The 51,799-nt window shown below is 38.3% G+C and overlaps 4 protein-coding genes across 6 annotated transcripts; 3 read left to right on the top strand and 1 right to left on the bottom strand.

Annotated features, from left to right (window-relative positions):
• The first annotated feature begins 8,679 nt into the window (after positions 1 to 8,679).
• LOC6542112 (cytosolic non-specific dipeptidase) lies at positions 8,680 to 11,001 on the top strand. The gene is made up of 6 exons (XM_001970779.3): positions 8,680 to 8,863; positions 9,195 to 9,963; positions 10,026 to 10,093; positions 10,154 to 10,418; positions 10,476 to 10,727; positions 10,783 to 11,001. The coding sequence occupies exons 1-6, from the start codon at positions 8,826 to 8,828 to the stop codon at positions 10,825 to 10,827; spliced, it is 1,437 nt and encodes a 478-aa protein (XP_001970815.1). The 5' UTR covers positions 8,680 to 8,825; the 3' UTR covers positions 10,828 to 11,001.
• A 544-nt stretch (positions 11,002 to 11,545) lies between these two features.
• LOC6541545 (cytosolic non-specific dipeptidase) lies at positions 11,546 to 13,885 on the top strand. Its single transcript, XM_001970778.3, has 6 exons — positions 11,546 to 11,736; positions 12,098 to 12,866; positions 12,929 to 12,996; positions 13,057 to 13,321; positions 13,379 to 13,630; positions 13,686 to 13,885. The coding sequence occupies exons 1-6, from the start codon at positions 11,699 to 11,701 to the stop codon at positions 13,728 to 13,730; spliced, it is 1,437 nt and encodes a 478-aa protein (XP_001970814.1). The 5' UTR covers positions 11,546 to 11,698; the 3' UTR covers positions 13,731 to 13,885.
• Positions 13,886 to 18,519: 4,634 nt separating this feature from the next.
• On the top strand, positions 18,520 to 22,218 carry LOC6542053 (disks large-associated protein 4). 3 transcript variants are annotated; one of them, XM_015159207.2, is made up of 5 exons: positions 18,520 to 18,593; positions 19,284 to 19,364; positions 19,437 to 20,599; positions 21,076 to 21,172; positions 21,230 to 22,218. In XM_015159207.2, the coding sequence occupies exons 2-5, from the start codon at positions 19,295 to 19,297 to the stop codon at positions 21,712 to 21,714; spliced, it is 1,815 nt and encodes a 604-aa protein (XP_015014693.1). In that variant the 5' UTR covers positions 18,520 to 18,593; positions 19,284 to 19,294; the 3' UTR covers positions 21,715 to 22,218. The 3 variants fall into 3 exon arrangements, with proteins under 3 accessions (XP_015014693.1, XP_015014691.1, XP_026834763.1); XM_015159205.2 differs by having other exon boundaries at positions 18,536 to 18,753; XM_026978962.1 differs by lacking the exon at positions 18,520 to 18,593 and adding an exon at positions 18,796 to 19,027.
• Positions 22,219 to 26,134: 3,916 nt separating this feature from the next.
• LOC6542071 (protein apterous) lies at positions 26,135 to 46,498 on the bottom strand. Its single transcript, XM_001970776.3, has 8 exons — positions 45,394 to 46,498; positions 38,137 to 38,348; positions 37,864 to 38,080; positions 37,104 to 37,243; positions 28,579 to 28,752; positions 28,267 to 28,523; positions 27,842 to 28,038; positions 26,135 to 27,775 (listed from the first exon to the last, which is right to left on the bottom strand). The coding sequence occupies exons 1-8, from the start codon at positions 45,430 to 45,432 to the stop codon at positions 27,602 to 27,604; spliced, it is 1,410 nt and encodes a 469-aa protein (XP_001970812.1). The 5' UTR covers positions 45,433 to 46,498; the 3' UTR covers positions 26,135 to 27,601.
• Positions 46,499 to 51,799: the final 5,301 nt, after the last annotated feature.

Here is a 51,799-nt window from a genome sequence, read left to right as displayed (position 1 = left end):
GTTTTGCTTTTTTCTATTTTATTTTTTGTGTTACCAATTTTTAAGGAGCATTGTAAGATTACCCACAAAAATATATAAAAATCGTTTTTAAAATATGCATTGATAGGCACTTCATTTGTCAAAATCCAATAAAACGTTCCCGATATGAGGCGTAATTTTAGAGTCCCGAAATAATTTTTTTGTGGTAAGCAGCTTAAGAAAGAAACTTTAGTTCCACCATTTTTTGACAAATACTGTTTAGCGAAAATCGCATGTTTAGAAAAAAATATTGCTATAATGACTTAATTTCCCACTACTATAATTCGGAAACAACTGAGAGTTGAGACATGCGACTTTTTTTAAGTCCTTTAAATTTCTTAACTCTTTACATTCCCCAACTCTTTATGTATACCAAGTAGTTTCAAAACGTGACTTTTCGAAATATACAAATATATTTCTCGAAAAGCTTTTAATATCAAACGTGCTAAATATTAAATGAGGATCGCACTCTAAACATGCAAAAGTTTTCATATCAACTTTCGTGGCGACTCTACATTTAACTAAATAAATGTGCTATAATTTAATCAAGTTCACATAACTTAATATCGATATCTTACATTTCGCAAAGTGATTTTTTAAAACCGTTGGGGAGTCTTAAGAGCTAGGAAATTTAAAGTAGTATACCTTTTTGAATTTAATAGGCAATCCTTGGGGTCGTATTCAACCAAAAAAGTAAGAAAAATAAAAGTTCTTTGGCCCACACTTTTATATAGTATTTATAGATAATGGGTTTATGAACGACATTTAACATAAAAACATAAACATAACATAAACGACATTTACAAAAAGACGTAAAATTAAAGTTCCTGATTTCGATGTGTTTATCAACGCAAAAATATTTAGGACTCTAAAAAACCGGCTTATATCAAGATTGTTTACTTTGCAAATTTCTCAATAATCTTAGGAATTGCTTTGAATGGGCAATTGACACGTAAATTTAATAATACCTATTAAATAATTTTGGCTCTTAATTTTCAAATGATTACCTTTTCACTTTCAACCTTTTTTCTCCTGAGTTATCTTAATATTGTAGGTTCTTTGTGTATATTCTACATATGTACATATTTTAGTATCACATTGTCCTGGTGCGTTGCGTCACTACTTCGTAATAGGAGAAAAATTAAATAAGTAAAAAACTTTTAAAAATATCATAAATAAATAAAAGAGACAATTTTTAGTATTGTGCTAATAGCACCGTTGTTTACCGTTTTGTTAAAATTTTCGGGAATGCGTCAAGTATGATAAAATCGTTTCCCACAGTACTTCCCCTTCAGTAATGATACCCCCCCCCCATTTAGATTCAAATGTTTTTTTCTCATCATTTAGGATATATTTTGTAATTGTTCAATTTGCTAGTAGTGTAAAAGGGTACACTAGATTCGTTGAAAAGTATGTAACAGGTAGAAGGAAGCGTACATGTATAGCGTATATGATGTATGTATATATTATTAATCAGGATCAATAGCCGAGTCGATCTGGCCATGCCCGTCTGTCCATCCCTATGAACGTCTAAATCTCAGGAACTATAAAAGCTAGAAAGTTGAGACTATCCAGATTCAAGAGACTAGACACAGTCTATGTAGACTGCCAGAAACTGTCTCACCTCCATGCAAATGTAATTTGACTTAATTGTGGTGTACCAAGACACTTCTGTTACATACATACAAGCAAATGGACGTTTCAACAAGATAACCACCCCAAACATACAAGCAAACTGGTCAAAAGATGGATGGCATCAAAACGGTCATGACAATATGTTGCAAATGCAAATCCAACATCTTGATCACAGCTTTTGGAGGTTGTCCAAACCTGTCAAGCGCTGCGCTGCTAGGTCTTGGTGGATTCTATGACTCGCAGATGCCAGGTCGTAAAAAAAATAATGGGTACACGACGAAGTTCTAACCCAAGCAAACAAATTTAAATAGGTTTTGGAGTTCAACAATGTTTTTTTCAAGTAATTCCACTGTTTTCATTACTCACTGCTATTTTTATGGACATCTGTAAACAGCCCTTTTTTGTTTAAATTAATAATGTAAAAAAAATTAACAACATTTTGGATAATAGATTTGCTTTTGTTTAAAATAATCACAAAGTTTAAACAAAATTAAATTTGTGAACATTCATTTACTTTTTGATATATAAAATTAAGTTTAAAGTTGCAGCTCATGAGCACTGCTATTTTTATGAACACAGCTGTACGTATGTATTAATGTAACTACAGTAGAATCCGGTTATAGCGACTTTCAAGGGACCGACGATTTTACGTCGTTATACCCGGAAGACGCACTAACGGAAAGGTGGGAAAAACAAATTTTTTTGTTTATTTTATGGTTGCCATATTCGTAATATGTTTTAACGAAAAACAAATTAATTGTTTAATCAAACAAAAAATTTAATAAATTTTATTTATTAACATGGGTTTTTCATAGGCTTACCGGCTTCCAAGCGCCGAATAATTGCATTTTTTCTTCGACGGAGGAGCACTTTCGTTTTAAAGAGATTTTGTGGGCGTAATGCACAAGTGTCGAGCTTAAACTGAATGTGCATTTAGTGCATTAACTCACATTTGGCGAGTTCACGCATTAAGTATTAAGTATTAGAAAAGAGCAGAAAAAACTAGAAATATAACGGGACATCTTATGCAATATAGGCATGAGGTCTGCACACGCACGCTGTAAACATTTTTTGTATTTTTTTTTTTTTGTAATTATTTTAAATAATTACTGTAAATTATTGTAAATATTTTTCTGTATTTTTGTTTTGGCACGTCGCAATATCCGGTTGAATTATAGAAAATCACGTCGGTATAAGCGGTTTGTCGCTAAAAGTGGAGACGTACTAGCCGGAGGTCCTTTCATATAACTTTGTTTGGGGACCAACCAAGCCACCGAGCTTCCGTCGTAATAACCGAACTGACGCTTTAAGCGGAGTCGTTATAACCGGATTCTACTGTACAAGGTATTAAATGCAAAATCAATACCATCCTAGTTTGGGTGGGTACGTGATACGTCGATGTTGATATTCCAAGCTTTGGCTTTTAGTGCCCTTCATCCTAGGATAAACCTGATATAAAAAATATATTTCGTAACAACCTGTCATTTGAAATTGGTCAGTTGCTTATCTAAGAAATTTTGAATTTAATGTTTACAAGATGACCTTACAACAGCTGATCGCCGTTTGTCATTGAGAGTTGCCAGAGAATTTGCTATCAGCGGCTAGAGTTGCCAACTATCTTTTATGTTCTGCCCCAAGATATATGTTTAATTTAATAAATTATCAATAATACATTTTTCAATATATCAGTTAATTAATTATAAATAAAAAAAAAACCTATTTAAACTTAAAAATGTTGCTAAGTAAAACAGACTTCCCTCTATCTTTGAAAGAGGTGACAACAGTCAGCAGTCAAGTTGAAAAGTTGATAAAAAACCTTTTTTTTAATTGAATTGTTTTTGAAAAACTCTCTACTCGTCTAACAACATGGCGGATGCCATGAATATATTTATACTACAATTAAATTATTCTAAATTTTTTGTCCTATCTACCTTCATCTTCATCTTTTGACAAACCTAAAAAGTGTACGTTTTCGGTTATTAAATAATTTAAATGAAACCATTTATCACTCTGTACTTTCTAAATACTTAAGTGCTGGTTTAAATTTTGCATTATTGTATGATCTTTATGATCTATTATTTACGTTACTTGTAGGAACTTATACTAGATTCGTTTAAAAGTATGTTACTTGTAGAAGGAAGCGCTTACGATCTATACAGTATATACATATGTACATATATTCTTAATCAGGTTCGAAAGACCAATCACGTCCGGGTTCCCGTGGTCGACGTCCCGAAAACTATATACTTTCCAGGTTGATATTGGGCGTATAATTTCTAGTTTGTTTCAGAACGTTGGTACAATATGATTTTATGGGTCTGCTTGCTAAGAGATACGTGCGGCTAGCTCTGAATATTATATGTGTCCGTCCCACCAAATTTATGTTCTACGTGATCACCCTGTTACCAGTAACAACACTTTGCAGTACTCGTTTCGATGATCTTTATTTATCTCATGTTACACTTTGATTTGTCCGTTGCGGGATCCTCTTCCGCTTGGGTGATGCTTGCTTCCCAAGTTACGAATGCTGCCACGCGTGATTGCTAGAGAGGAAATGGGCTGTTTTTAGGAAAGCGGCACCGTTCCCAACCAAGGGTGAATAGATGCAGGGCTCTCAAGGCAACCACCGTGCTAACCGCAACCTCCTGTATCTTTCTTTGTCCAAGCCGGTCTCGCCCCACGACTGTTCAGTTTCCACTGACGCTTTGTGCAATCGCCCGGCTTACGCCGCAGTCCCTGTAGCAAGACGACAAAAAGCACGGACGCTCCACCCTGGCATTTCCTCCAAATGGTTCGTGCAGTTGGGTGCAGGGCACTCGGGCTAGGAATTGCTGTAGGCAACCGTCGGGCGAAAAAAAAAAAAAGGTTAGCCAGTCACGTATGCTTTGACCGGTCGCGCGGGTAGTACGCCTGCTCGGTTCTCACGAACGATTCGGGCAACCGTCCAATTCACAATCTTCGAAACAGTTCGTTAGCCTGTTGAAGCACTATCGGACTCGCCTGGCCAACGCTAGGATCTGGTATCGATTAGTGTTGTAAAAAGTTGTTGCCTTGACGTACTTTGTCTTAATGGACCCCAATTACCTGCTTCGTCCCGACGTAGCGATCTTGGTCCTTGTTGACTTTCACGGCTGTATCACCCTTATTTACTTCACCTTGTTCACTAGTGTGTTAGTTCTCCTTCACTATCCATTCTTCCATTCCTCGGCCTGCTCTTATAGGTCTCTTTTAACAGTTATTCCTTAATGTCTTCAGTCTCCAGATCTAAAATCCACTGTTTTACCATTTGTCCGGACCAAAGTCCAGCTTAGTACCGTTGCTTCCTTGGAATCGCTGTATCTAGGTCGATTTAATATTCATTCTCCCCTAAAAGGAAGGAGTAGTTTGTTATTTCTCTCCACATAGATGGTAGCAAATGCACGCAATTATTGAGGTATATCTAAATTTTCCGTCATTCCTAAAGCTCCTTTGTAGCTCCGTTGTAGGTCAATAATATCACCGTGTCAACGCTGTTTTATAAAACGCAGGTCAACAACAACCAACCTTCTGAATCTTACTTCGTTGGTGATACATTGTTTCAAAAATAACATCCAAAAGAATGTCATCTACACCTTTTCCTATACATAGTCTAATAATAAAGTTATAATTTAAAACAGGGGAGAACGCTATTGTAGAGTTTCCTGACTGTCGCTCAGCTTGTGCCAGAGCTGGCGTGCGTTGGCGTGCGTTACATATTCTTCGATTTGCTGCTCATATGCATTGAATACGACGATTTATCAGGAATTTATCAATGCCTGTAATTTCAGATGTCAAACTCGGAAGCACAAAAAATTAAACAATATAATATACATATATATCTACATATGTATATATGTAGAACCAAGGTATAGGCATTGTAGTCATTTTAATTACTTTCTGTCGTATTTTCTCGTGCTATTTATTACATGCAAATGATTTGGCCTTTGATGTTAAAGCATAAAGAGGTTATGGCAATTGTCATAACTAAGGCACAAACTAGCGAAAGTACGAAGCTAGCCCGATAAACTGTCTCAACTGTGTCACAGACTGCGGGGGCGGCCAGTCAAGAAGAGATTTAAGAAAAGAGCATTGGGTCATGTTTGAAGAAAATCCAGCATTAATAAAAGTTTGCAAAACTACTTGTAATCTATGAAAAGCTTCTTCCTTGGTAGTGGCACCTATATGTTCATCGCCGATATAAACAATGACTTATTTATTCTTAAGATCGCATAAAGCGCAATTAATAGCTCTTTGAAAAACAGAAGGGCCATTTTTGAGTAGAAATGACACTGCCATATTGTCCCTCTGGAGTCAGGAATGCTGTTTTCTCGATTGAATTTACATGAATTGGAATCTGGTGAAATCCATTTGCAAACCTAACTTTCTGATCAGAAATAAGTGGCAACGGGTATTTATCAGAAACTGTGTTCAAATTTTGTTTTCTTATCGTTTTTCTTTTTTACCAGTAATATTGCATACACAAACGGGGAGAAACTTGGCCTTATACTGTGGGCACTCATCAATTGTTGAATCAAAGATCTAACTTTTTAGTTCTCCTCCACACTCAATCTACAAGGGATAATACCTGGACTGTCTTATTTTGATCAATTAAACGAATCTCTATTATAATTATAATTATAATAATTGATCTTTGTCTGTAAAACGTAAATCAGAAACTGTATCTTTTTCCACATCCAGTAACTTTCACCTGGCCACGAGGGAAGAAGTAACCATTCTGCTCCCTTACAACGATAAGCACTCCTTCTTTTGGGCGTCCATTCAAAAAATTCATAACTGTTGCGGCCAACGTTCCTCAGTTCCTGTATAATTTTGCAAAAACAATTCCCTAGACAGCGTCCAAGTGATTTCCGGAAAGTATGTTTGGGATAACCAATGAGACGCGCTTCCTTCCAACGCCTTGCCATGTAACTGATTTTCCGAGAGAATATAGTCCACTGTTAAGCACCATGATGCTCCATCTAAACCAGTGCGATCGGGGTTAAATTTTGGAAGCACTACAGCTACTGTGTCATTTGGCACTCTTTACGATCGCTGCACAGCCTGTACGAGTTCCGCAGGATCCTTTTTTGGTTTCCACAAAAAAACGCTTCCTGGCACGGACATATTGTATATGTATGTATGTATGTATATGTAGATGAAGTGGTGATAATCAAAATTCAATTTCCTTTTGCTCCACTTCTCTTGCAAGACGCGATTCTTAAATGTTCATTTCATTGCATGTAAATTATTATTGCTCAAAGTGTTAAATGTCAAATTTCGTTTGGCATTAATAATTACCTATTATTACTTCTTTAAAGTATGGCTCTTCTTTTTAAACTGAAATCTAACTTCAGAACCAGGCTTCTATCACCGTCGAAGATCTCGAAATCTTCTATGTGTATTCACTATGTCCAGTTTCCAATTAATCTTTATTTTTAAAAATGATTTCCCTTTAATCAAGACTCTAAAATCAAGCTGTAAATACTTAAGGACGTGTTTTCTGATAGACTCTGCATTTCGACTTCTGCTCACGACTTGTCTACTGTTAAGTTATTTTCATATCTCAATGTTTAAATTTTAAAGATTATTTCGTAACTTGATCAACTTTATTACAACTGCATTACAATTAGTCAACTCTAGAATAATTATTGGTATTTCGTTAGTATGGTGTATATTAAAACATTTTCAATATTTTCTTCTTTTGTCTTTGGGCTTTCTATCTCAAGTTCTCTTATCTCGACAGAGTAGCCCTTTTTATAATCCTTAGCCCTATTAAATTAATTCGTTTGAACATCGTTCCACGTTTTGTTCCCCGCTCGTGCCAAATATATGTCGTACTCAAGGATATGCAAACGTGAAACACAATATAACTGAACGAACGCTTTAGTCGATTTCCTCGACTATTAGATACCGATTTCTCACGTATTTCCGTGTACAAAACCACGGATGGACAGACCTGCAAGCCTAGATCGACTCGGCTGGTTATCAATAAACGCCTCCTTCTACCTGTTACATACTCTTCAACGTTTATAAAGTGACTTAAATATAAGCGTTCATGGAGAAGTTTTTAACGACCTAGTCCAGTCTGCGAACTGACAGACTCATCACTCTCTTTGGTTTCATTCCACTAGTCCAAAAAGTTTTGCATACGTGGTATAAGCAACGTTTATATAATATGTAAAATCGTATCGTCGGCGAAAGAACGTATATGAACTCCATCAATGACTGTAAAAAATTACAACATAGTATGTTATTCCTCTTAACTGATCCTCTTAATCAATCGTCCTCAAATTTTTCGGGAATATTAGAGGGAGTGTTTGTTCTGAAGATGCCTACATCAGCATAGGCCCATAGTGGACGGTAAAAAGTACCTATTTTCAACTACTAGCCCCCTATTTTAAACGTATTTAAAAAAAATGTTTAAAACTTACACAAGCGTACATAGCTCCAAGTTTCGCTCTCGGAAGAGTTACACGGAATATAAATTCCCAGACCTGTTCCAAGTCTTATTTCCAATTATTTAAACGATATCGCATATCCGTCTGTCATTACTCTGTTAACTTAAAAAAAAAAGCTTGAAAAAACAATTCCATTGAAGTTTTTCCACCTCTAGTTTTCAACAAAATTGCACCTGACCGTTTGAGAAAAACAAATTACCATTTATTCAAACATTTAATTTTTAAAAAGGACGAGGTAATACATACATATGCCAGTAACGGAAATTTGATCGGTATAGTTTCACCACATTATTATTATTAGTTTGATTGTTTCTACATAAGACTTACACAATCATTTTGTTTTTAGATAACTATCCTTTGAACCAAACTGTGTTGTGCACATACATATGTTAATTTAAATATTTAAAGGATTTTAGTAGCATATAATATGTAAAATGTATGGCGATGGAATCCATATATTATGGATCATATGCATGGATGCATTTTTGTGGAAATACGCTAAAAATGTTTGCACATATTTAAGTATATATTCGAGTCATATATCGCCTACTATATTTTTCCCTACTGCGGTCACACTATTGCCACTACTTTAGTTTTACAAATATAAGTGCGCGCCGACTACATGCTAGGCTTAAATAGCTAGAGACAGGAGACCATTACAGTTGTTTCAGAATTCTATAGACAATAAAAAGCGCGATGTCCGAGATATCAAGTGAACTTCTAAAATTATTTGCGTAAGTATCATATGATGAAATTGAATAAAGATGCAAGGATAAACACGTACACACACGTGCAAGCAAATGTGTGTATAGAAAACAAAGGCGATAATAAAAACAAAAAAAATTATCCACATAATTTAACTAAGGTGTACAAAAGCATGTATATCTCAATACGTGATTATTGTTAGCATTTTAACATGGGACATGTCTAGAATTTGATGCAAATGTTTTCCTTTGTCGCCTTACTTATCCCATTAGCCGCAAAATGCTATTGTTCGTGCTAGATAACCCACTTCTATCAGTGTGCACTCATATCTAATGGTCATAAACCGCAATCTCTTTTAAGCTTTGTAGACGGCAAAAAAGAAGATTACATCGGGGCCCTAAAAACTGTTGTGGGTATTCAGTCCGTTTCAGCTTGGCCCGAGAAGAGAAGCGAGATTGATCGCATGGTGAAATGGACCGCGGATCGGCTGAGGTCTCTGGGCGCTGAGACAGAGCTGGCAGATGTGGGTCAGGAGACTTTGCCGAACGGCCAGATAATACCTTTACCAAATGTTCTGCTTGGAACTTTGGGCAAAGACCCCTCTAAGAAGACCGTGTTGGTCTACGGTCACTTGGACGTGCAGCCTGCCTTGAAGGAAGATGGATGGGACACCAATCCTTTTGAGCTTACACAGGTGGATGGCAAGCTGTTTGGACGTGGGGCTTCCGATGACAAGGGACCTGTGCTGTGCTGGATCCACGCTATTGAAGCGTATCAGAAGCTCAGCATTCCACTACCAGTGAACGTTAAATTCGTATTTGAAGGAATGGAGGAAAGCGGCAGCCAAGGCCTCGACGACTTGTTATTGGAACGTAAAGATAATTTTTTAGCGGATGTTGATTTTGTTTGCATTTCCGATAACTACTGGCTTGGAAAAAAACGTCCTTGCCTTACATATGGTCTTCGCGGTCTGGCATACTTTCAAGTGGAGGTGGAATGCTCCAGCAAAGACTTGCATAGCGGAGTTTTTGGGGGCACCGTTCACGAAGCAATGCCAGATCTGTGTCATTTGCTGAGCATACTTGTCGATAAGGATACGAAAATCCTAGTCCCTGGTGTGGATCGCGACGTGAGTAGTATGAATCCCAAATACTTGATGCTTTACATTAATTTTTTTTCGCACCCTTACAGGTCGCACCACAGATCAAGAACGAGCAATCTATATATGAGAACATAGACTTTGAAGTTTCTGATTACAAGTTAGTTAATCTTATCCGCTAACTGACGTCGTAAATATCTGAATCACTGTAATCTTTTAGGAAAGACATTGGTGTTGAACAGCTGCCACATAATGGCGACAAAACAAGGCTACTTCAAGCCAGGTGGCGGTACCCCAGTCTTTCTGTTCACGGAATTGAAGGTGCATTTTATGAGCCAGGCGCAAAAACTGTCATTCCGAAGAAGGTTATTGGCAAGTTCTCCATTCGTCTTGTCCCCAACCAAGATCCAAAGCACATTGAGGAGTGTGTCGTGAAATACCTTAATGATAAATGGGCAGAGCGGGGCTCGCCTAACAAAATGAAGGTTTGTATTTTGTAATGTTCAGCTTAGCTATGTTCTACATAATACTTGTGTTTTAAGGTTACTATGCTCTCAGCTGGCAAGCCCTGGACTGAGGACCCTAACCATCCTCATTATGAGGCTGCAAAAAGAGCCATAAAGCATGTATTCAGTGTAGAACCAGATATGACCCGCGAAGGGGGATCTATTCCAGTAACGTTAACATTGCAGGAAGCCACTGGTAAAAACGTTATCCTTGTTCCAGTAGGTGCATGTGATGACGGTGCCCACTCTCAAAATGAGAAAATTGATATTTACAACTACATTGAAGGCGTAAGATAGCACCATATAACATCACTGCTCACATCTAAACTCTTACAATTTTTAGACTAAACTTCTTGGCGCCTATCTGCACGAAGTGGGAAAATTATAAAAACGCGGGGCTGTACAATGATAAGATAAAACATCACAATGGTGCACATATAAATTTATCTTTATATCCATTTTATTTTGAGAAACTCCTGTACAATATTTAGTAAACATTTGTTATATTCAAATCTTTTAAACATTAATTTTGAATAAAAGGGTTTATTGTATTCTTTAAAAATCGTTAACGAATAACGGTGAACAACGGTCCACGTAGTTACGAAATTAAAATATGCTGTGAGTGACCGACCATAACGAGTTATATAACAATTGAAAGATTAAAAAAAATATATTGGCTTAGGAGACAAACCGATAAAAGTGTATACTTACAAATACAAATTATTAGGACTGATCGGACGGTGGGGGATACCTTCACTCACAAAAAATATATAAATATTACTGTTAAAATTACGCAATGATTTGTTAAAACTTTTGAATAACTTTTCTAGGTGAAATTTATTTTTTCCAAAAAACGACCAGCCCATTAAAATTAGTTTCATTGTTTCTACATAAGTCTTGCACAATCATTTTGTTTTTAGATAAATACCCTTTGGCCCAAACTGTGTTGTGCACATATGTTAATTTAAATATTTAAAGGACTTTAGTGGCATATAATATGTAAAATGTATGGCGATGGAATCCATATATTATGGATGCATTTTTGTGGAAATACGCTAAAAATGTATGCACATATTTAAGTATATATTCGAGTCATACATAAATCTGCCTAGTATATTTTTCCCTTTCCGCGGTCACACTACTCTCACTACTTTAGGTTTACAAATTTATGTGCGCGCCGACTGCATGCTAGGTTTAAATAGCTAGAGACAGGAGACCGGTACAGCTGTTTCAGAATTCTATAGACAATAAAAAGCGCGATGTCCGAGATATCAAGTGAACTTCTAAAATTATTTGCGTAAGTATCATATGATGAAATTGAATAAAGATGCAAGGATGAACACATGTACACACGCGTGCAAGCAAATGTGTGTATAGAAAACAAAGGCGATAATGATGAAAACCACTACACATACTACACATATCTCAATACGTGTTTATTAATTAGCATTTTATCATGGGACGACATGTCTAGAATTTGCTGCAAATGTTTTCCCTTGTCCCCTTTGTGTTCGAATATCACGAAATGAAAAGCAAACCCGACATAACCACTAAATGCTTATCCCATTAGCCGCAAAATGCTATAGTTCGTGCTAGATAACCCACTTCTATCAGTGTGCACTCATATCTAATGGTCATAAACCGCAATCTCTTTTAAGCTTTGTAGACGGCAAAAAAGAAGATTACATCGGGGCCCTAAAAACTGTTGTGGGTATTCAGTCCGTTTCAGCTTGGCCCGAGAAGAGAAGCGAGATTGATCGCATGGTGAAATGGACCGCGGATCGGCTGAGGTCTCTGGGCGCTGAGACAGAGCTGGCAGATGTGGGTCAGGAGACTTTGCCGAACGGCCAGATAATACCTTTACCAAATGTTCTGCTTGGAACTTTGGGCAAAGACCCCTCTAAGAAGACCGTGTTGGTCTACGGTCACTTGGACGTGCAGCCTGCCTTGAAGGAAGATGGATGGGACACCAATCCTTTTGAGCTTACACAGGTGGATGGCAAGCTGTTTGGACGTGGGGCTTCCGATGACAAGGGACCTGTGCTGTGCTGGATCCACGCTATTGAAGCGTATCAGAAGCTCAGCATTCCACTACCAGTGAACGTTAAATTCGTATTTGAAGGAATGGAGGAAAGCGGCAGCCAAGGCCTCGACGACTTGTTATTGGAACGTAAAGATAATTTTTTAGCGGATGTTGATTTTGTTTGCATTTCCGATAACTACTGGCTTGGAAAAAAACGTCCTTGCCTTACATATGGTCTTCGCGGTCTGGCATACTTTCAAGTGGAGGTGGAATGCTCCAGCAAAGACTTGCATAGCGGAGTTTTTGGGGGCACCGTTCACGAAGCAATGCCAGATCTGTGTCATTTGCTGAGCATACTTGTCGATAAGGATACGAAAATCCTAGTCCCTGGTGTGGATCGCGACGTGAGTAGTATGAATCCCAAATACTTGATGCTTTACATTAATTTTTTTTCGCACCCTTACAGGTCGCACCACAGATCAAGAACGAGCAATCTATATATGAGAACATAGACTTTGAAGTTTCTGATTACAAGTTAGTTAATCTTATCCGCTAACTGACGTCGTAAATATCTAAATCACTGTAATCTTTTAGGAAAGACATTGGTGTTGAACAGCTGCCACATAATGGCGACAAAACAAGGCTACTTCAAGCCAGGTGGCGGTACCCCAGTCTTTCTGTTCACGGAATTGAAGGTGCATTTTATGAGCCAGGCGCAAAAACTGTCATTCCGAAGAAGGTTATTGGCAAGTTCTCCATTCGTCTTGTCCCCAACCAAGATCCAAAGCACATTGAGGAGTGTGTCGTGAAATACCTTAATGATAAATGGGCAGAGCGGGGCTCGCCTAACAAAATGAAGGTTTGTATTTTGTAATGTTCAGCTTAGCTATGTTCTACATAATACTTGTGTTTTAAGGTTACTATGCTCTCAGCTGGCAAGCCCTGGACTGAGGACCCTAACCATCCTCATTATGAGGCTGCAAAAAGAGCCATAAAGCATGTATTCAGTGTAGAACCAGATATGACCCGCGAAGGGGGATCTATTCCAGTAACGTTAACATTGCAGGAAGCCACTGGTAAAAACGTTATCCTTGTTCCAGTAGGTGCATGTGATGACGGTGCCCACTCTCAAAATGAGAAAATTGATATTTACAACTACATTGAAGGCGTAAGATAGCACCATATAACATCACTGCTCACATCTAAACTCTTACAATTTTTAGACTAAACTTCTTGGCGCCTATCTGCACGAAGTGGGAAAATTATAAAAACGCGTGGCTGTACAATGATAAGATAAAACATCACAATGGTGCATATATAAATTTATCTTTATATCCATTTTATTTTGAGAAACTCCTGTACAATATTTAGTAAACATTTGTTATATTCAAATCTTTTAAACATTAATTTTGAATAAAAAGGTTTATTGTATTCTTTAAAAATCGTTAACGAATAACGGTGAACAATAGTCCACATAGTTACGAAATTAAAATATGCTGAGATTGACCGACCATAACAATTGAAAGATTAAAAAAAAATTATTGGCTTAGGAGGCAAACCGATAAAAGTGTATACTTACAAATACAAATAATTAGGACTGATCGGGCGGGGGATACCTTCACTCACAATAAATATATAAATATTCTTGTTAAAATTACGCAATGATTTTTTTTAACTTTTGGATAACGTTTCTAGATGAAATTTATTTTTTGCAAAAAACGATATTTTTAAAACTTAAATCTGATAAGGCAGATATGCGTATATGCCTATGCCTAATGCCCATATAAGGCATTTTAGTTTTACCACTTTTGGAAAAACCGCCTACTTACTACACCCATAACTTCTGAACACCTACCTGGGCTTAAAGAATTGTTCTTCATGTCCTTAAAAAATTATACTTTCTACAGTTTGGGCAGTTTGTAGACGTGGAACATGCTTGTGTTGCCCATGACATCTTAACTCTCTAGCCATTATAGTCCTCCAGATCACAGCAATCATACGGATAGACTCGGATCGAGTCGGCTAGTGATCAAGAATATCTATACTTCATAGTCCGGTGGCTTCGGGAACAAATAAATATATTTATAAATCGTGGCGAATGAGTACATTTTTGTTCCTCGTATATGTATATATATATATATATATATATATATCTTATGAACTACAAAAAGGTAGACTGCTGAGATTAGTCATGCAGATTCCAGAGACACAGACGCAGTTTGTTTCCAAATGTTGCCACGCCCACTCGAACGACCACAAACCGCAAAAAACTGACCCGTCCACACTTCTGAAGAAATGTTTAACTTTTTTAATTTTTTTTCGCAATTTTTTCGCCTATATTCCAGAAAATTATAAAATTTCTCGTTCGAACTTCCATTAGCTGAGTAACCAGTATCTGATAGTCGGGGAACTCGACTATAGAATTCTATCTTTTTTTATTTGCGTTAAGCAACCAATTGAATGATTTAAAACGAAGGAACTAACATATGCAACGAACATCACAGCGAAACATAACAGAAAGGATGAAATTACAATTTAATTGACAAAGGGTTTAGACAATATTTTTAAAGCACTCGCGTTCTTTGCCTTCCTCTTGTCCAAAGGTCTCCTGAATGACGTTTCTTCAGTCTTCGATAGGTTAGTCAATCAAGCCGCTAGGTGGTTGGTGTGGGCTTGAAGACGATCGTTGTAGCGACTTGAATGGCGATGGATTTTAAGTCTTATTCCGGCCAAGTTTGGCCGGTTGTGCCCTAGGTTAATAATATATAAATAGCTCCCGCGATTGCCTGGCAGGAGCACATTGAGCCATTTTAAACTGTTTTAACAAGGTATATACCATCTTAACAATTGCCCGATCTCAAATGTTATGATTAAAATGAAAGTTAATAAACATTATTCCCTGAAAAGTATGTAGCAAATAGAATGTATTATTTGTCTTGCCCCTAATGCCAACAGAATTTTAACGAGTATCAGATAGTGTAGAAAATCGACTATAGCGTTCTTTCTTGTTTTTTTTTTTTTTCTTTTATATAAATCTCTTATATTGATTAATTTAAATAAGTTAACTATTTAACTCAGCGGTGAGTATTATCCTTGTTTGTACAAATGCAATGCAATAGCCCGACGTTTGTAATCGTAACTTTTCCGCGTTGTATACTCGATACTCTCCGTAACTCTGCGCACCTGCAGTTTTAACGATGTAATGATGACTTAGCGTGGATATATTCCCGTATATTCCGAAACCATCAACCATCTCCTCAAAAGTCTTTGAGGACCCGTTACCATTTGTCCAAAATTATCATTTGAATTACACCGAACTTGTAAAACACCGTCAATGCCTTTAGGAAATTATATAACAATATGTGGGCCACCACGATAAATATTGAGTTGGTAACATTTTAGTATCTAGGTTAATTGCCCAGGAAGTCGATAAAGAGTTTTTCAAATGTCCTTTTCGTTTTTTCCCTTTTGGTGATTTTCACCTGCATCCTAAATTTCAGCGCTTTGGTCTCCCCGAACGAATTAGAGCACCTGAATGGCTCTGAATGAATCCACAGCCTCCATCATCCAAGTTTGGATTCCCAATGTGCTTGAAGATGAATTCGTTTTTGAACGCAAGGTCCTGTAAGCGCTTCTTGTTAGTCCTTACTGCTTGCACTAACTTCCGATAGCCTGCTGCGGCGAATTCGTTCATCTCAAACCCCAAAAACTCTGTTGGATCTGCCAGGACTTCAACGCATCGGAACAGGATATCGGCAAAAACGATCTCGCTTCTCTTGCAAAACTGAAATTGTTCTTGCAGCTTAAGCGATTTTCTGGCGAGTCTTTCTTATAGAAATTTTAAGTTTCTTGAATTCATCACTAACCGGCGCGCTCGTTAATGCAATTTCTTCTTCAAGGCCTCAGAAAGCAGTGCGCCAGTATAGCGAAATTTTTCAGAAAGCGACCATACCGCTGTGGCAAGAAAGGCTCATAATGTTTTCTTGTACCTCGGATATTGCAATCTCTGAAACGCCAACACTTGCTTAGGGTCCATTGCTTCACAGATTCTTGCTCTACTCGACAATACCAAATTGTATAATTTTTCCGAATTTATCATCGACCATCTCGATTCCTGAAGACTCTAGCTCGACTAGCTCAATGCAAACCGTTCCACACTAGACACTCCTAACCAATACAGGGCAAAGATAAGGAACTCCTTGACCTTTTCTAAAGTTTCCTTCGCTGTGCAAAAAGGTTCACGGACTACAGCGTCTCTTTCGTTTCGTCCTCGACTTCTTGGTCGTCATCGTGCTCCACTTGCCTAGCGTAGTTTCACCTGCTTCCTGGTTTTGGCACAGAATTTCGTACGACCGCTGGCTAACCAGAGCGACCTTGTTCTGGGGTAAGACAAAGGAAGAACGATATTCTCATCCCCCTATACTTTACAGGCATATCCAAGTGTTCGATAATGAATCGAATAAAGCCGTTCTCACTCCCCCTTGCAAAAATTGGGTTTCGTACCTCTACGTAGCGTCGCATCTATTCCTCTTTTCTTCTTAGCATAGACAATAAGGTTGGCTAATTATATTATTAATCCTGTCTACATCGCGTGATTCTTGTCGAAGCGAATCACTCCCGCTCTCGGGTCACTTCGGCGACACCGTATCGGGTCGTACTTCTTGCTCTTACTATAACCCGGGATCTGCCGCGATTGTCCTCCACCTTGGTAAACGACATAGCGGTGGCCGATATTCCGAAGTTCGTCCACGATGAACAGTTACATCTCTCAAGCCTTTCTTAACCACCATCACCAATTGCCGTTTTGGCATTTTTTTTGGCGAGAGTCGGGTTGCATCATGGAATGGATGTAGCCATCGACAGATTTCGTCATTGGCTGCTATGTTGGCATACCGATTCAGCTCGTTCAGAAATCGGCGTTTGGCTACGCCGTAAGCTTTTCATCAGCCTTTGATCGCCTGCTGCGTGGAAATGGTCAAATCGGCATGTGAAGTTGGCATATACGTGGATGGTAACCAAATCCTGAGAGGCTCCAAAGGATAATATGGAACGTGCGAAATCGTCAGTATTTTCTTCGCAAGACCAACAAAAATTCAAGACCCTATTCAGGTGTGTATCAACTCAGAATATTCAAGGAAGGGAGTTGAATAATATATGTACATATATTAACAAATAATTTTAGCTAATTCAGAGTGCAGCAAGGATTAGCGCTAGAACAGCTCAAAGTTTAAACTGATGACTGTTTGTCGTATCAACCCAATAGTTGCACTCTAAGCGCGTAACAATAACTTTTACTGGTCCCTAAATTATCGCGTTTCTTGTCTTGAAGTCACCAATTTGGAGTTTATTGGATCACATTAAGCCTGCAGGAAACCCCTAGATTTAGCGTAGAAATGTGTGTATTATTGTAAAACAAAAGAGTTTAGGGTTTTTAATCGCCCAAATATCATGAATATTTATATTTTTCATTATTTGGCTGTTTGGTTAATCATAATGCAAAATATGTTAAAACTAAATTAGGTACTTGTTCAAACTGTATAAACTTTTTACTTATAGCTCCATTTTACGTCATATAGTACCGGCAAGCGGATATATAATTAATTATATAGGTAAAAAGTTATATATAAGAGTTAAGAACATTTTATAATCAAGAAAACTAAGATATCGTTTTAATTAATGATCCGACTGTCCCTATGAAAGTCATATGTTACAATTATATTTATATAAATAAAATGTATACTCCAATTATATTATATAATGTTCTGATTTTGATGATGTCTGATATGTACCGAATGAAAGCATACAAACAAAGAAGTTTAATTTTTTCTCGATTCGGCCTTTTCGATCTAATCTATCGATTTGGCTATTGATACTGATCAAAAAAATCTATTCTGATAGTGTCTCAAATGCCTACTTTACTGCGTGACAAAAGGGAACGATATATAGCTATTTTTTCTTGTCGCAATTGAATGTGACGTCTTATACAAGCACCTCTGTGTTACGTTTTCCACAATTTCACTTTAAGCATTATCGTACCGTCGTTATCTTAACACTAGATACCTAAAAATACCATGCACTATATAATCTTGAAAGGCGATGCGGTCGGCGAAATGGCGTTTTTTAATGTCCAGGTCATGGCAACACAACCGCTGTACACCAAGCAATTTCATTGGCTTTAAGAAATTAGTAAATTTGTTTTTGAAGACTTGTGTTGACACGTATTCACTTGGATTTCTTTCTGCTTAAGCTGCGCAGACTTCACTTTGTGATATGGGACCAAAATAGATCCAAGTGCGTGTGTGTGTTGTTTCCCAAAGAATTTTGTTCTTTAAACTTCAAACGCCACCGACATCTTCATGTTTTTCATCTCACTGAATTATAAATAGTTGTGTGTCGTTTGTTGGTGCCATAATGAATTCCAAACCTTGCCGGGGCAGGGGAAAATTACGGGAACTGGGCGAAGCATCAACGAAAAGCCAGCAAAGCGGAACTTTCAAAGTGCCGTTAAAGCTGCTCCCATCTACTAAGCTTACACTTACACAATCACAGACTTAACATTGAAGGCGTATTGTGATACTAATATTATTAGCTTGAACTGATGTTTCTAGATAGAGCAATTCCGTCCATTTCGATGATTTATCTGTCACGTTCTTTTGTTTCTCGGAATGCTCAATTTCCACAATAAAGCAAAGCTAGTCGTGGGCGTCACCACTTTACTCTCGGTTAAGCCTTCTGGAAGTCAACTATAAATTTTTAAACTTATTACGGCAAAGAATTGTGAATTGCATGAATAACTAAGACCAATGCTTTTTATCCAACAGGCACAGTTTTCATGGATCGCAGTTTGGACTCTATTGGCAGCTGTTCCCTGGATGTAGACGCCGATTCCTCCGACATATCAGGTAAATATCTAACCTCAATCGCATTGCAACCCGTCTGTGGCTTACCTTGAGTTGACTTTGTCCGAATTGTAGATACCAGTGGGAGCCTGAACTTCCCAACGCCGCTCTCAGTAAGGGACATCACACGCGAATTTACTGCCAACCTTCGGGAGCGTTGCGTTGCTAACTTGCATCACCAGCCTCAGCACAAAACCACCGCCTACGTCGAATCCAGGTCGACGGAGCTGGAGCACATGGTGCTGTCACCCGCAATTGTGGAGTGCGACCGAGAGCCGAGCTCTAATGCTTTTGACGAGGCTTCTGCAAAAAACTTACAAGAAGCTCCCGAAAAGAAGCCAAGCTATTTAAACCTGGCTTGCTGCGTTAACGGTTATTCCAACCTGACCACGTACGACTCTAAGATTCGGCAGGATATAAACAAGTCACGTGAGGTTTCCCCGATTCGACCCTCCACCAGTAGTCTCCAGTACTGCAAGCGCAACCACTTTTTAGCGACTCCAACTCTGGAAAGCATGCCTTCTCCGGCCAGCAAGTGTAAGCCCATCGAGCCTAACAACAACAGCACCGACAGTAGCGGGAATTTCAGTTCAGGTTCTGGTCACACCAATGGAAATGGTAGTTTCATTAAGCAACGGGTTGAGCGACTTTACGGGCCGGGTGCATTGGCTCAGGGTTTCTACAGCCCTAAAAAGCACGGCCACTCACCATCGCATGCAGCAGGGCGATCGGAAAGGGGACAGGTAGAGATCGAGTCTCCGCAAGGCTCCGAACTGGCTAGGAAATTCAAGCAGCTCTCCCCCAGTAAAGACTACGGAGAGTTCCGAAAAAAAATGCAAAATAAATGCTCTCAGAGTACCACGCCGCGGATAGACGAGTCGTTGCATTCTTCGCGGTTAAACGGAGATCTTGACCTGCCCGTTTTTAGGCACCTCAGTCAAGAGTTCCGCGCTCAGTTGCCTACTGTGTCACCAAAAAGGGGTTCTCCTCGTATTTGCATGGCTCCTGAGGTGCTGATTGTAAATAACGAGTCAGGTCCACACCCTGGGCCTACAGATGAAGTCGACCACGAGTCCACAAAAATGGCCAAAGTAGCCTCAGAGGAATGCGTCAGCACTTCCAATGTTTTTGTTGAAGCTGTTAAGGATGGAAATTTCTTTCTGAAAATACTCAAAGAGGAACAAACCCGTCTGTTGGTGCTAGCCGCTCTTGCTGAAAAATACTCAGACGCCTTGTCTGTAAGTAAACTAAATAGTGTTTAAAATCTAAATTTTTGTATACCCGTTAGTAGTAGTATGTAACAGGCAGAATGAATTGTTTCCGACCATATAAAGTATATATATTCTTGATCAGGATTAATAGCCGAGTCGAACTGGCCATATCCGTCTGTCCGTATGCCTCGATCTCAGAAACTACAAAAGTTAAAATGTTGGGGCTAAGCATGCAGCTTCCAGAGACATGAACGTAGCGCAAGTTTGTTTCCAAATTTGCCACGCCCACAAACCGCCCAAAACTGCCACGCCCACACTTTTGACAAATGTGATATTTTTATATTTTTGTATATATTATAAATATATATATATTTATGTATATTATACATTTTAAAATTTCTCGTTTGCACTGTTAGCAGCTGAGTAACGGGTATTTGATAGTCGGGTAACTCGACTATACCATTCTTTCTTGTTATTAATATTTTCGATGTTAAACTCCACAGACAAATCCAGATATCAGTGAGGATACCTTTGGGCTATTACGATCAGCGTCGGGTAAGGCCCGTCTTTTGGTAGCGCAGAAAATGAAACAATTCGAGGGTAGGTGTAAAGGATGCTACTTTCCTTTACCACTTATTACTTACTTTAATATTTTAGGTCTTTGCCACAATAATCTGAATCGCTCACCGGAGGATAAGTTTCCAACAACTCTGGACGATTTACAAGGATTCTGGGATATGGTTTATTTGCAGGTAGAGCACGTGAATTCAATTTTTGCTGATATAGAAAAACTCAAAAATAACGACTGGAAGGTTAAAGCCGAGCCCGTGGCTGACCAACCCGATTTGGGCACCGAACCAACTAAAGCAACAAAATCTCAAAAAATCGGTGTTTCGCAAGTGAAAACATTCGGAAAGTCATCCAACGTTCGTGTAAATGGCTTGGAACCTCCCCCACCTAACACGGCAGCAGCATTAAAGAGGGAGGCCCAGAGAAAACTGCTTCTAGAGATGAAACGTCAGCGTCGCGAGGCTATGACCGCAGCGACCAAATTAAATCCGAATGATGTTGATGGCGCCTCCGACGTACCGGGAATAATTGGCGACAGTTGTGCTAATCCTGGCGTTAGCAACGGAAGTTAAAAACTGCTTACTGCAAATAGCAACACATGCTTTCTATTTATAAATATATTTTTAACTAACACGTGTACCCCACAAAGGCATACTTAAATTTATAGATATTTCTAGTTGAATTAATCATTTACTAGTCCCAACTAAAATGATTGTGTCGGAGCTCCTTAATGAAATCTGTCACAAGGCATCAAATATCTAGGAGATAACAAAGTATTGTCACGAATTGCGACTTACCTAAAGTTGTTCATTAATATTGCCTTATCCGCGAAAGATTTCGCTAATTAATCAATTTGCTGTGCACATTATGTAATTAAAAATGTAAATTTCTTGATTACATATAAAAAAGACATTTATTCACGTTTTACATTATTTAAGTACATTAAAACCCACAATTCATTTGATGTTTTATAATTATTTTTGAGAAATTTAAATTATGCAATTCTTGGAATATCATTTTTATTAATAGGTAAAATATTTTTATACAACTGCAAATAAAAATGAACTCACACATTTAATTAAAAAAAAGTTCATGTCAAATTTATGGAAGGCGGCAGGCAGTCGGCGTAGTGACGAAGCCAATAAGGAGAGCGTGCGTAGACGACTGTGGTTGTCCGATATTAACGGTAATGAAAGGAATTGCATACCAATACTTTGAAAAAATCTATGGTTTTGGAAAAAAAGGTGAAAGGGTCAATTATTGTTAAAAGTACAAATCGATTGACTTCGCATTTGTCCAAATCCGTTTGTTCGTTTGTCATGAAATCATTTTTTTGTATTAAACAGGTCGATATAAGAGAATTTAGGTCTACCACTTTTCGAAAAACTGAGCTGGTTTTAGCGGGATGGCTTATTCTTTCTATGCTTTTCAAACGTATTATATCTAAATGCAAAAAATTTGAAACTATGGAAATACCAAGTAGCTTTTTAAACTTTTGGTGAATTTCTCGAAACCGTGTTCAACTATTTATTTTAAAGCTTCTCCGTTTACTACTGGTTATAGTGTTGATAGTGTGGTGGCAAATTCATGATCTTCCCAAAAAAAAACTTCTGATATCAAACCAAAATGACTAAAGCATAAGTGACGTTTACACATCACATGTTCTATTACCTTTTGTGATGAAAAAGTACTTTGAACTTTTAAAACCACTAAGAAGTAAATCACTTAAAAATCTCCTAAATCAGAGGAAAAACCAATTAATTTTTGCTATAAAATTACCGAGAGAACATGTAAAAATTATATTTAGGTTAACTATAAAGTATTAGTATAACTATAACTAATTATAATTTAACAAGATAGAATGGTATAGTCGAGTTCCCCGACTATCAGATACCCGTTACTCAGCTATTGGAAGTTCAAACGAGAAATTTCAAAATTTTTCTGAAATATCCGTAAAAGGTGGCAAAAAATAATAAAATAACATTTTTTTGATATTAAGGTCGTAACAGTTTGGACGGTTTGTGTTCTTTGGAGTGGGCGTGGCAAAAAAATGGCAATATAAAAAAATATAAAATTTTTTAAAATTGTGGGCGTGACAGTTTTGGGCTTAGAAGTGGGCGTGACAAAATTTTTTTTTGGAAAATCTGTAGAAACTTACAAAATATATAAAAAAATTAAAAAATATCACATTTTCAAAAAATGTGGCCGTGACTGTTTTGTGCGGTTTATGGGCGTAAGAGTGGGCGTGACAACATTTGGAACTTGGGACAAACTTGCGCTATGCGGAATTTCTCCCTGTAATTGTGGTATTCAGAAGCGGCAATGCAAAGGTCAATTTCGCTCTCCCCTCTTGATGACCCGAAATTCAATGGACTTATGTAGATATACAACGATCGTAGATACGTTTCGATTGAAACCATCCGCTCTGTATAATCTGGAATAGTAATATCGCTATTGTCATGGAGTCAACGTAAACGGTCAACGTAACCTGGGAACATATTGAAGGGAATGAATCTAAAAAGCCAAAGTCAACGTGATCTTTGTTAGCTTTGACCCCAAAAATCCTAGCCTTGATGAGCATACGGATAATTAATATAATCAGCTATTCATAGCTTAATTTTAAATTGAAAAAAAGTTTGGACAGGGCGAGCAATTTGTGGTCGCAAAGATATGTTTTGACCAGGGATACAGACTCACTAGTTGTTGTTGCTAGTTGTGCCGAGGAACACCGAAAATTAGGCCTGAAAACGACTATTACTTAGAGCCACAGAATTAAACATTGGTTATGATAGTGCCATTTATACCGTGTTCGAGAGGTATGATAAGTGGGCTAATTCAGGAGAAATGTGCGTAAAAGTTATATGGAACCACTATTATTTTTTCAAACAGCTCAAGCTGTTAATCTTAATCACTTAAGATGACCGAAATAAGCATAAAATGAATATTTGTTTAACATCTTCAGGACACGTCCTGACATTGAGGTTATTAAGTTTTCTATAAAATTAATTTAAATGTTTGCCCCTTCTTGAATGGTGGGATCTTTTCATTCTTTCAGATTTCTAAATTGCCTTCCTCCATTGGCATAGGCATTTTGGGAAAGGATGCGCATTAGGTTTTCTACTGGATTAATGTTCGGTCTAAAAATGCGGTTTGCGAGGAAGAAAAGAAGTTCTGTGTGCTTTGCACGTTGGATATGCGCATTGTCCTGTTGAAATGTCCAAATGATCCTATCGAATCTGGACAAGAACTGTATCTAAGATCTACATACAGTGGTGGAAAAAATAATAGAAACAAGAATCGCTCCTGCATGTAAAACAAAATTACTAATTATGTACGAAGTGTGTGTGGATAACGGTACTTTATTGTGCACATCTTTTTGAGTTGATTTCGCTCTTGTTATTTGCGGTACATAGCGATATTTGAAGTGGTCACGTGTTTGAGCTGGAAAAAATAATAGAAACAAGCTACGTTTCTGCGATTTGTTTGAGTTAATTTTGTAAGTAAATCAATATATTAAATACTTTCAGGTATGTTTAGCTCATAATAAGTGATTTTGTAAAAAAAACAAAAAGGGAAATTGCTGAACTAATGCACTGCTCTGCAAAAAAAAAGTGTTTTCCGCTATTCATTATAAAGATACGAGGTTTGGGCAAAAACATTGAATGTCTTGGAATTAGAATAATGTCTTATTCTAATGTCTTTGGACCGTTCATTTTATGGGTTATAAAACATATTGGTGACTTTTCCGCTTACCCAAAATCAGTATATACCAAATCTCTGGAGATGTACTTTTTCGATTCCTCTTCCTTATCTTCCTCAGAGTCCAGTTGACAAATTTCAACTTACTTATTTATATAACTTTACTTATTTATATTACTTACTTATTTCGGACTATCTCAGGAGAATTGGGAGTGTAAGTGCGAAAGGAATGGAATTACCTTTTTTTCCCTTCTGTACATACAGATGTTCTAAAAATTTTAGAAAACCCGGGAATTATTAAATGTTAATGGTATTATTTATATTAACAAGTCCATTGAAAATAATAGTTAACAATACGTATTTTTGTAAATGTTGACTATTTTTACAAAACGGCTCTAAATATTTTGATTTTCACCTCAGATGACCACAATTTTTTATGTAAAAATGTATCCGATGTTAATTCCAAATAAAACAAGATAGCATGCTAGAGTCGAGTTCACCGGCTATCAAATACCCGTTACTCAGCTGGTGGAAGTGCTAACGTGAAATTTAAAAAGTTTTCTGGAATATTGATAGAATTCCGTCCGACCGTATGAACGTCGAGATCTCAGGAACTATAAAAGCAAGAAAGTTGAGATTATGCATGCAGATTCCAGAGACATAGGCGAAGGGCAAGACATGCCACGTCCACTCAAACGCCCACAAACCGCCCAAAAATACCACGCCCACACTTCTGAAAAATATGTTAATATTTTCTAATTTTTTTTATTAGCCGTGCAAATATTTTTTTTTCGATTTGCCAAACTGTCACATCCACACTTTTGAAAAATTTTTAAATTTTTTTTCATTTTATTAATTTTTTTTAAATTTCTACCGATATTCCAGAAAATGTTCCACTAGCTGAGTAACGTGTATCTGATAGTCGGTAAACTCGACTATAGAGTTTTCTCTTGTTTTAAATGCGAATGATCATTCGTGAGTTCATTTTATTTTGGGCCCCTATTGAAACAAGTTCCTTGTTGCTTGAATAAGTTTTATTTAAGCTTCTATGGTAAGACTTATGAGTTAACTATTTGTAAGTACAAATCTCTCAGTGTTTAGTGATTTGATTATAATGCCAGTTTCGTATTAATAGCTTACGAACTTGGTCGTATGCTTGAGCGAAGCTATTATTCTACCGTAATACTACATGTACATATGGACTTTATTGTATATACTGCTCTAAACTAAATTCGTCTCTAACTATTAAATTTGGGCAATAAATATCAGTTACATATATATAATACGAATGGATCAGCATTTCATTATAAGTTTATTTACGCACATTTCTTCATACATATGGTTGCGAACTCTTTAAATAAAATAATAATATATTAACAATATCCATGTATCCATGGGACTTCTTTAACAACCCGTTTTTAATATTTTTAAAGCGCGTTTTGGGCACTATACTCTAAGTATGTAAACTTGACCTATATACGCCATCAAATGTTTAATCTCATCGATTATACTTTTATGAATCAAAAAAAGATGGAGCTGTTGTATTGCTGAAGGTATGTATATGTGTTCATTTAAGATGACGGCTATAGCTCACAATCGGTTCCGTTTCTCATAGAGTATGGGGGTATACTAACCTGCTTTAGAAGAGTATGTTACAGGTAAAAATAAGCATTAATTCTTGATAAGGATCATTTTCCCCTACTAGAAAAGCAAAAGAATTTGATATCTATTTTTGTTCCGCTTGTGCACCGTAAATTGGCATCTATGTACAGCAAATTTATTTTACCTATCCAGAAGGTGAAAGCTTGGTGACAACATTGCCAGTGGCCAATACATATGATGAAGGACAGGAAAGGAAAATGTATTTTAAAATGTAACGGGTATTTTGTAGTCATGTCACTAAACAAACGTGTTTTCCTTGTTCTATTTGGGTATAAGATCAGGGTAAGAATCCTTGCAGGTCAGACGGAAATGCCGTTTGGCTTTTATACGACCTTATAAGATCGATCATTATAAGATGAAGATATCACACATTTTGCTGTTTGGTATTTTTACGTTGAGTAACTTAACAAGCAAAATGATAGAAATACTTTAGAAAAATGATCAAAACAAATTGTAATTTAACTAAGTGCTGTTTTATTTATTACTATAATAGCTTTAGAAAAAGCGGTAATGGTCATTTTAAAAAGAATCCACCTTCTTTTGATTCATATTTTTAATGTTTTACAATATTGACCGGTAGGTCAATTATATATTCGAATTGATATTCTGCGCTTTAAAAGAATACAAAATACGGGGGTAGCCAAGTTAATATGGGTCGTTTGAAATAAAGTGATTACATTACATATTTACAAGTGAACAATAAAACTATAGAAACAACATGGGACAAGGAAGAGACGTGTAGTGCTGGATACGGTCAAGAGGCAATTACAAAAATAAATAATTTTTGTGCATTTTAACTGCCAGCCATTTGTTAGTCAATCCTTTCCGAGGCGTTGTACGTATGCATGAATCAATCCTTTGATGTTGTACACAAAGCATGCTTTAAAAATTGATTCCTATCCGACGAGCCCATAGCCTTCAAGAGTTAGCCGGGCTTGATCTAGACAAATCTCCGGATCCAGTACTCAAACTGGGCTCGGGACTAGAAATGAGGCACGCGAATAGACAACTGGCATAAGAACGTATGATGTCGGAGGTGATTGCAGCGCCTAGTTCCTTTGACACTATTATTTTGTTTTCGCTTTTCCTGAGCATCCGTTAGTCCAAGTTAAGTGGCGGAGTACTGTTCGGTCCTCCCAATATAAATGACGTAGGACTGTGCACGGAGATGCTGTCGAGGTCCAGAGCGCCTTCGCCCTTCTCTAGTAGCCCGCTGCCATCCTGCTTCATCATCATGCGTCGCCATTTGGCCCTTGCATTTTGAAACCAGACCTACACAGAGGGAGAGCAGCCAGTGCTTGTTTCTTGTTTCTTGATCTAGGAAGTGGGATTACTCACCTGTAGGACCCTCTTTGGTAAACCAGTTTTCTGTGACAATTGTTTTAGATCCTTCGCATCAGGGTTATGATTAATGGCAAAGTAGGACTTCATGGTACGCAGCTGGTGATGCTTAAACGAGGTGCGCATTCGTTTGGTGCGCGATGAAGAGCTTAGGTGCGAGCCTCGGCCAAAGTCCACGTACTCAGTGTTGAGATCTGCAATCAATCCAAGGAGCCTTGTAGTTTTTTATTTTTACAGCACTTTCCGCATTTTATGGGGCAGACACATAAAAGTTGTTGCTTTTGCAGCTCTAATGGCGCCAGTATCCAGATTTTGTGGCGGTTCCAGATCTGCCGAGCTGTAGCCATAAAGGCTCCGACCGCCTGTAGCCTCTTTTATGGCCGGCAACCTGATCGAGAATGAGCTGGAAATTTACAACATACCTATGTTAGCGGTGAACGCCTCGATGTCCTTGGGCTTGCGCTTGCGGGGCCTGCCCTTTTGACGGGCCGGCTGCGGCAGTCCGTTGATTACGTGGGACGCGGGCACAAAGATGCCCGTAGGAACAATGCTCCGACTAGGGTCCGAGTGCGGGCTCGAGGAGTCGTTGTGCGGCGAGCCGAACTGGGCGCTGTACGGGTAGGTGGCGCTCATACTGGATGAGGCGGTATCCCCCTCCCTCGCTATACTGTAGTGGGTCCTACGTTTTCTTTTAGTAGTGGCATGTCTTGTTCGTACTAGGAAGGCATACATACCTGCAGTATATGAGGGCGTCGATGATACCGTACTGGTCTCCCTTCGTCAGTGGCGTGTGACAGACAGTGCAACAAAAGCAGTTGACGTGAAAGACAAGATTTCGGGCGCGCATGACCAGCTCATTTGAGCTGATAGAAGCCAGGCAGCGCGAGCATCGGCGAGTTCCAAAAAAACTGTGAGCGATAATATGGGTTGTCATATCAGTTAGATTTTAGAGAATATGCTACTGCACGATCGATCTCATTGCTCGCGTAATAGTTGGGCATTAAAGCTATTGAAGAAATCAGGAAAGAGCCAAAGAGCCACAGGACCAGTAATTATATGCCTGTGTCAGTCTGGATACCGAAGGTTCACATCCGCACAAATAACACAAGCAAGACTAATAAACTGCCCACAAACGCCTACTCATCGTCAATTTGATCGTCCCTTCCATCCCTGCCACGATAATGACGACGCTGAAGGTGTAGTCTTGGTACGCATTCGATCCATTCCCGGCTACTGTTTTCACTTTCGCAAATGACAGATCAAAGATTACCAGCGTCCGCTCGTAATCACTGAGGAGTCGCTGCGTTCGTGTCAGAAATGAGCCAGCAGATTGAATGGAATCCCTGGGATCGCTCTTCTGGAACGCGGGTGCAGGGGTTAGGAGAGGGCCAACATCAAATCACCGAGACACGCGATTTCTTTGGCATTAATCAAAATAATTGGCGCAATTCGCTGCATTGGATCCTGCGAGATATACCCAGAAAAATCGAGCCAACGGAAAATCCGTTGTATCCAAAGCCAACATCAATTCCATCCGAATTTATCATATTCAGACGATGGCATTTTCATCCCTTCCCCATTTTTGTACCCGTTCCAGTTACCGTTCCGCATTTGTGTTTTCATTTTGTTGAAAATTATTTGGGATGTGACAGAAAGATTTTTGTCACATCCCCATGTCGCACATCTTGTCGCTACACGAGTCAGTGCGACTCCGTCTCCAGAAAGGCCCTTGAGAATCTGCATGTACGTCTGTACGCATGTGTATGTACCTTGTGCTGCTGCGCGGTACGTAAGACCCATAAATAATATTAAACATGTATGCAGAAGACGGCGGCGCGGTCGTAGCTACCAACTCATAAAAATGACCCAGACCGCAGTTTCGGCGAAGTTAAGTTCATTTCGAGCCACATACACTACCATAACACGCCTCTTCTTCCGAGGGCGAGGCAGAGGAGGCGAGAAAAATGAATTATGATTATTGCCATGTAAAAGAGCAGGCGAAATGTCAAAGTGACAACGCCTAATATATGATTTTGTTCTCGAGCTCTCGAAATCTGATACTCTCACACACATTCTGGTCGCTCTTATTCTCGCTGCCTCTCAAAGTCCCACTTCCAGTTTGTGTCGTCCAACTCTGTGCCTTCAGTCTAAGCATTTGGGGGCTCCGATCTAGCGCTTCTCAAATAGTCCCGCCGTCTGGACTTTTTCGATGCACAAGCTAGCATTATTAAAGGCACGTTTAGAGTAATTTTTTTAAATATAACTTTTTAGTAATAATACTTGGTTTTTTAACAGTACTCATATTTATGGCAAACAGTTTTTTGGCAATTGGATAGAAATTTACAAAACTCACAAGCAATTTAAAACATTTCAAAACAATTTTCAAAAGTTTAACCGTGGTAGTTTTCTTCGGTTTAACAAATTTTCTCTGCGTCTTTGCCTCAGGAATCTGCATGCCTACCGCTCTATAGCTTTTATATGTATCTGAGATCTCGACGTTCATACGGACGGACAGACAGACGGACAGTCGAACGTGGTCAGTTCGACTCGACTATTGATCCTGATCAAGAAAATATATACTTTACATGGTCGGAACGTTTCCTTTTGCCTGTTACATACTTTTCAACGAATCTATTATACCCTTTTACTGTACGAGTAACGGGTATTAAAAGTTAAATTTTATGGCAAGTAACTCTGGAAGGGTAAAAATGTACAAAAATGAATTGCGGTGAACGACGCATAGTGCAGTGCTCCTACATGTGTGGTAAACTGTATTTTCTAAACTTATACCTCTTATTCGCATAGTAAAGGAGTATACTAGATTCGTTGAGAAGTATGAAACAGGTAGAAGGAAGCGGATCACAACCCAAGTCGATCTGGCCATTTATGTACGTCTGTCTGTCCGTATGAACGCTTAATTCTCAGGAACTATAAAATCTTGCCTGCGCTGTGCAAGTTAGTTTGAGAACGTTCTATCTATATGCCGAAAACATTTTCGCCACATCCAATCTAACGCCCAAAACTAATGTGTGATGTTAATAATTTTGTTGCCCATTTATTTAAACATATTTGCACTCCCACTTCCTGACAAATGCATTCCAATTATTGGCACTACTGCAGCGTATGTTTGTTTTATAAGGTTCCAAGCTCGGCATTTATTTTTTCCGCCTCCTTGAATATGGGATCTAAGTAGTCCAGACTGGCAGGTGAAAAAAAGGTGATGAGGCCAGCTTTTTACAGACAACGGCAAATGCTTTCCTGGTTCGTGGCCAAGGGCTACGGAAATCCACTCGAACCCTTAACCACCACACGCGGCCTCTCGATGAATCCCAGGGACGTGGGAGAGGGCTGCTGAACTCTTTTGGAATGAATAACGCTACGCACGCTGAAGTGCTAAGCGACTTGCAGCCCGGGTGGACGCTGCGATAACACCGGGCTTGTATAGGAGCAGGGGAAAGAGGGACAGGCCGGCCAGGTTTGTAACGTGAGAGCATTTGTAATGCTTTGAGGGTTTGCATGATGAGGTTTCAAGAGCCACCCGCTGGGATTCGCTCTTCCTATTACACATGTATAAGTTAACCAGGAACAACTGCAGCAGATTTCCCAACACCACGCCACCGCCGACAGCGGCGGGCTTCCCGTTCTATTCGTCAGCTATCGTGAGAGCGCTTCGTTCGCCATCCAGCCCCTAGTCCAAACCCTATTCTCCCCCTGCTTCTACTGATGATGACGTCCCGCGGTGATAATTCTAGGTTCTCGACGACATGCTGCCTAAACGTATACAATAATTATTTGCATTTTAAGATTTGCGTGTTTGGTTTTGTTTTGACTACAACTGAGATCTTTGGGCCGATCTAAGAGTTTCATATACTTGAGTGGTATTACCCTGCAAGAAAAAGGTGAAATTGCTCTAGAGAAGGATGCTCTCAAAAAGATCACCCAACGCAGCGACTATATTCGAGTTAACTATGGGGCAGGTATTCTCGATTAGTCTGTATGAACGTCGAGATCATACAGATTCCTAGTGTCGATCATGTCTCCCATGAGTATGGAATAATAAAACCACTTTACTTTTTGAAGTGATAGGTTTTCTTCTTATAGAATCTATGGGCAGCTTTCGCCTTCTCGACGGCTTTATAAACTTTACCTATTCAGGAAAATTTGTTTTCTGGCTACCATGACTCGTAGCCCCATGCCCAATAAAATTATGTCTATAATTTTAAATAATAAAGATTAGATTAGCACCCTATTGTTAGTTTGTGCCTGATAGCTCGAATCTGGGAATGAAGTTTCTTGAATGAGTTAGCAAGTTAAAATCGACATACGTTAGCTCTTGTTTCCCAAACCAATTTACAGAACGTTTGTTTAGGCAGGCCGCAGTAAAAAACCGAGTAAAGCCGTTGCTCAGCCATGCGAGTGAGATGTTTTACAAAAACCGCAGTGCTAAAATCTATAAAATACATTAGTTATACATTCTATTCTATTTAAGACATACAAAAGATGTCGAGGGTACTATACATATCTACAGTGCTATATTTATACCCTTTATTCGTCGATTTGGCAATGTCCGTCTGCCTATTCAAATACAATATTCAAATATTTTAAAACATTGCCACGCCCACTGTATTTATTCGTTCTGGTTTCGAATTCCAACCGTTATGCTAAAAATATGTTGGATCATTAATTACAAACCCCTGTAGAGTCGTAGTAGAGACATTATCTTGACTAAAGAATTCAACAAAGAAATTAATAAACTAACTAATAAACTAATTCAACGAGCTAATTAATAAAGTAGTTATTAAAAATAATATTCGGCTTTTTGCCGAATAACGAATAGATATCACATATACAAGCTGATGTATGTATGTGGAATATCGCCTTGCGTAGTTTATTTTATGTTTATTTTAAAATGTATAGTCAGAGTATCATTTGGTTATGTTAAACCTTCACTTAACTACACTTTGCTCTAAATTATTATTCATAATAAAGTTAATTTGCTCAAAAAAAAAAGGAATCGCCCAGTTGGCCGGTTTAGCCCATTGTGGCTGTTTTCGAGACCATAAAATATAAATACGGTGCTCTTCTCCACCTTTATTGCTGTGCATCAGAGTGTGTGAAGTAGGTGCATGCTGTTTTCAGCCACATAATCAAATTACATTTTTACTGAGATCTTTGCCTACTGTTTGGTACCCTAAAAGGCGGTGACCAGAACATAAAAACTCAACATAAATTGAATCGTTCATCTGATGTGCCATTGTTGTGGGCTAGTCTTTCTTTTTGTGGATTTTTAGTTTCATCACGAAGATTTTTCAGCTATGGCGTTGAAGCTCACTTATTTAATGAATTCTTTAGGTCCTAACCTCCCTTTCTATTTACAAGGTAAAAATTTTATTTTATTGCATAAGCCAGAATTTCAGAGGCCATAAATTCGATGCTTGGTCAGCTGCTTTTACTTACCACAATTAAACGGTTGCGCTTCGCTGACTTTTTCAAACTGTAAACACTTTATCCAAAAATATTTTTTAAACTAGTCTGCTTTGTGGTTATTGTAGACGACCTCCGTTTAATTGGTTGAGTGCCCAACGCTGACTAAGACGATTAAATGTCTACGAACACATCCATCCAGGCCTAAGCTTTGGCATGGATCATCGTTGAACAGAAGATCTTCCCGATTGCAGTTCCAAAAAAGAAAACGCTATTGTCAAGTTCTGCGACTATCAGATACCCGTTACTCAGCTAGTGGAAGAGCGAATGAGACATTTGAACAGTCTTCTGGCATATCGATAGAAATTGTGAAAAAAAATAATAAAATGAAAAAAAAATTTTAAGTGTTTTCGGCTGTTTGTGAGCGTTGGAGTGGGCGGGGAAAAAATTTGTTTAGAAAATCGATAGAATTTTACAAAACTAATAAGAAAATTAAATAAATATCTAAAAAAATTTCAAAAGCATGTGCGTGGCATTTTCTGGCGGTTTGTGGACGATATAGTGGGTGTGCCAACATTTAAAATGACTCTGGAAGCTGCATGTCTTATCTCAACTTTCTAACTTTTATAGTTCCAGAGATCGAGTGATCCATACGTACAGACGATCAGACGGATATGGCCAGATCGACTCGATCAAGAATATATATACTTTATATGGTCGGAAACGCTTACTTCTATCTTTTACATTCTTTTCGTTGAAATCTAGTATACCACTTTACTCTACGAGTACCGGGTATAAATACAAAAGCTGCCATACAAAATAAAAATTATGACACTGCCTCTGCCCCAAACATTCTTTATGGTTGCTAAAATCATCCTAGCCGCAATCTGATGCTGGCCTAACCGTCCTATCTGCTGTGCCATCAGCACAACATCATCGCGAGAGATAAGCACTTGCTGCCCAGATTTTTATTACTGGTCGGTGCATATGTACATACACACATGAGAAAACAGATGCACATGTGGATGATGCAGGGGACAGCGAAAATTTTATTTCTCGGCCTTAATTCTGCTGGCGTCCGCAACAAGAAGAAGAATGGCAACCAAACAGGTACAATGGACGATAGTGGAATGCCAGTTTGGTGAGGGTTCCGATGGGATCGCGTCCAGCAGTGGTAGCAGTGGTAGCACCAGAAGTAAAAGTGTTTTCTGCATACAAGTATTTGCCATGGGAGGGTGAACCTTAAAATCTGCATTCAGCTGTTGAGATAGATGTACATCAACATATACAAAATTTCTACTATCAACTCGTTTGACTACATAACGGTTCTAAATGTTTGCATGAAATGAGCTTTATACAATATATTGACTAAACATTAGTATCGTTGGATCACAGATCCTAGTTTTTTCGTGTATTATAGTAGTACCCTTCGCACACTTTTTTGGTGCTCTTCTTCACTACGTCGAAACTACAAAACTGTCCGATATGCTCCATTACTATGGAAGTTTAAAAAAAAGGGATATGTGAAAGTGGCAAGACAAATAATAAAAAAAAAAACAAAACATTTTTTGAAAGTCTGGGCGTGGCAGCTCTGGGCGGTACCTCCTAGCTTTTATAGATCCTGAGATCTCGACGTTCTTTTTACTTTTACTCTACGACTAACAGGTATACAAAACAGGCAACCAAATTCTTGAAGACAAATTCTTATACGGAAATACGGAAACATGGAAGTTTTCGATAATAATTTAATTTTATAATTTTATATGCGACAGCCGACAGCCTTAAAGCTGTTCATGTACCAAAAAAAAAACCTTCTTCTGACGTACTCTACACTCCTAAAGAAATAATAAAATAGCTGCCTGTATTAAACCAACTATAAAAAATACGATTGCACTAATCTGAAGGACAACCTACCCCACGAATTAAAGAGACTCCTAATAAATAATGTCGAAAAAGGATACATTTATAAATTTTGTAGTTTTTATCAGCGGTTAACATTTTACTTTACCCGAAAATCAAAAATGGTTCCCAGAAACAGGAACAATACAATTTAGACCTTGAAATAAAATTGTAATCTTCTTTTAACGTTATGATTCGGATCATGCATTGATACTATCTTTTTGGGCAAAGGGCCTTAGTATATGTTCAAGAGGTTCCGCTCAAGATGATTGATGCATTCTTTGGTTTGGCGCGTTTACTTAACATTTAAATTATTATCAGAAGTATAAGATCCCAATGCGACAAATTTATCAAAAGATTCTTACAAAGAGATTCTGTGCATATTAAATCAATACGATTTGTTACCAGGCAATAAATATACGTTCTTACGTACTTACTTAATTACTATTCGAACAAGCCCACGCCCACTCGAATTTCTCCCTTAACGCGTTTCGCAGCACAAGTCCTTAAAAAAATGTGGACTTAAAATAAACGAAACATGGCCTTATTTGGGTGGATGCGGCGATGCGCGTCCATTCATGGTTTGGCTCACCCGCTACCCCTCAAACCAAACAGATTCAGCTAAAATAATATCCACTAGGTCCTAGCTCTGCCCCAATTCGACCGGGAGAAGTCATTTTTGACATCTGCAGTATAAATCAACGGAGAATGTGGGAATGTGGGCAGGGGAGTCGATGTGATTGATAATGCCCCGCACCAACCGAAGCCGCCGGAATGAAGCGAAATGAAACATTACGGCGAAATGAATTGTGTACGACAAGACAAGGCGCCCCTAACCCTCCAAATACGACCCCGCTTGTGCGGTTGTCAGCGGAGCGCGGCGGTCGCGCTGCTGGAATCTGGGGATCAGTCGCAGCACTCGCAACTCGCGGATAGCGACCACAAATACAGTGGGCCTCGCAGCCAATCCCAGTCACGGGCTGCAACTGCGACTCCCAATACAACGACGGGTATTTTGAAATATGGAGCGGTAATAAATGTCACAAGAATCATTTGAGAGGAAATACGAGTGACGAGCGTGACTTGCATACGATTTATGCCTTTCGAGAACAGGCGTTCACTCATGAATGGGAAACTTATTCGGATCCGTATTACAGGTGTTGCCCTTGCTACCGCTTGCCGCCTTGCCGATTTACCTCCCACTGCCGGACTGGCAAGTCTGAAGAAAGGCTTACAATTACACAATAGAAGACTCCAGCGAGCGAGGGCTTGCTTCAGGTGGGTGCTGAGTTTTTGGGTAATTGTAACCCATTTTTTAAATCTTCGCACTGATCATTCTAGAAGCTCGCGTGACAGCTATGACGCGTGAAATCGCATTGCTGCAGTTTCCTACAGGAGCGACGTGGGCGAATGTAAAGCGGTCTGTGAAACCCTCCCAGACAGGCAGCTTTTATCGTCTAGAAACCGCGAGTCTGCGGGTTGGAGGCGTGATCAGGCTAGCTAGTGTTCTTGGGAATGCAGTGGAAAGCAAACAGCAGAACACACGCAGGGCCACTCAGCCATCGGATAAGCGGACATCCGGACGATTGGACCGTTGGACTGTTGGTATCTTCGTTGCGGTCCGCTTCCACTTGCGAATTCGCGATCGCATTTACCGCCGCTCAGCCTTCGCACAGTGGATCAAAAGAATGACGGGGTTGGGACGTTAAGGCAGCCGCGTGCATAAAAACTCCTCTCGCGTGTTTTGCAATCATTTTCTGGCCAATGTCTTGGCATGCAGTCTCGGCGTTATCTAATTCATCAGACCCACTTCAGTACCCCACTTTGGACTGCTGCCCAAAGGCTCCGTGGGTGAGTTTCAGGCACAGCTCCGTATGGTATAATAATTTCTCTCAATGAATGCTCTAACTCTGGATCCAGAAGCTTGGTGACTTACCTATAATAATCGTTTTTGCAATAAATGTTGCCGTCACGTGAGTAGCATGAGGATTCCCGTTCCAGCGGTTGCCGACAGGCATAGCACTGTAGGCAACTTGCATGCCACCGTTTTTCCACAGCGGAGAGGTAGAAGCGATCCTGAGAATGGAGGAGGATATATTAAAGTATTTATCACAAAATGCTATCAATCGATTTGTCCTATATATAAACACCTACTTTTCAGAACAGCAAGACGCTTCTAATCAGGAAATGTGACGGAAATGTTACGGCAAGAAGAATAGTTACAATTTCATTCCAACCATTTCAATGTACTATTACATATAAACATGGAATGTGTAGTATTGCAGAGGGGTAAGGGGGTATTACATATAATTTGTAATACTAAAGGGATGGGCACATTTTTCGATGTTCAATATCTCTACCCTTCCAGAAGATAATTCCCTGAAACGACCTATAAAACGGTTATACAACGATCCAGGTACTCGAACATGTCAAGTTTCAGGTTTCATCAATTTATAATTGAACAATTAAAGTAGCAAAACGTATTCTTAGCCCATGATTGCATAAATAACCTTTGAACTTTTTTCACACTCTTTAGGCTTTAGAGCTTCCATGTAACGTTTTCGGGCATGCTAGCCTTGACTAGAGTTTTTAAAATTACCCCTCTTTTTCTGAGTACATAATCATTTTTTAAATTTTTTAAAATTTTTCTATTTATGTTTTTCCTTCAATTCAGAAATTATCTTCCACAAACTCACCTGTATTTGCCGCCCGCAGCCGGAGCAGTCGTCGAGGTTGCGCGTTATTTTGCTATCGTTTGTGGACTCGGGACTGCTGGGCGGTCCGAAGGGTTCGGTTTTGAATGATATGCCCGACGTCGTCTCGTCGCTGACCTCCGTGCAGTCTGTTCGACTGCGGCTGATCGAGAATTTGGCGGCAGAGTCCTCAAAGGTAGCACGATCGGCTGTTTCGTAGCTGGAGGATTGCATGTGCCTTGAGTGGTGGGATTGGGGTGGAATTGAATCCCTTACCTTCTAAATGAGTCGGTGCCGTAAGCGTTGCCAAATGGCTTTGTACTATGATCACAAATATCTGGACACGAGGATGAGGAGCAAGCGCGGAACAATGGGTGATTGTTATTTGCACCTGCAGCACTGCCACATTGATTGCTCCCTTGATGTGCTACAGGTGGTGTTGGACTTTTCTCCCTTGCGCCGGGCCCAAGAAATCTTGCGCTCTGCTGCTATATTTTTGGAAAAAAATAAATTATTCACTATTAAAATGTGAAATAAATCTTTGTAATGTATTACAAAATACGCTTGAGAGTTTATAAATAGTGCGCTATGTATCACGATTGCAAACAAGTTTGGTTTGTTTTAAAGAGTATTACATTCTCGTAATTGCAATATTCAAGTTATAACCGCAGGTAGTATGCTATAAAATGCTTATAAACATAAATTAAACTACGGTCACAAGAGAAAAATTCGTCTGGCTTATCGATAGTAATTTCCAATACAAATAATAAAATAAAAACTATTAAGACATACTTTAAAAGAGTGTGGGTGGCAGTTTTCGAGAAACTTTATATAGAAATTGGCAAGACAAATACAATGGGACAATTTTTCGAATGTGTGGTGCGAAAGTTTTGGGTGGTTTATAGGTTAGATTGGGTCGCAGTCTTCTGAAACTAACTTGCACAGCTTAGGCCTCACTGAATGCTTAATTTAAACTTTCTAGCTATTTTAGTTTTTGATAGAGCTGCAAGCTGACCGTTAAAAAGGAGGCATCAGCCAAAAAAAGATAAAAAGAGATAGCATTTTTTAAAAAAGGACGGTACTGCGTTGAGAGTTTAAATTCGATTGATTACCTTTATTAAAGTAATGGACTGTTATGCAGTCGTAAGTCAAACTTGTATATATGAATTATATGAATTATATATATGAATTATATATATGAATGTCTGTCTACCTTATTGCATTTAGGGTTTCGGTTTGCTAGGAATTTCGTAATTTGTTTCCAAGCTCGAGCATTTCTAATATATAACCAATAGATATCTATGTAATCTTAAAAGTTTGTAAGGGGAAGAAAGGACTAATTGATTTGAAAGGGCAGATCTACCCGGACAATGGACAAAACAACGGCACCGGCTCCCTAGATATCGACGGATAGACCGGCGGACTTGGCCAGATTGACTCGATTGGTGATACTAATCAAGAAGTAGCGAGATAATATTGCTTACATGTAATTAAAATCACTAAAAGAAGATTAATGAGTCCATATTTGAAATCGAATTGTTTGCAATTAAAGCATTAATACCTTTGCTCATATCGCGCCGTATTCTTTGACGGTTTGAAAAAGTAAATTAGTTGTGTCCAAAAGGACGAGTATATTTGGTGTTTGGGCTATTATGAATGCATCAGTGTTGTGACCGTATTAAAACAAAATAAACACTATTGCCCGTTTCTGGATTTAATAAGCTGATGGATTGCTGCAATACAAGGGCCAAAGTAACGGTTAGATAGTACTTATCTACTGGGTTATATTTGTTATGTTTTTGTTAATGCTGCATTTTATTTTCAATATAGATGCCGGCAAATACAAAGAGAAACGACAAGTTCCTTTCAATTAAAATGAAACAACTTTTTCTTATTCCCAGAAAGCGCTGCGCGACATTTAAGAATCGCCAACATATGGGAAACACCCAGCATCAGCCTAGTTGACTTCCCGACCGAATCCATCCAGCTCATCTCGCATCCTCCTATCGCAACTCATCTTGAAGCTTTATTCATTGAAGAATACTGCAAAATCGCACACGTTGTGCCTTTGCCATGTAGACATGGCGTCGCACTTTATTAGCAGAAGAGTATCCGTGAGGCACATGTTCCGCCCTATCTCTTCTCCTATCTCCGCGCCTAGGCTGTCAGCACGAATCGTCGATGCTCCAGTTTACTTATTTTTGATTAATTAGTCGAAAATAGATTGCAAATGTGTGCCTACTTATCCCCAACTACCCTCTTTTGGGTTAAAAGGCTGACAGGTTTTCATGGTAAAAGAAATCTTCCCTTATTGCACAACACAAATTTTTTGTGCAATTTTTATGTTAGTGGCCTGGAAACATGTTTTTACCTAAGGGGGAACATTAAGCTATATTTGTACAAAGTTTTGATGCCTGTTTTGGATGTCCGTTTTACGTAAAAGTTTCGACATGCCGACTTGAATGCTTAGGCTAACTTATTGCATCATCAAAAACATCGAAAAATCGGACGAAGTGCGTCAAGGAACCTTTTAAATGATGGGCAAGATAACCAAGTCGATAACCAAGACCAAAACTAAAATCTGTTGGAATCAATTTAATAATAACTAATAAATTAATTTAATATTGATATTGAAAAATGTGGTTTTAATGAATATACAATAATAATTTCAGTCAGATTTTTGCAACCCGTTAAACATTTCCAGATAATTTTAAAGGAACACAAAGAAACACTGCAAGAAAAAGTATTGAGCCATGAGTTAATAAAAATGTTCTCTGTTTTATATTTTACACAACGCAGATAACCCGTTTATGGTATCTTCTTAGTTCATATTTCGAACAAAATATACCAAATTAAAGAATTTGCCACGTCCAATTTGTTGGTGGATGATAGGATAACTCAACATCGAGTCATTCTAGGCCAAAAATCAAAACGGTTTTTTATTCTGTACCGCATTTGCTTTGGTCTAAACTACTTTTACAATGAAATATTTCGATAACAATAGTTTAAAACAAGGTAGAACGGTGTAGTCGAGCGCTTTTTGATTATATGGGTATTTGTAGAAAAGTATGTAACAGCGTTTCCGACCCTATAAAGTATATGAATCAGAATCACTAGCCGAGTTTAACTCGCCTTTTTTAAATGCCTCCCTTCCACTCCCAATAGCTGAGTTATAGGTATGTAATAGTCGGGGAACTCCACTATGGCATTCTCTTTTGTTATAATAACCATATAAAGTATATATATTCTCGATCAGGATCAATAGCCGAGTCCATCTGGCCATGTCCGTCTGTCCATCTGTCCGTATGGACGCCTCGATCTCACGAACTACAAAAGCTAGAATATTGAGATTAAGCATACAGCTTCCAGAGACATAGACGAAGCGCAAGTTTATTTCCAAATGTTGCCACGCCCACTCTAACGCTCACAAGCCGCATAAAACTGCCACGGCCACACTTTTGAAAAATGTAATATTTTTTCACTTTTTTATTTGTTTTGTACATTTCCAGTGAATTGCCGAAAAACCTTTTGCCACGCCCACTCTACCGCCCATAATCCGCCCACAAACCAACCAAAACTGGCACGCCCACATTTTTAAAAAAATCGACATTTTTTTACTTTTTAAAATTTTTGAAAAGTGTTTGAATATTTTTGTATAAGTTTTATAAATCTGTATCGATTTCCCAAAAAAAAGTTTAGCCACGCCCACTCTACCGCCCACAAACCGCCCAAAACTGTAACCATCACACTTTTGAACAATTTTTCTTTTATTTCCTAATTTTATTTGCAATTTTTGACGATATTCCAGAAAATTATGAGATTTCTCGCTCGCACTTCCGCTAGCTGAGTAACGGAACTCGGGGAACTCGACTATAACATTCTATCTCGCTTAAATATTAACAATATAAATATAGATAACTCGTAACTCCAGGATAAATGTCTGTTGAACTTATATCGTTATAATTGCGAGGGGATATAATCTGTTAAATGATATTATTCTTTAAAAGGGCTGCCTTCGAAAATGTTTAGCTGAGTCATGCAAGCTGATGTAAAATCAAAATGGCAAATTAAAATCGCACTTACTATTGGCAAGGTATATATATATATTCATTTTTAAAAAATCAAATAGTTTTAAAAAGAGTGCGCATGTACATTATTTTGGATTAAGAATGTTCGTGAAAATTTATTTAATTCAAATAAATCTGCCTACCTAATCTCCCGAGACTAGACAAACTAAGCTAATAAGGAAAATTTTTAATAAAGAATATGTGCATATAAGTATATGACAAGGGTTGGAAACGCTTTTCCCTCATGTTACATACTGTGTAAGGGATATCGTGTAAAATACAGAACAAGTAAAGGATACCCAAAATGTTTTGTTCATATCTCAATTGTTAAATTAAGGTTAATATTATATCACAGTTTTACTAAATATAACATTTACAATTCTTCAATCAGTTTTAACTGGAAGTTTAGATAAACGAATGTATCAAAATGTAAGAAGACAAATATGAACTAAGTAATTCCCATTTAATTAAAAAGTGAAACACCTTTTGAATAGTTCAGTATCAGTTCAAGTATCATATAGCTGCCGTATAAAACAATACGAAAATAATATAAACGTACGTACAACACATGAATGAATGCCAAAATTCTTAGGCCTTTTCAAGCCATAACAAGGCTCTAATCGAATAATGCGGTGTGTAAGCTTCGTCTTGTGCTTCAAGCTTTTTTTTACATTTCATTATTTTGAGACCTCCATTCTCTTATCAGCTGCTGTTGATACTGTCCAGATAACAATAAACACTTGTTTTACATATGTATTATTCGTAGTCTCGAACGGCAAGGCTTTGCCAAGATAATTGGACAACCAGTAAAAACTTTTCACCTATGTTCCTACTTCACTTATTTTGATATAATGTTTGGTAATTCTTAAAAATATTTCCCACCCTGTGATGTTAAGATACAATAATATGGTATATGGATTCTTCACTTAATAAATATATAATAAAAAAAAATATTCGTAGTTAAATATAAACAAATAATTGGCAGTAAAACCGAAGTAATGACATTGCCATCAGGCTCCCAAACAAAAAAGCACACGAAAGAAAAACAACTGGTGTTCTGATCTGATCAAAAAACCGAAGCTTATGGCTGTTTTTATTGCTAGCTAAAATTAGGAAAATTGTTCGATCTGATGCAGAAAGTAGAGCTGCTTGATATCGAGCTGAGCAACAAATTCACCACTCCAATTAATTAAACCACTTTTAAGGTCCTTTGACCACGCCTAACTTGCTCGCCCATATAGGGAAACAAAAAAATTGCCAAGAATTCAGAAAACAGTATGTCGGAATTGAAGCGTATCTAAAAAATTGAAGTACCGCAAGAGTTGCAAGTATGTTTGGTAATATTTTTTTTACACCTTGCACTATTTTAAAACGCATTACATATTGCAAAAAGTTAGTTTTACTTTACAGAAATAGAGAACTTTGCACAATACGATGTGGCACACATATTAAATAACATGATATTCAAAATCATTTTTGAATATATGTATATAAAAATATATAAAACATTTGTATTGTGTTAATTTGCCAAACGCGCAATATCAAGCAAACTTTCCCTCTTATTTTTTTTACGAAAGTCGTTAGTCTAATCACATTAAATTTGACTATGCTGTGCAATAAAAATGGCACGGCTGCAATTAAAACAATAGTATTTATTTATATTTTATAAGAAGATAAAGGGCGGCTTAGTTTAAGTGACTTGTTATAGGAGAAATTAAAATACAAAAATGGCTCCTAATGTATTGATAACAATAAAAATAAACTGGCTATAAGGGTTGTTATTCTAGGAAAGTTTCTCTGATTTCTCGATTAGGTGCATATAATACCTAAAACCAAATTTATTTGAATATGCTGTAAACGATGACCAGCTGAAATTCGAATCAGTCATGTGCAATTGCCTATTCGAAAGCATTTCGTTTTATCGGATTTCGACAGAACACTCGTATTGCTGTGTGTTCAAGTCCTATAATCCTTATATGGTATAGATTTTCATGCTTTCATGTAAGCTTCAAATCTAATTGGCGCACGTTTCTGCGACACACTCAAAAATTCACAATATGATTGCAATCAAAAGGAACAAAGTAAAATTATTTATTTAAAGGCGTTGAAAGTAATGAGGAAGGTTACTTTCAAAACAAAATTCAACAAATTTTGCCCTTTTCTGTCAAGGTTTTATTTAGCGAACCCCAAAATTATAAAGACTCACTTTTCACTAATTATGTTTGAACTCGACTTTTGTTTATTGGAAAATTCATGAATAGTGATTTATTTTTGCACATTTACACATTGCAAAATGCAAAATGAATAGTTGTGACGTAAAAACGGGATAGAACGCTATCTTCAAGTGCAGGTACTATTAGATACTATTTGTGTTGTAGCCAGCAAAAATTGAATACTTCTGCTCTTTCCGACGAACTTTTAAATTACTTAATAGTCCGATTTTAATAATGTTTGGCACGAAGATTATTATATCTTTACACATTTACGAATACTTTAAGCAGATATCCTCACGTAGTCGAAAATACCTTATTCGCGTTGCAAATTTGTATTTCAAAGTTATTGGAGGTTATTAAAACAACAAGTAATGCGATATCTATTTAATAAACTAAAAAATTTCTGTCCCATACAATTAATTAGAGCACCCTTCCGTAACAGGCTATAAGATTTGTTGAAAAATATGTAAAATGAACAAAGAAGTGTTTCCCAACTTATAAGGTATATATGTATATATTCTTGATCAAGATAACTGGCCGTCCGTCAGTCTGTATGAACTTCGAACAGGAACTATAAGCAATAGAAGAAGGGACACAAATTTTTTAATTCAGAGGACAAACCGCCTTAAAATGGCACGGGAAAACTTTTAAAAAGACTTGCGTTTTTTTTATTTACATAAGAATACATGAAGGGACGCTGGTTCGCGGAGATACCCGATAAATATTTATTCAACTTTCAAATAAATAAACTCAAAAATAAACTTTTATTATTCCGGTGTTTTTTGTTTTCTGCATATGTATTTTCTGGCCACGACTATGTCCAAGCCGTAACTCATAACTTCTGGAAAATTATAATTTTTCTGTATATTAATTGGTACGTCAATTATCAAACATTTTCTGCATTTTTAAGAGTAGATGATCCATTTTCTGAGATATTTTTCTATTTTTGTAAACGCGCTCCCCAGCAGTTTTTTTAAGGAACGAACTAGCCACTGAACGAACCATACGGAACACTTCTGGGAACTGTTTTTAATCTGAAATTCCCAAGGGGTTTTCTTATCGATATTGAGTGGGGCTGTCTGTTGATAGGCAAGCTTTCAGTCTGGCATTGATAACTCCGAGTAACCCAGGCTAAGATCAATATTAATCACAAAGGGCAGCGTTTGGATGAGCTGGGACGACTTTTTGGATGACTTTTTTTAGTCTTATCGCTGGTTACTTTGGATTTTATGTGCTACGACGGCAGAACTTACCCAATGCATCACAGGGCGCTCCTCGGTGCAGACGCCCATGTGCGTCTTTTGGAATGACACGAGGTCTATTTCCAAGGATGATGTCCGTCGGTCGTGTTATGTTTGTCGTTGTTTGGGCTTTGCGTTGTGTTTTGCGAGCCTTATGCCTCCTTAAACGGGCTGCGGTGCTACGTTGGTCCTGGGTAATCCTCTAGACCCGGGCTGGATGTGCTAAGGGGCACTTGACACTGGTCACAATTAGATGGTCGGCTAGGCTCGCCGAAAACAAATGTGCGCACAACGTGATCTATAACTTTGCAGACATGCATCACTTCCGCGTTGTCTTAGAGATTGACACCATTGGATTGCCTTTTCTTATTGCACAAACTACAAATTTACTGCCGCTTATATTATAACTTTCTCTTTAGCATCAAGGTAATTTAAGGAACTTAGGGTCACACACTCACTAAAACACTTGACTCGGCGACAGGTAGGATATTTGTATTGATGGGGGACCGACCTCCCCTGTATCTCGATGGCAAAGGCGGTTTCGGACCGCTGGCGACCACCGGTTAGCGGAAAAAATCTAAAGTTAATTTATGACATTAATTTACGAGACAGCGCGAGAATGGCACATCAGATCCAAATTGAGTGGTAAAGGTCGGCCTTTGTCGGACTCTTCCTACGACACTCGACGATGCCTGCTACTGATAAGGCATTAGAGACGCGTATGCGTATGCGTATGCGTATGCGACTGTGCTCCCTTGTGTTGTTTATGGCCGGGCTGGCGATTACCGATCCAACTTGAGTTTTGTATCCGTTTCGCCAGCTCCCTTCTTCTTCGTCGATTCTTCTTCGATAGAGCCAGCTGGCGGCGGGTACAGAAGCCCTTTCCCAGCTCTGTCCTGGCAAACCGAAACTCCAGCCGAGCTCGAGTCAAAACAAAACTCGAATACGCGCAGAGCTTACAAAACCAAAAACCGACTCGTATTTGAAACTTGACTACCGACTATAGTCTGCAGCAGATCTGCTCCTAATCGTGAGGACAACCAGCCGTCGCAGCTGAGAAACTGGGAATGCTTGGACGCAGTGCGAGCGCAGCGCCAGAAGCCAAAAAACTCCACCGCCCCGTGCGCCGTGTGTTTGCGTGCGTGATGTGCGCGCGACGGTGTGAGTGAGAGCGGTGCTGCGCATGAGCTGCTATCCTGCTTGCACACACGCTCATCCCGCAGCTCTCACGTAGTGGCAAATGGCGGCGCTCTCAGCTGATAGTGCCAGTAGCTCGTTCCCGCTCTAATGCACAGCCAGTAAACGAAGAGGGCGTGGTGTTCTGTCTGCGCTCTCGCACCAGCCAGAATCGCCTCCCCACGCACCGCCCACCCTCAGAGAGGGTTCGAGCCGTTGGCCGGCTGCAAAACGTGAATAAGGCAGCGGCAGCAGAAGTCAGGAGTATAAGCTGTGCGGCAGACGCCACATGAATGAGGATGGACTCCAACTGGAAGCTGCAAGCGGAGTCCGTGACAGAAATTCCGACTCGCAAAGGACGAAAAGTGGTCTGAGCACGCACAGGCGAACGAACTCTCACACCATCGGGTCTTCGCTGATTCTTCAGTTCTATAATGAAAAGAAGTATGTTTTCGTTATATACCGATTTTAAAAGAACACTTGCTACTGCAGGAGCTATTTAATTGCTTTTCGTATGCAGACTGTATAAATGCTGTACGCAGAAAAGTTCTTCCGACAGGTGTATTTATAATTCTCAACCAGTTCAAACGCTTCAAGTAATACAAAGTGTCTGCTGCTTCCTAAAAGAACCTTCATCACAATTCCTCTATCACTCCTCCGCCTTAGCTGGAAGCAAAGTGCACACACATCTCCATACAACATTAAATACTTGTATTCAAGCTATAGATATTCTGTTTTTTTGGTATTCATTTACTATGATGTCAATACAGATGGGCATTTTGTCGTCAGTTAAAACTTATATCTGACAGGTTTTGCGGGTTCATTTCAATAATGAGAAATAGTTGCCATTAACTGCGCGAATTTTCAGAAATTCAACCGAACTTGAACTTATTTTCAATCTTCAGAACTATTGAATTTACCGGTTTCATTTAGAAATACTTTTAGGTGTAGTTTCTAATACGTCTGCTGATTTTAGAACTCTTATCAGAAAGTTTAAGAGCATGCATTATGTATTTCGATTTTTGTGCGACTTAGCTTTCGAATTTAACTATACTCGTTGTTGGCTCGTTGTTGCTAATTTTGCTGTTGGCTTGAGAAGGCTTTCAAAGAAAGTTAAGCCCCGGTTAAATAGGGGCTGATTGGGTGGATGGGATGTGGACGTCGATTTGTGTCCTTAGATTTTGTGTCCTTATTCATTATAAATACAAACAGCTGAATTCTTATGAAAATTCATTATTTAATTCGAATACGAATCTGCAACCCTGTTTAATTGGTACAGTAGCCAAATAATAATTAATTTACTAATTTCTTTTATTGGGACATTTGATTGTAAATAAGTCAAAGTTACAAAAATGTTGAAAACAATAGAGAATGCTATAGTCGAGTTACCCGACTATCAGATACCCGTTACTCAGCTAGTGGAAATTTCAACATTTTCTGGAATATCGGTAGAAATTGTGGACAAAAAATAATAAAATATAAAAATAATATAAAATATTCCAAAAGTTAGGGCGTGACAGTTTTGCCATTTGTACAAAAACAGAGAACACAATAGAGCGTCGAAGGGTCTCGACTATCAGACACCCGTTAATCAGAAAGCGATTTCGAAATTCTTTTGAAATATCGATGGAAATAGGAAAGAAAAATAATAAAATAAAATAATACCAATACGAATCTTCAACATTTTTTAATTGTTACAGCAGCCAAAATGTTTAAAAACAATAGAGAATGCTATAGTCGAGTTCCCCGACTATCAGATACCCGTTACTCAGCTAGTGGAAATTTCAACATTTTCTGGAACATCGGTAGAAATTGTGGACAAAAAATAATAAAATATAAAAATAAAATAAAATATTCCAAAAGTTAGGGCGTGACAGTTTTGCCATTTGTACAAAAACAGAGAACACAATAGTGCGTCGAAGGGTCTCGACTATCAGACACCCGTTAATCAGAAAGCGATTTCGAAATTCTTTTGAAATATCGATGGAAATAGGAAAGAAAAATAATAAAATAAAATAATACCAATACCAAAAATATTCAAATACGAATCTTCAACATTTTTTAATTGTTACAACAGCCAAAATGTTTAAAAACAATAGAGAATGCTATAGTCGAGTTCCCCTACTATCAGATACCCGTTACTCAGCTAGTGGAAATTTCAACATTTTCTGGAACATCGGTAGAAATTGTGGACAAAAAATAATAAAATATAAAAATAATATAAAATATTCCAACAGTTTGGGCGTGACGGTTTTGCCATTTGTACAAAAACAGAGAACACAATAGTGCGTCGAAGGGTCTCGACTATCAGACACCCGTTAATCAGAAAGCGATTTCGAAATTCTTTTGAAATAAAATAAAATAATACCAATACGAATCTTCAACATTTTTTAATTGTTACAGCAGCCAAAATGTTTAAAAACAATAGAGAATGCTATAGTCGAGTTCCCCGACTATCAGATACCCGTTACTCGGCTAGTGGAAATTTCAACATCGGTAGAAATTGTGGACAAAAAATAATAAAATATAAAAATAATATAAATTATTCCAAAAGTTTGGGCGTGACAGTTTTGCCATTTGTACAAAAACAGAGAACACAATAGTGCGTCGAAGGGTCTCGACTATCAGACACTCGTTACTCAGAAAGCGATTTCGAAATACTTTTGAAATATCGATGGAAATAGGAAAGAAAAATAATAAAATAAAAGAATATCAACACATTTTTAAAAGCAGTGGGAATTTGTAAATATAAATGTAAATAGAAATTGGCGAGACAAATAATAAAATGAAAACAAAACAAAATACTTCTTAAAAGGGTTACAAACTGAGCTATACAACATGCAGGCTTAGACTCTACTTTCCAGATATTATAGTTTTGGAGATCACAGCGTTCGTTTCCGACCCTTTAAAAATATTTATAAAATACACTGCCAATTCGATCTTGAAATTTCCGTATATTTTTTAAAATTTTGTAATTTTCCTTGACCCCACTCTAACGCCCACAAGCCTTCCAAAACTGTCACGCCCACATTTTTAAAAAATGTTTCGATTCGATTTTTGTACCCATTTGCCAAAAAAAATATTAGCCACGTTCGCTCGCACTTTTGTTATATGTCGTGAATTTTAATTTTATATTTGTCTAGTCTATCGATATGCCAAAATTTTGAAATATCTTCCTAGCACTGCTGCTCAGCACCTGCTGAAGGCTATCTTATTTTCGAGGATATCGACCATTGCGTTTTCTAGTTTTAGATCGCGACTTACTAGATCTTCCCAGTATTTCAAGTTGGAACTTTTGAAGTTTATGGTATTGGTCGCAATGAATGCGCGGAGTTTTCTCGAAGAAGCAGACATCATATCCTTGGCGTATTCAATTGTAAGAACATCCTGGCACGTTTTAAATTCTACTTTTATCTTTTGGCTGTGCAAACCCACCCTCCAACACTACCAACGAAGACCAATTCCGATACTTGAGTTTACTTGTCTTTGCGTTGAGTTTGCCATTTCAATCTGTAGTTGTATCCCCGGCTTGCTAGGTATTTGCTTCGTAGTGTTTTTTGCAAAAGGATTCAAACGAGGGCCCCGGTCTTGCGTTCCGACATCCGGCTACAATTCCCGCCTTCACTACTTTCTTACTTTGAGTGCAGTGCCAAAGCGCAGCTCTTGCCTAACAAGCAAGCACATACACTCGTGGACCCGACAAATGGAAACGTAATATCTGATTTTCGTATTTCCGTAACTGTGGTTCCGCCTCAAACCAGCCGGAGTAAAACCAGTCACCGAGGCACCGCTGCCGTCGCCGACGCAATAGTTTTGTTGCTCTTGTGCGTTCTTTGCATCAAAAGGTTGCTCTGTGGGGCACAGTAACCCCAAACAAGCTACGCTCCTCCCACACCCAACATCCTCCTCATTCTCTTCACCCAATCTCCTTCCCTCTAGCAACGCACACAAAGGTCCTGCAGCACTTGCAAATAAAACAGCACACCGTACTCGAAGTGAAACGTAAACTTTGACAACCATACCGGAGCTGAGGACGAATGGGGTAGAAGCGGCGTACTGCTTACGCTATGTTTTTTCTATATTTCAAAACGAAAAGGATTTTATGTTTCTTTATGTGAGCGGTGGCAAAGGATTTTAACGTACGCCCCGCAGACCAGCTCGTAGACCATTCTTTACCACCTCCAGCTGGCTCCACATCCATAAAAGTTAAATAGACAGAAAATTGTACACATTTTTGTGAGCATGGATTTTTCAATTCGTTGCCTAGCATCATTGACTGAAAGCCTGAAAGGCAAATAGCGTGTGTTTTCCAGCCCGTGTGCAATGAAAGGCTGGGCTACTGGGCACGGAGACGTGTACTCCATCTCCACCGGGGAGCCAAAGGACGGGGTGTTCAGGGGTGGATGAATACGGATTTGGTGGAACTCCTTGTGGGAATATGAGGGAGGATAGGGTGTGCGTATAAAAAATAATAGCCGTTCTCTTATAATGCATTTATCTTGTAAACTTATTTTGTTTTATAACATTTTCGCGAGGAATTGGTTTTCTTTTCTGTGATCTTTTGCAATTATAAATGAAATAGATAGATAGAGCTATTAATTATTGTGACGTTATGGAGTATAATTTATTTTATTTATTAATTAATAAAAAGCAAGCGACTACGCTATATATGCGATTTCCTCCACTATAAGATTACACGACAGTTAAACAAGATAGAATGCTATAGTTGAGTTCCCCGACTATCAGATACCCGTTACTCATTTAGTGGAAGTGCAAACGAAAATTTTTCAAATTTTCTGGAATATCAGTAGAAATTGGGGAAAAAATAATAAAATGAAAAAACACTTAAACATTTTGTAAAAGTGTGGGAGAGTTTTGTGCGGTTTGTGGGCGTTAGAGTAAGCGTGGCTAAAAGTATTTTGGCAAATCTATAAAAATTTACAACATATATAAAAAGTGAAAAAATATCACAACATTTTTGAAAGTGTGGGCGTGACAGTTTTGGGCTTGGGCCAAACTTGTTTGGCAAACTTAAAGAAATTTACAAGACATATTCTAAAATGAAGAATATCACAAATTTTTTTAAACGCGTGGGCGTGATAGTTTTGTGCGGCTTGTGGGCGTTAGGGTGGGCGTGGCAACATTTGGAAACAAACTTGTGCTGCGTCTATGTCTCTGGAAGCTGCATGCTTAATCTTAAAATTCTAGTTTTTGTAGTTTCTGAGATCAAGGCGTTCATACG

Source organism: Drosophila erecta, unplaced genomic scaffold, assembly GCF_003286155.1.
Source record: "Drosophila erecta strain 14021-0224.00,06,07 unplaced genomic scaffold, DereRS2 tig00000055-arrow-pilon, whole genome shotgun sequence".
Taxonomy (NCBI): Eukaryota; Metazoa; Arthropoda; class Insecta; order Diptera; family Drosophilidae; genus Drosophila; species Drosophila erecta.
The sequence above is the reverse complement of the archived record's forward strand: the minus strand, read 5'-3'. Positions and strand labels throughout refer to the sequence as shown.

Coding starts and splice junctions, on each gene's coding strand:
- LOC6542112 (XM_001970779.3), top strand. CDS start 8,826: ATGTCCGAGATATCAAGTGAACTTCTAAAATTATTTGC. Junction 8,864..9,194: donor GAACTTCTAAAATTATTTGC/GTAAGTATCATA, acceptor ATCTCTTTTAAG/CTTTGTAGACGGCAAAAAAG. Junction 9,964..10,025: donor TCCCTGGTGTGGATCGCGAC/GTGAGTAGTATG, acceptor GCACCCTTACAG/GTCGCACCACAGATCAAGAA.
- LOC6541545 (XM_001970778.3), top strand. CDS start 11,699: ATGTCCGAGATATCAAGTGAACTTCTAAAATTATTTGC. Junction 11,737..12,097: donor GAACTTCTAAAATTATTTGC/GTAAGTATCATA, acceptor ATCTCTTTTAAG/CTTTGTAGACGGCAAAAAAG. Junction 13,631..13,685: donor TTTACAACTACATTGAAGGC/GTAAGATAGCAC, acceptor TACAATTTTTAG/ACTAAACTTCTTGGCGCCTA.
- LOC6542053 (XM_015159207.2), top strand. CDS start 19,295: ATGGATCGCAGTTTGGACTCTATTGGCAGCTGTTCCCTGGATGTAGAC. Junction 19,365..19,436: donor CGATTCCTCCGACATATCAG/GTAAATATCTAA, acceptor TCCGAATTGTAG/ATACCAGTGGGAGCCTGAAC. Junction 21,173..21,229: donor GAAAATGAAACAATTCGAGG/GTAGGTGTAAAG, acceptor TTAATATTTTAG/GTCTTTGCCACAATAATCTG.
- LOC6542071 (XM_001970776.3), bottom strand. CDS start 45,432: ATGGGCGTCTGCACCGAGGAGCGCCCTGTGATGCATTGG. Junction 28,524..28,578: donor GACGCCCTCATATACTGCAG/GTATGTATGCCT, acceptor AAGAAAACGTAG/GACCCACTACAGTATAGCGA. Junction 28,039..28,266: donor GGCGTTCACCGCTAACATAG/GTATGTTGTAAA, acceptor GATTGATTGCAG/ATCTCAACACTGAGTACGTG.